At 42.6% G+C, this 71,038-nt stretch overlaps 4 protein-coding genes across 7 annotated transcripts; 1 reads left to right on the top strand and 3 right to left on the bottom strand.

The window, feature by feature from the left end:
- Window positions 1–8,571: 8,571 nt before the first annotated feature.
- LOC6506335 (toll-like receptor 6) lies at window positions 8,572–14,537 on the bottom strand. Its single transcript, XM_001958043.4, has one exon. It carries the CDS (start codon window positions 13,815–13,817, stop codon window positions 9,243–9,245), a length of 4,575 nt encoding a protein of 1,524 aa, XP_001958079.1. The 5' UTR covers window positions 13,818–14,537; the 3' UTR covers window positions 8,572–9,242.
- Window positions 14,538–38,082: 23,545 nt separating this feature from the next.
- LOC6506334 (cationic amino acid transporter 2) lies at window positions 38,083–44,852 on the bottom strand. Of its 4 annotated transcripts, none has more exons than XM_001958044.4 (9): window positions 44,787–44,852; window positions 44,175–44,338; window positions 43,322–43,718; window positions 42,317–42,609; window positions 41,953–42,237; window positions 41,794–41,898; window positions 40,903–41,733; window positions 40,575–40,850; window positions 38,083–40,483 (listed from the first exon to the last, which is right to left on the bottom strand). In XM_001958044.4, exons 4-9 carry the CDS (start codon window positions 42,555–42,557, stop codon window positions 39,015–39,017), a joined length of 3,207 nt encoding a protein of 1,068 aa, XP_001958080.1. In that variant the 5' UTR covers window positions 42,558–42,609; window positions 43,322–43,718; window positions 44,175–44,338; window positions 44,787–44,852; the 3' UTR covers window positions 38,083–39,014. The 4 variants fall into 4 exon arrangements, with proteins under 4 accessions (XP_001958080.1, XP_032309700.1, XP_032309699.1 ...); XM_032453809.2 differs by having other exon boundaries at window positions 44,629–44,847; XM_032453808.2 differs by having other exon boundaries at window positions 44,175–44,847.
- Window positions 44,853–46,285: 1,433 nt separating this feature from the next.
- LOC6493601 (bestrophin-4) lies at window positions 46,286–49,105 on the top strand. Its single transcript, XM_001958045.4, has 4 exons — window positions 46,286–46,457; window positions 46,517–46,627; window positions 46,681–47,224; window positions 48,217–49,105. Exons 1-4 carry the CDS (start codon window positions 46,387–46,389, stop codon window positions 49,069–49,071), a joined length of 1,581 nt encoding a protein of 526 aa, XP_001958081.1. The 5' UTR covers window positions 46,286–46,386; the 3' UTR covers window positions 49,072–49,105.
- On the bottom strand, window positions 49,050–51,098 carry LOC6506333 (bestrophin-4). The gene is made up of 6 exons (XM_001958046.4): window positions 50,955–51,098; window positions 50,794–50,904; window positions 49,982–50,729; window positions 49,731–49,928; window positions 49,436–49,673; window positions 49,050–49,381 (listed from the first exon to the last, which is right to left on the bottom strand). Exons 1-6 carry the CDS (start codon window positions 51,023–51,025, stop codon window positions 49,125–49,127), a joined length of 1,623 nt encoding a protein of 540 aa, XP_001958082.1. The 5' UTR covers window positions 51,026–51,098; the 3' UTR covers window positions 49,050–49,124.
- Window positions 51,099–71,038: the final 19,940 nt, after the last annotated feature.

Genomic DNA, 71,038 nt, shown 5'->3' with positions numbered 1-71,038 from the left:
CTCTAAATACCTCATTAAGAATATAATATTTAATAATATTACTACAACTAAACAGGAAATGTTTCTTGTAATTCTATACGAAGAAAACCCCTGTTTCCTAAGACTCTGTAGCAACTTTCTCAATGTCCTTCTTGCCGTACATCCTGTCTTTAATCCACCCCGACCCAACCAGCCCACCCACCCACGCTCTCTACAGCCGAGTTGGGCTCGAGGTTTCGCGGTTCGTTTGGCCCCAGCTACTGCTACTCCAACGTAATATGCACCTAATCCTTTCTACAAAATCATAATCGCATAGTACGTAATCAGAGCGATGCCAGCAAGGACACTGTTGTTTTGCGAGGGTCTCCAGCCTCGAGTCTCGGGTCCTGCATCCTGCCAACAGCTAACTGGCAACATTCATTCAGTTTTAATGCCAGTTTCATAACTCGTGCGCTCACTGGGCCATGAGAGAAGAGTTGAGAGAAGAGCCCAGCAATTAACGCGAGTCCTTCGACTTGCCGCCGCAATATCCCAGCATCATTATCCTTTTGGCCTCTCGCTGCCAGCAGTGGGTTAAGGGTACACTCATACACACACAAGCACACTGCGACACACACACACAAGTGCCCGTACACCCAGTCACACATACTCGTATATATTTATGGGACACCCAGCGTTATAAAACCCAAGACAACAATTAATCAAGAACTCAAATTTCAACTCTTTGCTGAGGGGTAATCCAAAACCCAACCGAAGGTTGCCAGCCATTCAGCCCCTTTCTTCGCGATTCCCTCACCTAATCAGGCCTACAATAGGGAGGAAAAAATTATAAATTGATATAAATTTTTAAAAAATGAATTGCCGCCCCTTTAACCGCACAACCCTCGCGCTCCTCCCAGGCCGTGTTTGTGACATTTGACAATAAATATATATAATTTTTTCTTCCCCGCCTTGTTTAAAATTATATGCAGCAGACAGTAACGGGGGGCTGCTGTTCGCAATGATGATGGATGATCCGGAGTTCAGTTTTTCATTTCGAAAAATTCTCCGGGTTGAAAAACGATTTGATTTTGATGGGTTCCAGGCTCAGCTTTTTTTTTTTGCTCCCCCCAGCCTTGCTGCGGTTGCTTTGCATGCAAGTTGGGAGAACTGGATTTAAAAACGAAAAAAAAAAAATTAAATAAAAGCGAATTAAAAATTAATTAAATCAAATTGCTGTGGCGGCTTCTGCTTTGTTTGATCATGGGGGCTAAATGATTCATAAAATATATGACAGTTACTGGATTATTTTTTCCCTTTTTTCCTATCCCGTATTTATGAGGGTGATGGTTCAGATTGCTAATGACTTAAGTATGGGGCCAGAAGTGCAGGGGGAGCGGACAGATTTGGGTCGGGAAGAGTTTTTCTTAAATGATTTGGAAGTAATTGGTTGACATCAGCGGTGATTGATCTTCGGGATGATATATCGGAACTTTATTAGGCTTGAAATGGGGGTCTAATATTTTGAATTTAAAGTTAAAGTTACTTGCGTATCTATCCTTATGATTTGTGGAAAACTAAGCAGCTTATGGGCATTCACAAATCCAATAGCCAAGGCCACCCCATCTTATCCAATTATACATTCACCTACAGATACCTCTGATAAACCCGTCGTGACAAATTCCCTTTTTTCACCTCACCATCCCGCTTGATAAAGTTCTTACAATCCGAACAGAAAGCTTCTGAAATGCGTCAAATGCGCCGCTCGTTGTTCAATCCTAATCAGATTAGTTTCTTTGACCTACCCTAATCAAATTTCATGCAAATAACCTTTTCTAATCTATTTGTTAACCGACACAGAGGCAAACGCACAAACACACAGACAGGGAAAGTAGAGAAGCTTAGTCAATGGCAGTCCTTCAATCAATCAGAATCCTTGCCAGAGTTCCTCAGCTGTCACACATTTCCATCTTCATCTGGGACTGCGTCTCAGTTTTTTATACTTTTGCATCCGTTGGTGTAAATCCAAGTCAATCCAGGGGGATAGAATGGCACACAAAACTACCCTTGAGGACTTCAAATTCCACCCCGATCCTGGCCCTTTGTGGAAATTAGACAAAAACTGCAAAAGATGCTGCGAATTTGTAATCCTTGAGGAATTTTTCACTTATCCCCTGGGGGGACAAGTCCTTTATGGGCGAAAGAGACGCTCCTACAGGGGGTAGCTAAGTTACATATTTAAGTTTTACTTTCAGTTCCTTGCTTTTGCTGTTGCCTTTGCCTTCGCCTTGATTTACTTTACTCTACTTTGTTTGTTGTTTTATGATTATTATTTTTTTCGCATTTCCATGAGTTCAGTTTCCATTTATGCAACTATGCCTGCGACAGATAAGTTATTTGAGTTGTTCCAGGCCCCTTGCCGGAAAAAGATGGCTGGCCAAGGGGCTCAGGGAGCAGGGACTGACAGGAGAGGCAGGAGTGAACGAATTTGTAAAATTCCAATTAAGAATCTTTGGTTTACTTTGTAAGTTGACTCTCAACTTATTTAGACACTACACAACGACACATGGAACACACCCACACCCAGGCTACATCCACACACATCCACACAGGAGACGTAAAGTAATACCCAAAGCGAAAGAGAGAGTGGGAGAAAGCAGTGGTTGGAGATGGCAGGGAGGAGAAGTGGGCTAGTAAGTGGAGCTGGGAAATCCTAACACACACTTAAGCGAAACAAAGAGGACACAAGACAACGGACAAGCAACAACAGAGAATAAATAAAAGCAAAACAAACTCAGAGGCTCACACAGAACAACAGTCTAGGTTAAAATAATAGTAATATTAACAAGAAATATACATATGTAGTTTATAATTTGACTTGTATATTTTATCTCCAAAGGGCATCGTTTGCTTTTTAAAATAGCCTCCAAAACATTTTCAAAAAACAATCCTCTTCAACTCTCCATTGCTGTACACTTACACACACGCACTGTGAAATTCTAGAAGGGCGAGCGGCGGCGGCTCTCATGTCCTGCTCCACTCGTCCTTGCTCTAATGGACGAATAAATTGCTCGTGAATGAAATGAGAGTACGCTGGCCGCTCTGTTCCTTTCGCCAGCGCCCCCTGCCCCATCTTCCTTCCGCTCACATGTGGGCGTGGCTGGAGACGACAACGCACTCATACGCAAAGCAAAGTAAACAGACAAACAACAAACTGGCAAACAGACGAACAAACAAACAAACAAACAGACAGACAGTCAGACCGACAAACAGACAAACGGCAAGCTGAAGCGAAACGGATGCCCGAGACACAAAACTAAAACCTTAAAACTAAAAGCGACAACATGCAAGTGGCTAAAGAAATTGCTCTCGAAAATCTTTTTATTTATTTTTTTGGAAGAGGGGGACTTTACTGGGGACTGGAGACTGGGGGCTGGGATCTAGAAATGGGGGCAATATTGGCGATAAAATAAAATACGAGACGCGGGCTAAGGCGATGACAGCATCAAGACAAGGATACGGATACAGATAGGACGGGTCAACCCGTTCATTGTCTAGGGTCCCTCTTGCCACAAATATTTATATTTTAGTTAATATATCCCAAGTCACAAAAGGGTTCTAATCGCTTCTAAATGGCATATGAAAAAGGTCGTTTTCAAGGCTTGGGGCGAAATTAATGCATATGGTCGTGGTTAATTTAGTGAAACAAGGACTTGAGGTTGTTTTGAGGTTGGTGGTTTAGGCCTTAGCTTCTATGATATAAGGCAACAAGACTATAAAAAGTATAAGTATGTTTTATGGACTTTTATAAAAGAATCAAAATGAGTACCGAGTATCATATACTCAACAGTCTCTACTATTTCCACTCCAAGCTCAAGTTTTATTATTTTAGTTTAACTTTTAAGCAAATCTCTTAAAGATACCCATGCCTTTGGCTCATCCAAGAGAGAATTTGTCTTGTCATTTTTCCTGCAGTAGTTTTTCGCATTGTTCTTTTGGAAAATGCCAGACTTTGGCTCCGACTCCGGCTCCCAACTCGCAATTCGCAATTGGCAACTCCCCGTCTCCTGGAGCCCGGAGTCTAAGCCCTTATCCCCATGTCCTGTCCCTGCCCGGGTCCCGGCGAAGGACAACAAGAACAACCGATAGCAGCTAGGGACGACGACAGACACATGGCCGTCGAGTATGTAGGTCAGGCGAACGGAGAACGGTCGGGCTTTTATGAATTGCCAGCAGCTGACTTGACTTGATGGCAGCAGATTTTGGTTTTCATTTTGCAGCCAAAAGAGCCAAAGCCAAGACGACTAAAAATCAATAACTGTCCGCAAGGACACCCAAAGTTCGAGTGGAGGGGCTGCCGCTGATAAAACTGCGACAGAAAGATTTCAAATTAAGCGACAGGACGAACGAGGCGAAGGGCGGGCGGACAGGACATTACAGAGCGAAGCCCCGAAACCGATATCGAAAACAGAGAACTGCGAACACAGAACAGAAGACAACAAGTCGAGCAATAAAGCAATTAGCAACCGACAAGGGAGATAATACAACTAATTAAAAGTAAAAGTTATGCGTCAGCGAATGAGATTTTTATTGAGAGCACAGAAGGACCTTGTGCGAGTGGGCGTGGCAGCTGTTGTATGGCTGTATAGCCATCCGCCTTCTGGGAGTATTAAAATGCGGTTAAACCCCCAACTCGAACCCACACCCACCACCCACCTTTATCGCTATGTTTTGCTCTCGGACTAAATTATGAGGTTATAATTCACAATTAAGCAAACGCAAGCATAAAACATAAGCACATGACATAATTATGCTCAGCTCTTTTGGATTTATATACTATATTATACTATACTGTAGTGGGGCGAAGGCGGGCGAGGCCAACTCGTTAGAGCAGGTCCTGGGCAGGCAGGAGAGGACTCTCGGCCACTTTCGTTTTTTGGCCATTGTGACCTCATCAGATAGCCAGGTCGGCAGGAGATTCAAATCAAATTAATGAATGACTTTTGCACCTTCGAGTATAAGAGACAAGAGTGGACAAGGATATTTGAGTGAAATTGCTAACAAGAGAAGGATAATTAAGTAGGTGGTAGTAGGGTGATGAGTATTTTCCACAAACTAAGGCGAGTGGGTAGCTTAAATAATATGAATGCAACTTGTTTTTTGGAAAGTAATATTTAATTATAGCTTTTCTAAGCTTTCCTTTAAATTTTAACATGGATAACACCATTTATTCTGTTTTGTTATTTAATTTCACAAAAAATATTAACCACATTTTATAGTATGCTTGAACAAAAATTGTATCCCAGACTTGCCACAAAAATGTTGCCACAAGGTATAGGCTTGGATGAAGAGATTTTTGACATACAATTGTAATTATTCTAGTGTGGCTTCTCCCACACCACCCGGGGAGTGTCTGTTTCGGAGACCCAGTTCCAGTTGGCTTAATTTTTGTCACACAAATAGTGTATTTAATTTAGTAGCTCCATGCAGATGCAGATAATATAAAAAGCTTTTAATTTAGGCAATTTATTAATGAGCTTTTGGCATAGAAAATACATTAATTTGTTCGCTATCCATTATTCGTTTTGTTTGGCCGTGTGTTATTATTTATTGCTAAAATGCATTAAAACCGAAGAGCCGAGAGCCGCGGCGGGCGGAGATTATTTATTTGGTTGCTGTTGGCTGCCATTAACTGACAAATTTTCACTAATTGCATTGCATTAATAAACTGAAGTAACACAAACACAAATAGCGCATAAAAATCAACTGCAAAAAATACATGTCCGTGGCTGTAAATTATGGCCGATGATGGGAAATGCTGTCTAATTGCAACTGAAACTGCACCGGCGACTGCAATAACAACTGCTGGTGGACCAGGACCAGGAGCAGGAGCAGGAGTGGGAAACAGGATTCGAGGAATGCAGAAACAACAAATCAAAGGAATACCAATTCATCGACGACTGTCTGCGTATGCCATAAATATGCATTCAATGAAAGGCAAGGGGCCAGGCCAGGCCAGGCCCTCTTTACAGCGCCAGCCCCCTTGGCAGGCATTATAATTTAAATGGACTTTGGAAAAAGCAATTATATGAAATTAAATTTCGTGTGTGTGTGTCCCTTAATCCTGCACTGAGCTGCATGCATAGTTCATGTTATCCCATAGCGAGGATAACGCCAACCAGCCAGGCCAAAATGGGTGCGGTCAATAGCCTCCGCAATAGCCTCTCGCTGCCCACCATGGCCACCCAGTTGCTGCTGCTCTCCTTTTATGTCCTATTGTGTCCACTCCATGGAAAAGTGCGTGCCGACACCTCGACAGGTCAGGAAGGATAAACAGAAACAGGAACAGGAGCTGCGTGCTTGGTAGAAGGAGAGGGACAAATGCGTATAACGTTTCGTAATGCTGAAATACACTGGCAAGATATGGGGCTATCCTTGCTCTCCATTTATAAAAACATAATGTATATCATTAAATATTTTATTCACTGTGCATTTGTTTGTTTGTGGAGTACCTTTCGTATGAATATGAATTGCTTGCGGTTGCATCAAGTGGCACGTGAAATGCACTCCAAATGCATTCAAACACACTCATTCCAGACACAAAGTTGACTCCATTTGTCCATTGAATCAGTCGGTTGTGAGTTTATTAATTTGTTCTATAGAACAGGAATATAATGACCATCAATAAGCAATTAGCTCAAGTTGTTCCATTCCCAAACTATCCTCCCATCCAATAAGAAAACTCTGTAATTAATTTCAATTTTTGAAATAAATTTGTTTATTATAGTTGTTGCTTGACTGCATATTGTTTTTCTTCTCTTTTTCGACTTCATCGAGTCTATATTTTTGCTTTTATATCCACAAATCTGTTGTTTTTGCGATTATTTAAAATAAATTTCCGCTTACAAACTAAATAATGGGCCATGTTCATATCGACAAAAAAAGAGTCAAATGAAAAAATGTATTAGTTGAAATATTTCGCCTGCCTTGTTTTGCTTTTTAATATTTCGTATTCATATTTATGTATACATAGAGTTGGTATTAATTTGCATAAGTGGCATTTAGGAACGCAAAAATCTTATAAAGTATTTTATCCGTATTATGGGTGTCCTGTCGGCTGTCAGTGGTCGGTTCCCTCGTCTAACATCGTTGCACTTGTGAGTGAGTGTGAATGGAGTGTGTTTGCAAAAATGAGTAAACGTGATATCAAATGTTCAAACTTTAAATGGCAATATATATTTTTTGGTTTTTTGTAGTTTTCTTGTGAATCCTATAAAATGGAGATTTAAAATTGGGCTTAATTGGTTTGAAGTGAAATTTTATTTTTAATGGCAATTTATTACCATTTGATGTTTTTTGCTTATTTAAATTTAGCTAAAACGTTTGCGAGTAACTTGTTTACTTTTTGTTTTATTTTTTTGGGGGCATTTGTAATGGTTCTGTACAGAATTTAAAAAATTAACTAAAAGTATATACTTTCTGCTGGTTTTTTTTTACTTTTGTAGTTTGTAATTATAATGCTTAGAGATGATTTATTAGTAGTATCTCTATTTTAGGCCTGTCACTGGCTTTTTTTAATAAATTCATCTGGGATGTATTTTTTCCTCCAACTTCTGTGGCTTTTGTATACATTTATTTAAGTATTTATATATGTACATTTCGCAGCCAGACATGCGAAAATATTATTTATTCATGTATATTTTGTTTGTTGTTTGCTTAATGAAAAAATATGGAAAATCATAATAATGCCCCCCGTTCTGCCGCTTGTGGTGCTTCCGATGCTGCTGTATCTGCACTCATTTCAATCAATACCCTGCTGTTGTTCTTATTTGCTCTTTTGTTGTTTTAATGGCATGCCATTAAATAATTTCATTAAATGCTTTGTATGAGCAACCAACAAAAATGCAACAAAAAGCCTGAAAATATGCTCAATTGATTGTTTGTTCGGTTTTATTTTTCCTACATAAGTACAAGACTAACGTATTTAATCGGAAACACATCCAGTAGCTTTTTACTTTGAAATTAAAATTATAAGTCTTGCATTTTTTTATTCAAAAATAATAATAAATTGTTTCTTTAGTTTCCTGGGTGATTGGTAAAAAATATTAACTTTGGAAATAATATGTAAATATTTAATTTCAAATATAGACTGAACCTGACTTGAAAAAAATTCCAGTAGCCATGTAAGCTGTAATAACTTTGCAAATCTGCAGCAAAAAAAACTACACATTACAGATAGTATTGGTCTACAAAAAACGCATATGAACATAAATAAATAAAAAGCAAAACCATTAAGCCCGAAACAGCATTGCTTTTTTATTCATTACCCTCGATCGGGTTCCATTTGGAGGCTTAATTGTTATCAACGGCAGCTTCATGGTCGGCTCATCATTATCGCATTGCCCAGCGAGAGACAGAGAGGGGGGCTATGATTTACTATAATTTTATTTTCAATTCGTTGAGTGTCAGCTATTAATATTATTATGTATATATAGTTCTCTGTGTATGCGCACTTTCATCGCAGTTATTATTATGACTTTTTATTGTTTGCAGCATTTTCGCTCGGCCTGTGGGTGCGAATTTCACTTAAATGTGTTTTTGTCTTTTTTTTTCTGCTGGCTCTGGTGTCGGGCTTCTGCTCCTTTCGCATTTCTGTTTACCAATGCCATTGTTTGATGTTTATCGTACAATTTCCTTACATGCTAATTAATTTTCCTGGCTATCTGATGATGGCGGTGGCGGGGGCGGGATCAGGGTCGGGGTGTTTGTGGAAAACTCTCTGGAAAGTTGAAAATGATTGGGGATTCTTTTTCGGTTTCTGTTTGCTTTTTATTTTATTGTAATTCGTATTTGTATATTTATTTTAATTCAACATTGTTGTCTTATACTTGTCGTAGTTATGTAATATTAAATAAATTAATTTTCCGGCATTATATACGTATAATTATGTACAGGCCCTTACATTAAAACCGTTCAAGTTATTCCATCATTTATACAATTTTTAAACTATCGAAATCTCATTAGGGCTTAGCGTCTGCTTAGTTTGCTCTTGGGATCTATATACAAGGTAATAATTTATTTAAAGAACTAAAAGTATCAGTCTGTTCGAACCATCCCAAAAAGTATGCTATCTTCCGTGTAATCCGCTTCGTCTAATTAGGCTTTAACTTTAGTTAAGGTTTAGAGTTTTCTTTTATCGTTTATAAATTCACTGGTTGCGCAGTCTGTCCCCTGCTTGGTTTTTGTTTTTATTTTTTTGGGTTTTGGTTTTTCCTTTAACCCCGTTACGCCCAGAGGTTCTTCTGCTGATCGTGATCCTCGTCCTCGTCGTCGTCGTCGTCGTTCAGGCTCAAGTTCGACTCGTAGTGCGTGAGCTCCGGCTGGCGGCTGTTGTTGCTGCTGCTGCTCATGGTGACGCTGCTCTGGGTGGCACTCTCCAGGAGATTGGCCCCTCCTCCACCGCCTCCGCAGCTGCACAGTAGGTCCTCCTCGCCGTTGCAGGTACAGGACTTTTTGCAGTTGTAGGATGCAGGGCCGCCGCCCGGAGGCACGAAGTTCGAACTGAAGCTGGGCGGCAGCCCAGAGCCTTTCATCGGCAGCGACCGCTTGGCCGTGCCCCCACCCAGGTTGATGCACTCGCAGTTGCCCCCGTTGGCCCGCAGCTGCTGTTTGGCGTAGTCGACGCTGTCGTAGGCCGGGGCTGCGCTGGGCAGGTAGCTGGGCACGGCGTACTCGTGCTGACTCCGGCGATTCGACTGCCCGTGGTGGTTGTGGTGCTGGTGCTCCAGGGTCTTGGCCATGCCGGCCACACTCAGATCCCTCTGCTGCTTCTTCGACAGCTGGTTCATGGTGTTGAACTTGCAGGCAGCCGCAGCCGCCGAGGCCGAGGTGGGAATGGGCTTGTAGCCGCGTCCGGTGGTGCCCCCACCTCCACACTCGTTGATGGTGGCATAGTTGTTGCCGCCACACTCCGCATACCGGGCTGTGGGCAGTGGAATTACGGCTCCGTTGCCGGCCTGGTACTCGTGACTGGTGGCGTACATGTTCACGGAGGGCGTGCGGGCGGAGAGGCAGCCGGAGACCACGCGCTTGTTGTTGTTGCTCCTGCCATTGGGCAGAGGCAAGGCCAGTCGCAGCTTCTGCCAGAACTTCTTGTCGTCCCACTCGATGCAAGTGCTGGTCCGCAAATAGTGCCGCATGTCCATGTCGATGTCCCTCTGGGGCAGATCGCCGTACAGGATGAACACCATGCGCTTCCTGCGCTTCACCAGCTCGTGCAAGGCACTCTTATACTCAAAGCGGCTCCACTCGTTGTAGAGGAAGTTCTTGGACAGGACCAGGACAAACTGCTTGGCACTCTCGGCGGCTTCAATCAGGGCGTCCGTAATGTAGGCATTAATGTTGACATCCCTGTAGTGCAGACACAGCCTATAGCCGATGTCGTTCTCCAAGGTCTGCGCGAGGATTTGGTTGACAAAGTGCTCGTCCTGCAGGCTGTAGGCGAAGTAGGCGTCGTTGGGCCGCTCCTTGTCGAGCTGGTCCACAAACCGCGGCGACTTGTAGCAGAAGTTCATCAGGCAGCTGGTGGAGTGGGCCCACATCTTTAGCTCGTGGCGGTAGCAGAAGAGGCCAAAAATGAGGCCAAAGAAGCCCACAAAGGCGCACGTGGCCACCAGGAGCAGGGGCAGCAGTCCCTCAATCTCGTTTGTGTGCATGTAGTGGGCCACTCCGTCCCTCAGGGTGCACTTGGTGCCGTTCTTCTCCCGCAGAACACTGGTGGCATTGTTGTAGATGCAGCTCACCCTGGCGGCGTCGACAATCTTCTCGGAGCTCTGAGCCAGATAATTCCGGAACCGCGCCAGGTAGCCGCACTCGCAGCTCCACTGATTCTCGGCCAAGCTGATTTCCACCAAGTAAGGATTAGCGCTCAGCTGCCATACCTCGAAGTGCATCAGTCGGTTGCCGTCCAGGCGCAGCACCTCCAGCTTCCGCAGCATCTGGAAGCTGCCGTTGGCGATGCTCGCGATTCGGTTGGACTGCAGATACAACTCGCGCAGATTCTCCAGGTTGTGGAACTCATTGCCCTCCAGGGAGACGATGTGATTGTCCTCCAGGTGCAGGATCAACAGGCGCTTCAGGCCGCTGAACGTGGTGTTGTAGATGTGGGCCACGTTTGAGTTATTGGCGTACAGGACGGCCAGATTCTTGCGGCCCAGGAAGGAGTGCCCCGCCAGTTCCACGAAGTTGTTGCCATCGATGTACAGTTCGGTGGTGTCCATGGGGACGCGGCGCGGCATCTCGGAGTAGCCAGCGCCGGAGCACTCGACGACGTTCGTCGACCAGGTCTGGTCGTGGAAGCACGTGCAGTTGGTGGGGCAGGTCATCTCGCAGTCGCAGGCATCGAACTCGCAGCAGTGGCACACCGCGAAGCAATGGGTTTTGTACGTGCAGAGGAAGTGCTTGGGCTCGGCCTCAATCAGGGGGATGTAGGCCCGCTCCCGGTTGTTTAGCAGCTTGCAGTAGATGGTCTCCAAGTCCATGATCCGGGGGTACTGCCGCGAAGTGATGTGGTTAATCTTCTGCAGCCAATCGATGTTGCAGTCGCAGGTAAACGGATTCCCGCCAATGTAGAACTCGGGCAGGGCGCGGTGCTCCCACACGGGCAGAATCCTTAGCGACTTGATGTCCAGAGTCGTAATCTGATTCGCGTAGAGATCCACCCGAGTCAGATTGGTCTTGTGCATGAACGTGTCCGGGTCCACAGTGGTAATCAGGTTGTCATTGAGGAACAGCAGCTCGATGGAGTTGGGAATGGAGCCGGGTCCGATGCGCTGGATTTGATTGAAACTCACGTCCAGCGTTTGGAGCTTCAGCTCGGCGTCCAAACCGAAGCGATTCGATAGGATGCTCAGGCGGTTCTTGTGCAGGTCCAGCCACTGAAGAGTGGCCGGCACGTGACCGTAGTCGAAAGATTCGAGGCGATTATCGGATATATTCAGCCAGAGGAGCGATGGCATGTTGCTGAACAGCCCGTTGATGTCATTCAGATCGTTGCCGTCCAATCGGATGGCCTGGATGCTGGAGGTCATCTCGAAGGCTCCCGGCTCGACGACGGCGATGCGGTTCCTGGCCAGGTTCAGGATCTGCAAGCTGGGCAGGTCGCGGAACGTATGCATCGTAATGTTCTCGAGGTAGTTGCCAATCAGGCGCAGCCCGTACAGGTTTCCCAGGCCCTTGAAGGCGTTCTCCTCCATTACGGTTATCATGTTCTCGCCCAGGTCCACGGTCCGCAGATGCCGCATATTCCGCAGGGCCAGGGGAACTGTTTTCAGCTGGTTGCCGTTCAGGTTGAGGTCCTGCAGGGCACTGCAGTTCCGGAAGGCGTCCGGATGCACGCCAATCAGGGCATTATTGTCCAGCGACAGCAACGAGAGCACATACAGGCCGTTGAGCGCGTACGCGTCCAGATACTTCAGCTTGTTGTGGGACAGGAGCAGGGTGTGGAGATTGTTCATCGGAGCGAAGGTGTCGGCCGCAATGTTCTCCAGCTGGTTGTGGCGCAGGTTAAGGATCTGCAGGGTGTACAGGTCGCTGAAGATCTCCGGCTCCAGCTTGGTCAGCTTGTTGTGCGAGAGGTTCAGTAGGACGAGGCGGATGAGGCCCACGAAGGTGTTCTTGTCGATCCAGGTGGAGGTGATCTGGTTCATGGACAGGTCGAGGGCCTGCAGCTGGTCGAGATTCGAGAAGAGCTGCGGGTTCAGCACGCTGATGGAGTTGTTCTGCAGGTAGACCTCCTGGATGGTCTTGGCCTGCTCCGCGAACAGCTCGGTGGGCAGGGCCACGATCTTGTTGGAGCTCAGGTTCAGGATCTGCAGGTTCTTCAGTCCGCTCAGGGCCTTGTCGGCAATCATGGAGATGCCGTTGTTATTCACGGATAGTACCCGGAGGCGTCTCAGAGTTCCGAAGCCATTCGCTGGCAGCACCACGAAGTCATTGTGACTCACGTCGAGGTACTCCAGGTCCAGAGAGCAGCTGGTGGCGGAGCTGCTGCTCTTCTTGGCCGATTCGGTGGTGGATGTGGCTTCCGTGGAGCCCGGTGGCGGCTCCTTGCTGCGGTCCCTGAAGCCCAGCTCGTTGACATCCTGCAGCCGGTTCTCACTCATGTTCAGGGCGGACAGCTCGGACAGGGTGCAGAATATGTTGTCGGGCAGGGACCAGATGTTGTTCGAGCTCAGGTCCAGTCGCTCCAGCCTCCTGGTTACCGCGAAGGCATCTGCCTCAATCTCGAAGTTCAGGGCTGGCCACAGGATGTTGTGCGTCCGGAGGGTGAGATTCCGCAGCTGCTCGAGGCCGTCAAGGACCTGGCGCCCCAGGCGGCCCAGCTTGCAGTACTGGATGGAGAGCTGCTGGAGCCGGGCCAAGTGGGCGAACGACTGGGCCTCCAGGCGGCTCTTGGCCATGATCTCGTCGTTGCAGAGGATGTGCAGGGCCACCGTGTGCTCTGCGGGAATCACGCTGAAGTTCGTCGTGTCGAACTCGCTGTTCACCGTCCTCAGGTTGCAGGTGAGGGCTATCTCCGGCTGGTCCAGGCCGGCCGCTGGCATGAAGTGGCAGTCGTCGGGGGCGTCGTACAGCGAGGAGTCCGCCCCGGTGCCCGTGGTGAGGGGACGCAGGGTGCGCGCCGGAGTCGCCGGGTGCATCAGCTGGCTGTTGGAGACACCGGCCTCACCCATAATGGCGTTCGAGTGCGACTGCTGCTGGTGCTTGCTGGACAGGGACTCGGTCGTGTGCGACGGATCCTGGGCGGCGACCAGCGCTCCTTGCAGGAGCATCAGTAGGCAGCACATGTAGTAGATCATGGTGGCGGCTTTGATATATTTCTTGGCTGAGGCGCCGGAAGAAGAAGGTTGGGGGAGTGGTTGCGGGGGAGATTGGGAGAAACGAAAAGAAAATCAATTCCACTGGCCGACCAAAGAAAAGTCTGCGCACATATTTTCGGCTTCGGCTTCCACTTTTCTCGAGCCAGATATTCTTTAGTTAATTATGCTTCTTTTTTTGTCGAGGGGGGCCTCGGCGTAGCCAAACTCCAGTTGGCTTGGCTCTCTCCACTCCACTCCTCTTCTCTTATTTTCGTTTTTATTTTATTTTATATTTTACTTTACACCCGGCACATTTTCCAGCACTTTGTGTGGTGTTATTCGAGTTGGTATTTGAATATTATTCGGGTTTTCGGAATACGAAATTCGGTTTTTTTGAACTACGCGACACGTTTCTGTGTAGGAACCTTGGATGAATCTTAATTTTTCTGCGGGCGCGAATTCTATTATCACTTTGGTGTGTTGGGCACGAGAGATAGTGGGTGAGTGTGCGTACGTGTGTGTGTGTGTGTGAGTTTTTTTTCATGGGTTGGGAATTCGAGCGGTGCAGTGTCGAGAATTCCGGTTCCGGTAATGTGGCGCGCACGATGGCTGACTTTCGACTGACTGTCGCAACGTGCGCAACTCTCACTTAAATACACGGGCTCGGGACTCACGAAAGGCCGAACGCCCAGCCGAGGCGAGACGGTCTGGAAAAACGAAGAGGCCACAAAGCGACAGGATTCTGCACAAAGGGAAATTCTCACACACACACACACTTACACACATCAGCATGGAGAGAGAGAGTTACGGAGCGAGAGAGAGCAGCATGACTAAAAGGAAATTCGCTCTGCTTCAGCGGATGCTGGAAAATGTTCTTCTTCTAATCGCATCAAACAGCTGGCGTTCTCCCGTCTTGTTGTTTTTCCTTACGTATATCCTTTTTATGTTTTTTTTTTTTTGCCGCCACCGCTGCCGATTTGGAGATATCCCCGCACCTCCCGCTGCCATAGGGCGACTCGGTCGCTGTCTCTGTTTTGATAATGAAAATATATGATGTGCATGGGCCAGCGCCAATCTTCATACAAATGTAATTTATTTTTATGCCATGTGGATGTGCCTGTTCCTGTGCGTGTCTATCTGAGTATGTGTGTGTGTGTTTGTGTGTCGGAGGTCCTTTTTTCGGTGACTCCTGTTCCAGGGGCCCATATAAAAATAATAATTCCTTACATTCCATTAAATTACTATAATAATTTTAATTAAACTGTTTTGTTTGCGCCTCATGTAGCAATTCCTGTGGCTTCATGACTTCTTTTTCGCAAAAAACTGTCCTTTTCATCAGGTTAATGGTAATGATTATGGGCCGCCATTAGGGGCTTCTCATATGGGGCATGTGGATTTCTTTGCTTTAAAATAATAGAAGCTATGCACGTTGTTTGCTTGTGTTTGAAAAAGGATATAAAATTATAAAAAAGTGATAAGAATAAGAGACCCATATTCGATAAAGACACTGGCTTAAGTTCTCTTTATAAACCTGTTTATAGCGCCTTTCCTGATGTTATTATTTTGATATATTCAAGATGATCCCCTGAGTAAATCAATCTTCCATCCACAAAAAGGGTTCCTGCGGTTTTTTCATAATGGAGATATACTCCTTTATTCCATATTTGATTAACCTCTGGCCTGCATTGTTTTGATTGTTCCATATTTCTGTGAGTGAAGGCCAAAAAAATATTGATGGATCACCGCAAGCACGAAAAATTGAATAGCGATTTCCACGGCACGGTAACCTTGATAGGCCCTAGTTCTTTTATGACTAATTCCCAAGAAAACCAGCTGCCCAGGACAGTGCCTTTATCTGCGGCTAATTCGCCTTGGATGGCTGGAAAGTTTACCCATATCCATGGGTATGTGTACGGATATTTTTGTCGCCACCCGAAAGCAAACACGAAAACATTTCTAGAAAATTGCGTCAGCCCAGAGAGCCCCTCGCCTGGCTCCCATTTTGGTGCTGGGCTAATGATTTGCCTAATGTTTCTAACAATTATGTGGCTTGGCCACACAAAAGAATATATTATGTAAGTTATTAAAATTATATCACCAGCAGTGGCAGCCCCACCACCATCACGAACAGCAGCCAAGTCTAATAAGCCTCCAGCACTTGGAGAAAACTACTAGTTATTTAGTGGAATTAGTTAAGAATATAAAATATTACTTTAAAATCTCACTTATGCAATACAATATATGACTCTGATTTTATTAGTAATTTAGTAAGACTCTAAATAGTTATATTTTCTACAGTGTGCCCCTCATTTTCCTCACCTTAAGGCTTTTCCAGGCTCTTTCAAATGTAAATGGCGGCAAGGACGAGGCTTTTGTGGTCCGCTTCTCCTTTGTGTGATGCGACGGCACATGCAACCATGGAGGAATATTTCTTCTCTCCGGTCTTATTCTTTTTCGGTGGTTATCAATTTAGTGAACGCTTCTGGCTTTTGTCCGTGGTCCTCTGGTCGCAGCTCCTTTATTTATGTGCCCCATAACGAAGGCTTCTTTCGTTCGCGCGCCGTTTTTTTCTTCGCCGTAACACGAATGACAAGATTTTCATCAACGTCATTAATATTAACTTTTGCAATAATTCTCGAGCTGTGGAAAATTATGAGAAATGACCCAAAAGATAAAGCCAGAGTCTGGGCAGAAGCAGGGCTAAATCGGAGTCCACTTTTCGACAAAGCCATAACTCTCAGTCTGGAGATTGGATTGGTTTGCCGGCTATAGGAGATGTCCTTGGGATGGTATTATCCTGACGTCTGGACGGCTTTCAAGTCAATCTTAATTGTGGCTCTGCTCTGGACTTGGCCTAATGACAGCATTTCGGATTACTTTCACTCAGAGCCGAGGGGGAGCGAGAAAAAAGGTTGCATATTTTATGGCGCCCAAGCAGCTTTACGGATGCACTGTCAGAAAATCTTCACACATTGAGTTATGTTTGCCAATCAAATAATTACATTTATTATGTGTATAATTAAAATATGAGAGATTAAAAAAAGATGATATTAAAGCTAAAACCACATGTTTATTAAACCATAAATAAAATAATAATAAAATAATCACAATACAACAAATATTGCAGATTTAAAAGCAAGAATAATTATCATTTGTCTCTCAAAATAAAAAGGATTATACGTTTAATCCAAAACAACCCGAATGATAGAATTTGGCATATTTAAATACAGATTCTCTGAACAAAATCAAATGTTTATTTAGGCCTTTACTTTTTGGCAAAAATATTTGCAGAGTGCCTTGGGAGTAATTGTATTTGTTTTTGCGATTTAAGAATATTAATGCGCCATTTCATGCCACTTGCACCTTGCACTTTCTCTCAATGTAAGTGGTGGAGGGGATGGCCCCCCTATCCTGGACAAAAATCACAATTAAATGTAACAATTGCGTCTCTGGGGGCCGCAGGTCTCCCTAACAAGAGCATCAGAGCCGGCTCCTTCCTGTCAGTTGCTTGTCCGATGCCAGCTTAAATTGCCCATACACGGCAGAGCCACCCCCTGAAGGAGCACCCAGCCTCGCTCCTCACCCACCCAAAAGCCCACCGAAACATCCTTTTTGGCCAGCTTTGGCTCGTCCTCGTTTGTCGTTTCTCTTTCACTCTGTTTGCGTTTATTAATTGTTGCCTTTATTTTGGCCTCATTTTATTTGATTTGGTTTTCCTTCGACCGGCTCTCCTTCGCCTGTCCAGCCCCCACTTTTTTCTGCTCCTTTGTTTTCACTGGAAGCGGCTATAAAGCCAAACCTAATTGACTTATCTTGCCATGGGTTTGCTAATTTCTCGGCCATTGTGTCTCGAAGCTTCTGTTTCTGGTTCTGCTACTGCCACTGCTTCTTTGGGCCATAAAAATGCCCAGATAAGTCAGTCAGTCAGTGAGGCATTTCGGGCAGCTCAGACAGCCGGATAGGAATCTTCAGCGCACTAATTAGCAATTGACATGAATTGCTCATTAGCAGCAAACTAAAGCTAAAAATTTACCCAGGCTATCTGTCCAACTAGCCGGGGATCCGGGGATCTGTATCCAAAAGATACACAGGACCGCTCATCAGACAGGATAAAAAGTGCCAGCCAGTCATGGTGGGAGGCGGGGCGATAATGTAGATGCTGCTGGTCTCCTAATCTCTAGATACACTTGTACAAAAATATCTAATGGAATATAATGGAATTTGCTTGACACAAATCTAGTCCTGGCTGTCAACTGTTTTTATGCTTCTTCCTTAGCCCCAAGTATCTTTAGGATCTGCTAAGAAATAAAGCAGGTTCAAGGTCATCAGGACATACAATCTATACAATATTTTTAAGAATAAACCTTTATTTCTTAACTATACTAGTCACTATAACCCACATTTTCTTAATCGTAAGCCAATCATCTTAGTTACTGCCACAAAGCTGAAGTAAATAATATTTTATAGAAGGAAATTCCTCATCGAAACCAATTTTTATTGGAAAATATCTTTGCACATACCAGACCCTGAAGGAGGCTGCGGTTTCCCCTTCCCGTCCTCCCGTTGGCCAACCCCATCCCCTAAGAGTCGCCGAGAAACCACCGAGAAGAAATATTGCAACAAATCTTGAATGTAGCCTGACCAAAGTCCATAATGACAGTTGTGCCCAAAGAAAATTGCACAAGCCAAGGACACACCGAAAAGGAAGCGTGGAGGAAAAAATCGGTAGCTGAAATTGCAGCAGTTGCTTTTGGCCAAGTAATTGCCCGGTCGACCTTCAAGACAGTCGTCCACATCCAGTCCGGTTCAGTTCAATTCAGCTCAGCTCGGTTCAGTTAAGTTCCATAAAAGTCCTGGCCACAGCCTTGCGGGTTATGAAAAGGTGGCAGCCGGAAATCGAACATGTGGCCAACTGAAACGGAAGACGAAGGGTGGCCCGATCCACCTTATATGGGTTGACATTTAATTTATATAGAGAGCCGTCTGGGTGGCTCACCTTTGGTGGGAAATGCCCCTGAGATGAGCCACCAATTTAGTTGTCAAAATACTCCAAAAAAGTAAACAATCAGTGAAATATCGAGCTGGAGAAAGAAAAAATAAGATATAATGCAACCCAACTGTGCTGGCTGGCTGACTTGGCATTTACCTACATGTTAGTGTTTCCTGCTTCCGCTCCAACAGAGAAAATACGAAAAAAAAGGACAATGCACAAGGCTCATAAAGACATTCGGCCATCAGCAAACTGACAAACAAATTTTTTATTTCCGCAGTCGGAAGAGAAAGGCCGAGCACAAGAAAGGACAAGATGAATTGCCAATGGCTGTAAAATGTCCTTTTAAAGCAAATAAAGAAGGACACTGGCAAACTGGACCACCACCACAACTAATCTTGAACATCCGCAAGTGTTTACCTTGGAGTCTCCATTCAATTCCTCAATCTGCTCAATCTTCTTCTCAATTGTGAGTTGTGTGTGTGTGCGGATGACTATTGGATTTTGCATTGAGATCGGATGTGCGGATGTGCGAGGTCGGAGGTCGGTGGGCGAGGTGGACGGGGTGGGAATATAGAATTAGATAATATCTCCATCGACATGACAGACCCGGGAGCCCACTAGTGTGCCAGTGCTCAGATGCCGAGCGATAACCCAAGAATCTGAAAAGGTTTCTGTTTCTGTCCTCTTCAATCTAAGATACAAGTGCTGAGAACTCGCCTCTGTTTACCCAACAAAGTGGCCAGGATTTGCAGTCTCAGAAAGGATACTGCGAAAGAAAAGGATACTAAGAAGATGTAGATGAGATGGTTAACTCTCGAGATGCCGCGAATTAGGATTTGTACTTGTAAATTTGTTTAAAAAAGGAGTTGGTTTACCAGTGGGAAACAAGTCCTAAAGCTGTGAAGGAAAAAATGTATAGAGATTAGTTAATTCCATAAGATCGGGAGGTCAACACAAAAAGATAAAGTTATCAGATTCTAAAGGATCTTTAGAATAGCTACCGAAGTTGGGTCTTGAAGGTACTGTAAGAGAGTTCCAGGTTTCGAACATTTTATATTAAAGTTCTAAGGTCTCATTTAAGGACCCTAAATATGGTTAAGCCATAATATCTCCTTATAAGGCTATAAATAAAGTTGTTAATTTGACACCGAATACTTTTTATAGCCCTAAGGGGTCCTTATAATCTCTCAATAACCATTGAAAGTGAAATCCTGCCTTTAAGAATACGATATATTTTTTATGAATTCAAAACTCTCACCTTTGCGTTCCTTTATAATCTTCTCATTTCCGCTCTGCCTTCCCCAGAGATTTTTAAGTCTGACTTTTGGTCTGTGCCTGCTGTCAAAGCATTCCCCTCCCCTTCGTCCTGCATTTTTGGAATGGAACGGAACCCTCGTTATCCTGCAGCAGGATTCCAGCTCTTTGCATGCGACTCCACAAATCATCCAACAATTTTCGATGTCGATGTCGGGACAATTCTCGGGTAGCATTTCTTCATAACTAGAGACTACTCGAATTTCATAAATTTCGAGGACTCACACCCCTCGGCCTGGGACAGAACCAAATAAAGGACGAACGGTCGTCGGGCCGAGGAGAAAGTGTCAATTTCCTAACGATTCAATCTAACTTTTGCTTGTTGGACAGTTGGTTTTTTTTTATGGCCGACTATAGTATAGTTGCCTGCACCTTTGGTTTTGATTTTTTTTACACGCTCGCCGGCGAAAATTGCGATCGAAACAAAAGGCTCTGGTGGCGGGAGGCGGTGGTGCGAGGTATTACAGTGAAGTGGGTTGGGAAAACAATACGAAGGCATTTGGCATTGCGCCTAGCAATCAGTGTTGCCTTTGTCCTCAATCCTGGAGATTTCACACTGTTTAGCTTGACATTTAACTGTCAATCAAGACGGCAATCTGGCATTGTGGGGCTCCTTGCTGTCCTCTGTGTGAGTCCTTGCGAATGGCAATGTGCAGTTGTTTTCAACTACACTGTGGAATATCTTCTATATCCTTCGTTCTCTGTATAAAAGGATAATTATGAACATTTCTCCAAGTGCATGTCCTGTCCAGCAGCCGTGTTAAGTGTGACTCGAATCGAGTCGATTTGAGTTCGAGCCTCGAAGGTATGACGACTACCATAATTCCATTAGGCGCAGCTGGAATTTGACTGGAGGAGCGCCACAGGACTTCACACCAAAAGAAGAAAAACTCATTAAATCAATGCTGAGACAAAGGGGAACAGTTGGATATATTCGAAATACGAAAACTGTTTAGGAGCGTCGAAGAAAAACCCTCAAAAGTGAAGTCAGTCGAACAATGCACTGCATGGGATGCAAAGAGCGAGGAAAACTGTGGCAGTCCTTTCAATGTTTTTCCTTATTTTTTTTTTTTCTCATCTGCAATTGCGTGCGTCTGTGTGTGTGTGTGTGTGTGAGGGTTTGGTTGTGTGTGTGTGTTTCTGTTTGTGGGTGAAGTTTTCCGAGAGAACAGCGACAGCTGTTGTTCATGGTAAGTTTTCTCGGTCACTTTGCAGACTTCCGAACTCACCACACTCTCTACTTTTCTCTCGGCTCTCTCGCTTTTCCGCTCCCATTTTCCGCACTGGGTCACTTTGGGATATTTTCTCCGGCACTCTCTCTCACGCCTTCTTAGTCGGGCTCTGCCTCGCTTTCTTTCTCTCCCATTGCGTGGGTGACACATTTTTAGGAACTCCAATTTGCGGGCCTGTTGTCTTTTTTTTATGTCTTTAAACTAAAATAAAATTTAATTAATTGCCAGCTAATCAATACGGGCGGGCATTTAAAGAGTTCTCCGCTTTATTTCTTTTTGAGGACTCCTTTCAGGGCGAAAACCATAAATAAAAGTTGTCAGACTTTTGACACTTCTGTTTTGCTTTCAGTTTTTTGCTGCTTGGCTTTTCCATTTTCCTGGCTGGTTTTTTCTTCTCGCATTCCTCCTGACTTACTTTTGCAGGACTATTTTTCGGTGTCAATGTCGGCGTTGTTGTTATCCTTTTATTTTCGCAGCCATCTCCTTCAGATTGCGCACATGTTTTCGAAATTCTTTCATATTTATTGGCAATTTCATCTGTTGCAAGTTTTTATTCTCCAATCGTTCTTTATTTTTATGTGGGAGCTATCTTAACGCCCCTCGTCGAGTCATTAGCGTCTTTTCTGGGCCCGGGTTTTATGGAGGAGAGCACTCTTTATGGGGATTCAATGTTATAGGCAACAGGGTGACATAAAACTAAAATTATTGAGGCAGGTTAATCAAGAGGAAATAAAAACTAAAATTAAAAGGCTGTTCGAAATATGGCCCAGTGTTTACTATGACAGTCAGTTTCTAAAGGTGCAACTTTGTCTGCCCTACTAAGACCACATTGTTGGCTCCATCTTTTCTTGCTCGGCATCTTATAATTCCATCTGAATACATCAACTGCATGGCGAAGTATCTTAAGACTTCATGGTGCTGGCCCACCCTCCCAGTATCTTTCGTCAAGTGTTCAGCTTTTTTTAGTGTTGCTTCCTCAATTTTTGACACACTTTCCAGGCGAGTTTCTGTTTTATGCTCGGTTGAACTGAATAGTTTACTCGAGCCGAAGCGCCAAAGTTGAAAGCAGTTTTGCAACCGCAAATATGCAGCAAGGATATGCCAGCTGGTGGGTGTTGTGAGGGCTGACTGGGTGGCTCTAAGCCCAGTGGGGAAAGTGGAAGTGACTTAACCTGAACATTAAAGTGCCTCTCGGCTGTTTTGTGGGTGAAGCAACTGGCTTTGATTTCAGCGCCCCAAGGTGCGTGTGTCCCAATAATTTTCCCTTTCCGTTGCTGGCCCCCCAAAAACAATTGGAGGAGGATTTCTGTCTGCCAGGGTTGCCAGGGGTGTGGGCAAAAGGGTTGCTGTCACTCTGCGCTCCTCTCGTTGTGTCATGGAAACATTTGAAATGGCAACCGAACGATGGCATGCCGTCAACATTTTTCAGCCATAATCAAAGTAAATAAATAACATGAAAGAACTTTTTTTTGTTCCACCTCCGCACTCGGCACTCGGTGCTCGGTTAAAGGGAATATTCTCTCCTTTGCCGGAGCAGGCGACAGAGCAATTAGAAATCAAATTTTCCAAGGAAGGCATGGGAATCCGATGGTCGGGGGACTCTGAGGGAAATTAATTAAAATATTCCGGAAAGGCAGAAAAAATTGTGCGGAGGAGGAGGGCCATAGAACAGGCCAATTAGATTTCATTTATTTCCCTCTACTTTTTTTTTTGTATTTCACTTTTTTTTCCCCTTCAACCGCAATAAATGTCGGCATGGTCTAGGTTAAGTTGAGGTTCGGAGAGGAAGATGAAAATCCGTGGAAAATACTGAAAAAAAGGGAAAATGAAATTAAAAAGTCGGAGGGAAAGCTATCTGGACATTAATTGGGTAAAATGTTTTCATATTTATCCCTTATTATAATGGGGGTTCAAAGTGTAAATCGCTTATCTGGAAGGTTGGGTGACTTTAATTCGAGAAAGTCCCTAAGAGGTATCGTATTTCAAGGATAAGATTAACCGACATTTCAATTCTACAATTTTGCAGAGCCATGAATTAAAAATTTTTAAATTTAATCGAATGAATGCCTTTAATTTCGTTCTCCAATATAAACCGTTTCATGGAAAAAACACCATTAAAATCATGTCAATTGTAATTCGAGAGCAAAGCTTCGATGTGCCCATAGTTAAGCCTGACTCTTTCCATTCTGATCCCCCATCTCTCTCATACTCTGTCCTGATTGTGACAGTTAAATTTTTCATTTTTTGTTAGCTTTTAGTTTTGATGTGCAGGGCGTTAAATTTGTCACAATGCTTTCGCTTGCTCTTTTATCCTTGTTGTCCTGCCTCTGTGCCTGTGCATATAGAAAATGTCATACAAATAAATTTTAATGCCCCACACAAACATCCATCCACCCACACCCACACCCGCACACACATGCATGCACTGTGAAAAATGTTGGGGCAGAGCTGGAAAAGTTTCAAGTGCAGCGCAAAGCGCACACCTCGATTTTCCCACCCTTTCAGCCCGGAGTGTGTGTGGGGGACCGGGCCAAAAATGCCATAAATTAAATTTTATAAAAAACAATTACAGAGAAGCTGGGACACGCCTCTCGCCCGCCCCTCTCCACTTTCCCGGCTTTTCCACAGCAAACCTTGACAGGTCTACATGTGCCCAGGCTGTGGTTTACACTTGTAAGCATTTTCTGCCCGAGCATATTTCATGCAGAAGGACCTAAAATCCAACAAAAAAAAAAGAAAGTATAAAATGTATATGAAATCCTGGGACTAGGAAGCCGCATTTGCAAGTGTGTAAATTTTATTATTTCTGTGGGGTGCGAGGGCTGACTTACCTTGCATTGCTTAAATTAGCACTGCCAAAAATATGTGGGGCAACAGGTCGCCGGCAGGAGCTGCCTCGCTGCCTGGCTGCCTTACTGCCTGGCTGGGATGGGTTTTTACTTTCCTTTTCGGTAAATTGGCCAAAAGGGCTGCTTGGTGGCTTGAGGACTAGCTCCCCCTTCCACTCGCTTCCTCGTTCTCTTTCTTTCCATACATCATTTCCGCTTTTATGCTTTTTTATGTCCTTTTAATAGATGTCTCTGCATTGGAAGCAATTTATATTCCTTTTTTAGCCAAGGAATCTGCAAAGGAGTTGCGGCATCTGCAGGGGGGCAATGTAAGGTAGACTAGAAGTCCTTGCCAGGGTCCTGTCGGTGTCGTTATTTGCATTTTATGTATTCAAATTGTGACATTTACACACATGCAATCCCGCATACTTATACTCTGGAGCATTCAACATGACAGCAGGGGATAAAGAAATGGTGTAAGGATTAAATAAATAGGTTTTCCTTGATGGAAAATTGAGTAAAATAATAGTTAAATAAAGTAATATTTTAAAATAAAGTTTTTATGTGGAAAAGATCTATTTGTCTGCCCACATCTGTACTTTTATGTCCACAGAAACACTCATAGATATTCATTTGTATGTCAGGCGACTCCTCTCTTTTTCGCCAGGACCCCCGCTTCCTCCACTTCCACTCATCCTGCACGAATGAATCTAATTGCGCAAATGTGTGTTAAATTATATTTTTGCATACGCAGACAATCTGCGGGAAGGAGGAAGGAGCCGGATGGGGTTGAGGTGGAAATGTGGCAGCTGGGCTCCCGTTACCGAACCCGCTCCTTGGGCTGTTGCTGTAGTTGTTACTTGGTGGTGCCACCTAAATCCTAACAGCCAGGTGTGTGTTTGCACATGTGACTTTCTCTCTCGCACATCGCCCTACCTCGGTCTGGCTCCTCCGCTCCTCGAAGGTGCAGCACGAGGGTTGTATGTGAAGTTTCCTGGGCTACCAGCATGGGTAGATTTTCAAAAACAAAACAAAAAAATTGTTACACTTAATTATCGAATGAAATATCTTCTGGGAGCCCGCATGAAAGTCGTATGATTCCGTATTCCGATCAAGAACTTCTAATGAAGGCTGAGAAATGCTGGAGAAAGACAGCTGAAATAATTTAATGAAAGAAATAGTAACTAAACGTATTTGAGTTGACAAATACAAAGTAAAATTGTTAAAAATAAGCCTAAGAAATAGACAAAAATATAAATATTTATAATCCTCCAATTTCAAGGTCTTTACTTTACAACTTTTGAAATCCACCCAACATCACTCAGCACCATAATTTGAGCTGTGTTTTCGAGGGGGTTGTTGTGGGGGAAATGGGTAGTGAAACGGTGGAAGGATATGGCATTCTTCGGCGGTATGTATGGGTGGTGGGCCATAATTGTCAGTAGCTTTTGTTGAATAATTGCTGCCATGCCAGATGGCAAAGCATCAGTGTAGGCAACCAAGCCAGAAAACTGGGTATATGGCACATTTATAGCAATGCCAATGGCACTTTACCTGTATGGTGGTATGGATGCTCCACCAACGATATTATTATCCTCATCATCATCGTTTTCTCCGGAAGCAAACAATGTAAAGGGCCATGGCCATGACTCTTATTTTGAGTTGGGGCGAAATTTAATACATTTGGATTTAAAAGTCAAGACATGCGGCGTTGCCAGGGATTGGCCTTAGCTGGAAACAGAAAAGGGGGCACTGGGTCCTGGGGACTGGGAAGTGTGACCCAGGCACACAACAAATTGCGACCTACACGTTGTTTTCTACTTTACATAAATTACAAAAACAGAACGAACAGAAAACAAACTCATCGCAACACGCCCACAAAGTCCCTATCACCAGCCCGCTCCGGCAACGTGCAACATTTTTATCAATTAGTTTAATCTCCTGTTCCTTGGGGGATGAGTCCTCCCCATTTTCCTCGGAATCTTATCAAGCCAGCAAGCAGTTGACAGAAGTTTTCTTTTCGCTTCTCGGTTTTTTTTTTGTTTTGTTTCTGGTATCGTGGGGAGCTGCCACCAGAAATCGTTAAAATTGATTTTGATTTCACAAAGAAACGAGCAAGATTTCCAATCTCGTGGCAGACACTGAGAACTTCAGACAGTGGCAAATCAGGCAAATTATATTAATTTCCCACATTGTCGGATCCCATTGGCATGACACGAAAAATCTCCGTTTGAATTGGTTCTCGGCTCGGCAAAAAAAATTACTCCCAAAATCGATTATTTTAAAGCCCGAATAGAAGAGAACTGGGGGAAAAGGAGGCCACAGGGAAGATGTCCTCCCATTTTGCCTCCTCTGGTGATGTTTGAGCAGAACTTTTGGCAAACGGCAGAGACAACTGCCCAAACAAATGCCCGAAAAAAAGATTACTTGAGTGGGGACAAATGCACTCAAATTATAAAGCAGTCTAAACCAAAAAAAAAATTAAAATTTTAGAGGCTTAAAAATGAATAGGAAATGTCCTAGAAATTAAAAAAACTAAAGGTTATAAAATGAATCCATTAATCGTTAAAAAGTCCATTAATTTATATTTTTTACAATTTTCTCCCTTTTGGATTTTTGAAAAATTCAATAGGCTCAAACTTTTTTTGAAGAGTACCCTGCAGAAAGCAGAAAAAAAGAAAACAGCAAAAAGGCTGATGTCCTGCCAACGCATGGGTGTGCCGCACAGACACACAAAGGAAAAACAGACAGAGACTGAGTGGGGGACATATATATAGTTGAAAAAACACTAAAATGCTCTTATTCAAATGCAGATTATCCCTGGCCGCACCCACTCACACACACTTACACGCACACACACGGGAACTCTACACATCCTTGCTAGGAGGCTTAGGCCAAGGATTTACTTTCATTTGTGCAAGGCGAAGCCCCTAGAATTAGACAAATGAAGTAGAATCTTCTATGCGGCAACGACACATTGAGACAAAATTTAAAGTGCACCCTGGCAAACACTGGCAGCTCAGAAAGGACCCTTAAGTACCTCCTTGTTAGAGTGTTCACATAATTCGATTTATGTAGTGTAGTTGTCGGTCCCCCTTCGGTGTCCTTCGACGTTACCGAACCGAACCGAAATCTCAGTTTTTGGTCATTCCAAAAATGACCAGTTGTCAACTGTTGCCTTGATTTCCAGTCTTTAAGTGTCCTGTGATTTTGGGGCTTCCCCACAAGCCTCACAATTGTCCTGGGCCGAATCATGTTTTGCCAATTATCGATTTGACACATTTGTGAGCTGTTGGCCCCCCAACATTTTGACATCTGCATTTCAGTTTGCCTTTGGATGTGTGGGGTCATCCCAAAATGGTCATTGGCGAAACAATGGCAGAATTCAATTGGTTTCTGGATTATCAAATTTTGTAGGCCACAAAGCGTTGATGAAACCGAAAACCAAATAGAAAATTTTGTCACTTGCCAGCTCGCCATTGAATCGTCAAGCTTTGAAATGTTTGACAAGTGCAAACCGATGTTTAACTAATGAGTTGAACATGATTGAATCAATTAGAGTGGTTTCAAATATTAGAGATAGATAAGCACAAAATATTTTTAGTAAACGAAATTACGAGTCCTGAATAAATTATTTTGCTAGGCTATACGTGTTACACTTCAAAATGGAATAAGCGTTGGATTATTTCGAGTGAAATTCAGACTTTAACTAGGTTTCTCGAGTGCTCATGGTATTCAAAAAAATCTGGGAAAAATAAAACCAGAAGCCATGAAAAGATTTTAAATGGAACTACTTATTTGTATAGCGATTTTTTCTTACTAACCGACGTACTTCACTTTTTGTTCTACGATATTCTATTCAACTTTTTTGGGTCTCAAATTTCTTGTTGTGTCAACAACATTTGGCCTGAATGGGAGAGGAGCTCTTAGGGTTCCCGCCCTTCTTCGAATAGGTCGTAAATCCTATTAGATCCTCTGCAACATGTGACTGACGGCCAGTAAGGAGTTTGAATGGATATAGCTGAAGCTGCAGCCTAATCGGCTTAGGATCAATTGCCAACAATTGGTGCTGTCAACGAGTCTAAAGGGGAGAGATCTAGACATACGTGTTCCTGAGATCGATCTCGAAGCTATGAAATTAAACCCATTTCCGAGTGATATTTCTTCTGGCACCTATTCCGTTAAATATCAGAATCGTAATGGTGACAAAAATCACATCGATTCTATGGATATGGTCTTGAATATCAAACAAAACATTAAAGATTCCATTTTATAATCTTAAAACATTTAAAACCCATCAACTAACTAATAAAAAAGAACTAAAAAAGTAATGAAATTCTAACTCTTAAGATTATTTCTTCCATTAAAATTCTTATCATAGAAAATTCAATCTATCTTAAGATGATCTTCACACCTTTGCATTTTGTTTCATTAAAAACAACAGAAAACCATCTGGTAGCCTATCGGGAAGATTCCACAAACAAGGAAAACCAAAACAAAACAGTCCCAAAAATTTACCATAACTAGATCGCCAGATCAAGCCGATCTCGTTTATCGGAAATGACTAAACATCTTTCATGTATCGATCTAACAAGTTCCTGCCCTGTAATTTTGTGCCTGGGCGATCCCATAAAAAAATCAGAGAACCCGATACCCGAGACACTATTTATCAATCTGGTTATATGGGGTTGAACTCAGTCCAAACGAGATCGTGAAAGATCCAAGGAGTCAGCTGACTGAGTGACTGCCTTGACGACTCCCAGGAGATGACTTTTGAGAAATCGAAGCGAAGCGAATAGGAAACTCTTTGCCGGCTGTCGGGATCGGGTCGTTAGAGAAATCGTTAGAGCGACCGGCAGAGGGCCATATGGCAAGGCCTGCCTGTGTTTAGGGACCCGCCTATGTCTTCGGGTTATGCCATATGCTGCACTCTTTTTTCGGTAATTATCCTTTACACATACTCTCCTTTATGCTCTCCACTGAGAATAATTTTGTAACGGAAAATACACTTTTAGGTATATTTTACTTCTTTAGAAAAAATGTAGAGCATATAAACAGTTTTATTTTTACTTTCTTCTTTTCCAGTTCAATCACAAATATTTCTCTCAGTGTGCACACTATCCCAAAATTAGTTTCAGTTTTTTCTGTTTTCGGGTCTTGTTGCTCAGACCAAAGCGACTGCCGCAAAACTGCACTGGTCGGGAGTTCGGTGGTCGGGAGTTCGGTGTATCCCATGGATGCAACCGCAGCTAATGCGCTTATGTACGCTCAATAAGATGCTGACAGCCGTGTTTTTGGGGGCCGTCAAGGTGAAGGGCGTGCCCGAGAAGACCCACAGACGGCAGACCATGTCTGGAAAAGGTTTTCCTTGTACTCACAAACTCATAAAACTTGCACCGGCTTGGCGGGCATTTCCCCCATCCATGTGTGTGTTTTTTTTCTTCGCTGGCTGCCTGGTTAGCTGGTTATATCTTTAGCATAATCTGCATATGTCTCCTAGTGCAGGCACTAAATCTAACGCCCTCGAATCTAGAGCACTTAGCGCCAGCTGCCGTCACATCGAGAGTTTCAAGGATCCTTGCACTGTGTAGTTCGAGGAGTTCCTCCACCAGAGTCCCTTGTATTTTGATACTTTCGGTGTCATTTATCATGACCTTCGGCTGCCCTAAAAATAGTCGCTCTAGTTGGTTATGATGAAGAGCCCCGGGTTCTTGGAGTGGGAATGAGTAAATAAGAAGGGCTATAGAGATAATGCGATCGGTGATGATGTACACGAAGTACTTGGGCTCTGTCAAAGTAATCAGCTAGCTGAAAGTTTGATGATCTTGAGGGAGGTCGGAATGCTCTATGCTCCATGCTGAGATTGATAAATATAAAGAATTATTTATTATTGAAAAAAATAAATGCTCTCGCCAGACTGAAATAAAATAAGACATTTTCTGAAGAGCGACAAGAACTGATTATTTTCTTTCAACGCAAGAGACCACTCGTAATAATTATAAATTAAATCCCCAAATTAAATTCCCAAAAAAACGTTTCAAAATAATTATTTTCCAACATCTAAAACGGACCCACTTCCGCTAATAAATGTAAAAATGAGAGTTCCCTAATTTTAATGCTAATATACGCAAATTTTTTTCTTCAGAAACTCCCTTCCTTTATCACTTTCTTCGCAGGAAGCTGCCTTGATTTAATTATTTTATTGAAATTTCAATTTTCGTATATCATTAGCATAGTTTTCCTCTTCTCCTCAAGCTCGTCGTCTGTTTTTCTCTTTTTTATTTGAAATTCAACGAATTAATTTTGTTGTTCTCGCAATCTCGAAAAAAAGGAAAAAAAAATCCAAAAGCGAAAAATCTGCGCACTTTTCCAATCGCCCGCTGACTTACTAACTTAACCGGAGAGCCAAGCTTCCTGCCACCGCTCCTTATTTTAGCAGACCCTCCTGTGACGCCCCTGGTTTCACCTCTTAGCCCTGCCACTTTGCCCTGACTTTTTGCGTACAAGTGAATTTTAATTTAATTTCCCTACAACTAGACGTTGAGCTAGACGTGAGCTGAGCGAACAAGCGTTCCTCCCACCGAGGGCCACCCATCCCCACCAATTTTCCTTAGGATCCTCTGCTAAAAAACAGTCGTGGGTATGATAATAGTAACAATTTTGGGTGGTACAATGGAAATCTGAGCATTGGATGCATTATATTATAGTTTTAAGAGATGTAGTTATAAGACCTAAAATATCTAAGCTAAAATATTTCTAAAACTTTCTTTAAACTTAACCCACACTGTTTCCAGGACATAGACATAGCTCTGCTCTCCAGATCCTGGTGCTTTAATTGTGTATGGCATGACAGCGCACAAAATGGCGTCGAGAGTTGCACGTCATCAGGCGAGAATGCCACTCCCCCATCGCCCCTTGTACGCCCCTTTGCAGGCATGCTCCCGCCACCTTCTACTATACACTCCCTGTTCTGTGTGCGATTTTCGTATTTAGTTAAACAAAATTAAAACGTGATTTGTTTTCTTGTTTTTCGCCTGGCACTTGCTCCCGAATTTTGCCCCCATCCCTTCTAGGATGTTTGCACATTTTTGGCATTCCTCGAGTGAACTACGCCGAATGTTGTCTCTGTGGGCCGGCCTTCTTCATTAGGTTGCAGTATTCGGCAGGCTTAAAGCGTTTTAAATTCAATACGCGCCTCCTTGGGCCTGCCATCGCTTCAATAGAAAATTTATTGCATTTACAAGTCGATTTATTATGCAGGCACCAGGGAGTGAGGGCTGAGCTGAAAAATAGGGAAGCTGTTTCTCATCAAAACTGTCTTTTGGTTTTCGTTTTTTTCCCTCTATTTTTGTAGTTTTGTACTACTGCTATGGCTGCCACTGCTCCGACTGCTGCTGCTGTTGCTGCCATTTTTCAATCTGCACTTTCATTTGAAACGCTGCTGACAATTTCCATTTGGCGACTCCCAGCCAGCTGTCTCCCTCTGGGCGGCAGCGAACCGCAGCTGGTAACCAACTGACGTACAGATTTGATTTGAAATGTTCAAATTACCAACATTATAAAAGATGAACAGCTCTGGCACAGTCAACTAGCTAGACCAGGGAGACCCCCAACTGCCTCCCAATTACCGCCCACTTTTCATCCTTTCAGCGGTTATTGAGTGGGGAGTTAATATATTTTTCAGGGCATTTTCAAAATCTTGAAAGTTTTTTTAGCTTATGGAAATTATTTACACGTAATATGTTTTCTAAAATTGTTAAGATAAATTATGGAAAAGGTATTGATACCTTACTTGGACATTATTTTTATAACTCGTATATTTAATTTATTTTTATATAAAATAAATTTGAATAATTTTAGCTTTATTACTCAGTAAGTACTACCATAATCAATCCCTCAACATCCTTAGTCAGTAGTACTGACATTTTCTAACTCTATTAGACTCCCCACCTCTGTGGTTTTCACCAGCCACCCTATTTCCTCCTCCTGACAACTCAACTATTTCTCTATATGTCAATCAATCTACAGATATAGCCAGATATATACATATATATATACCTCTGTATATGTGTTTTAAACGCATCAAATGCTTGCGTGTGATTAGTTTGCATATAACTTGACAGACACAGAGACAGAGACGAGCAGGAAGACTAGGAGCTCTACTGAAGCTGATGATGATGGTGGTTCCAATGGTAGAGCTGCTGCTGGCGGTGTTGCAACTCCTGTCGAGTGGGTGGCTGCGATTTGGTTTTGGCCGGGTTGCCAAGGATGAGGAATCCCTTTGTTGACAAGTGCTGCATGGCATCATTCATTCGCGTTCTGTCATTCGGCGTTGCTTAATTTCGCGGTTTTAACGCGCTTTCAGTCCCCCATCATTCGGAAGTGGAGCTTCAAACCCAGCGAGAATCTTCCGACAAAAACCACAACAAATGAGAATTTTTGAGGTACTAAACCGGAATATGCAATGACTCCGAACTTGATTTGTTTTGGAACAAACACATTCCTTAGCAACCAAAAAAGAATAGAAATCTGATGGAATTCCACCACATTGGCAAAGTTACCTTGACACTTGACATCAGTCATTCTGATTAGTATTGTCGTAGGTTTAGTTAGTTTGCAGCTCGGTTAGTTGGCTAGTTAGTTAGCCTGGAAAACTGGCACAAATTGCCAGTAATTTTGAACTGGGCCAACTGCTAACTAGCCATGGTCCAGAGCGATTGCCAATGGCAAACAACACTCAACGGTAGTGGGCTGCAACTAGTGTCGAAAAATTGCGGCTAATGAGCATTTGAAATACGCACATTTGTGACTATAACCCGGGAACTGTAGGCCCAAAGTTACCCTATTTTCCTACATACTGCCAGCCTCCATTCCTCCCTCTCAACTGGCAACCGTTAACAGCTCCTGGCAACTTGTTAACAAGCTGGCACCCGCAACAAGCTCTCGGTACCAAAGGGGCTCGGAGGAAAATCGGAGGAAAATCAGAGTGGGGCGGGGCCGAGGACTGGGCCAGAAGGCTACAGCTGCTGGCTGTGTGTTGACAATTAAGCCGGTTAATATGATTGCCACTTGATGTGCTGATGCTGATGCTGAATGTTCGCTGCTGGCTGCCAACTGATGATGGCTCCTGATGAGGATGAGCATTGCGATTCTGGCATGATGTCCTTCCTCCAATTTTGCCAACGAAATGAGCGAACGCTCTACGGCCCTAAAATGAAAGCCAAAAACTATACCCTAAGTGGTGCTATAGTTTCTGGGGAACTATCCTGTAACAATTATAGAGGTCCTTAAAGTTTGGATACAAATTTTCTCAGACAGGATATCCTTCACAAAGAAAGGATAGTTGTAGGTAAAAAATAAATAAATTTTTTATATCTCCTTTTAGAAATAAGTGCATTCAAGTTTCGCTATTTAACCAGGTATGATTTTGTGATAGATTTCTCCCCGCTCGCCGTTTACACCCACATTCTCTAATGCGAACTTTGCGCGCAATTTGTTGCCGCTGACAGCTGTGAGAAAGGGAGAATTTGTTCCTGTTTCTCCTTTCTCGTTCCTCATTTCTCTTTCTCGCTGTTGTTATTGTTGTCCTGGACTGCCTCTGTCTCTGGCTCTGCATTCAGGCCAGGATGTCAACGGCAAATGCAACTGCAACTGCTGACATTCCCATTGTCCTGGAGACCTGAAAAGATAGAGTCAGAGAGCGAAGGAGATGGCGATGGAGTGGGTGGACCTCTGGGCTGGTGGGTGGCACCATGAGTGTGTCACAAAATGCTAACGACATTTTGTTATTTACTTATTGCATTCATTTAGCTTGAAGATGCCCCTCCCACACTATTCATTCAATGTCTTCGAGGCACTATAAAAAAAATGGCTAAAATTTAATTTTTTAAGAAAAAATCTAAAGTAGTTTTCGATATATTTTGAAGTGTTCTATCCACATTCCAAGAAGGCATCAAAAACTATTGAAACAAGAATTTAATAAACTCAAATCTCGCTTAAAATTCGAAACCTATTTGACCCTCCTGCCTTTGTCTCAGTGCAAACGTCTTTTGCACATTTTTAATCTGGCTGCCTTTTGTATTGCACTTAACTTGGCTTGCAGTCTTGGCCCGTTGCATTCTAACGCTCTGCCTCTGCTCCTCTCTACTCCTCCGAAGAATGGAGAATGCTTCACCCAGCCCCTTAGAACTCTGGCAGGAACAATGGGCCTCACATAATGGGGCAAATTGAATTTGAATTGCTTGGTTGGCTTGGTTAACATTCTAAGCGCACTCACACACTTGGAAAGGGACAGATAGGGGGCAGTGGAAAGAGACGGGCCCGTGGGACGGGGCCATGAACGTGTGCAGGCTGGCCACATTTCAGATTCTCAATAATGCTTATTGTCAGGGAATTGAATGCGAAAACAATGCCATGTCCCAGAGTCCTCTTCTCTTGTGTCCTGCCATTGTGCGTGGCTCGGTAAATATTATTCTTCTTTAAAAATTGTCCAATGCCCAAGGATACAAGCGACAATAAGACAAGAAAAGGGAGAATTCAAAAAAATATATATATACGTGTAGAAACGAAAAAGTAGGTAAGGTTATGACAGGCCACAAACCATTTCTACCAAACAAGATAAATAGAAAAAATTAGAGGCACTGGCAGAGGATTGCTGGTAGAAATCAATTGAAGTCGAGTAGAAAATCAACAGCGTATTATTTTCCCTCGGCCATTCTCGAACCTTTTGTGCCTTGTGGCAAATGACAAAGGAGCAATTATGAGGAGCACCCTGGCATACAGAAATATAAGGAGCCTCGAGAGTCACGACTAGGATTGGGATTCTTAATGGAGGAGCAGCGAAACTGAAAGAAAATTCTCAGAAATCAAGCCTGTGAATTGTGATGGAATTTCAAACAAAATCGTGATTAGCAATTGGCAAGGTGTCTCACAGTTGTGAGGTGTTTTTATGAAGCCCAGGTAAGTGCTTAAGGATAAGGTAAATAAAAGATAGAAGTTTGTTTTCTGAGGGTGTGAGACCACACAATAGGTTCAATCATCGATTCTAGTTATTCATTTTTTAAAGAAATACGACTTCACTCTAAATTTTACGAAAAAGTATCAAGACATCTTAAAAAAAATAAAATCATAATTAGGAAGAACCATCTGCATATTGAAATAAATTTCTTAAAATTTTAAAATAAAAGAAAATTCCATTTTCTAAAAGGTTCAACCTTTCCAAAAACTTCTTGTCTTTCTTTACAATTGTCTTGGATTTTTAGAAAAATCTTCTCAGCAAAAAGGCAACCGGAAATCCCTTTTCTAGCCGCAAAATTAATCTTCCCTTATTAATCTCCCACGACTTGACCTCAAGACCACAGGATACCTTTCCGATCCCATTAAAGAGTAATTCATTTAGCTCGCTCGTCCTACCTCCTCAATGGGTTAATCTCATCCGAATGCAATTGCCTGCTTAACATATGTATGGCCAGACCGCAGAGCCAGAATGCAGGACTCAAAGTGCCGTCCCAAAAACACTGACAAGGACCATATCCGTTGCTGGCTGTCATGGCCGATTGAGCAAACAGCTAAACCGAAATGCTAATCCTTTTTCCAATTTTTTCCTGTTCTGTGCCTGCATTTGTGCAGCTGTTGCTACAAGAATTAGTTTTTTTTGTTGCTTGTTCAAAACGAACAAATCCACTGATCCACTTTGCGTACAGTAGCAAGCCGCCTCCGTTGTTTTGGCAAAATGTTTTTGTCGAGTGCCATTGACTTTGGGTAGCGAGCGGTCCGGTGGTAGGTGCAACTGCCCCTGCCACTGTTACTGCCACTGCAGCACCCGCATTTTACAATTTTACCTGCCACTGTGCGGACAAATGATGATGACAACTTCCGCTTCTGGCTAAAACCATCAACCCCATCCCGGCCAGCACATATTTTAATTTTCGAAACAATTCAGCAAAACAAAATACGAGAAAATCAAGGCGACACTGTGTGCCAGCCATCCAGCCATCCAACCAGCACCAAAGTCGAACGGAATACGCTGAGAGTTGTCCGGCCAAGTTAAGAGGATTATGTCCTGCCGGAATGTGAATGTGGCTGCCAGTGAGTCGGTCTGGGTTGTGGGGGTGAAGGTTTGAGGGAAATGGTAAAACTCGCAATTTTTATGAATATGGAAAAGCCGCTTTAGACAGCAGAGAAAATAATAACAAACTAACCGACTTCAAACAAAAACATGCCAGAGTGAAAAAAAAAATAAAGGAGACGAAGCCCTGGAGTTGGAAAAGGGGAAAATGTTATTAGAGCTGAGCAATGATTACATAACCGAAAACCAATTTGAAAGGAGACTATACCAATTGCAAGTAAGACTGGTTTAGAGCTTAGTACTTACACAAGAGTGTGTCTGATGTGAGTATACTTTTTCCTAAAGGATGCATTTAAAATCCAGTAACGTATGGTTTGTTAAATGAAAATATAAGCTTTAATATACCTTGTCTCTTAGACCTCTTCAAATTTATTTGTATAAACCCTTTAATGTACCATATTTCTCCATCTTATTGCAAACATATGATATCATTCTAACGAAAACTTATTCCAACTTATGAATATTTAGCAGAGCGGAGTATTACTCTCCTTGTCCCACTTTCTGGAATGCAATATCCAAAGTTGTCGTATTCCCCCTGCATTAATTAGTTTCGCTCGTTGCCAATTTGTCACAGAGTCCGATGTCAATGCTCTGGCGATATGAGGGCGAGATCTTGAACTCCACCCGCACCCACTGCTGAGACTGAGACCCACTCCCTTCGGGTGTCTTAAAGTCTTAGCAAGGGGGGGACTTTAAGTTTTGGCGCCCATAAATATGCCATAAAACTATTTGAACGCTCGACTAGATAAAGGGGGCGGACAGCCGGCGAGCAAGTGTAGCGAACAACCAAAACAACCACCAGACGACGACTTCTGGGACTACTGAATAGTACTACCGACTGTCTGCTCCTGCTCCTGCTGCTGCCCTCCCTTCTGGCCCATAACAAAGTTAATAATAATAAAGCTGAGGCGGAGAAGTCAGGGGCACGCCCCAGACAGAGTCCCCGCCAAATACGATTACAATTTGTTACACTTACGCAGCACAAAAGTCGTCAGCCATCCACCCCAGCCAGATGCCCGGGAAGAGTCCATCTTCTCTGAGGAGATGGGACGCCAAACAGTCGCCAGTTGTTTCGTCTTCGTCTTGTGGTTACACAAATCTCCAGACTGGCATCACAACCAACAGCAGAACCATCAGCAGCAACCTGACCAAAGAAATGCCCAAACGAATGTCCGCATAAATCAGAGCATAGTTTGAGTCGAGGGGGAAAAAGGGGGAAACCCAAGGGGATGTTTCCCTCTAATCAAAATCAAAGTAAAGGGGAATGCTACACTGAAAAGAATATTTATTTTTATTAAAAGAAAAGCATAGATATTTTTTAAGAATTTTTATTGGTTATCTGCTACAAAAGTTTATAGGATTTAACTTCTTACTGGTCAATATAATAATAAATAGTATATAAATATATATAATAATTGATAACATTTTTATATATTTCCTGTGTATACATATTTTTGGGAAGTCGATTCACCCAAGAGAACTTGTAATATCCGAAAGGGGAAACACACTCCCTGAATGAGCAGCACACACACTCTTCTCAGCGATCAGCCGATACCAATTAATTTATCAAAGTCAGTGCAGCCGAAGAAGAACAATCTTCGGGACAAGGCCACTGGGAATTAAACGACAATGAACGATCCCCATTCATTGGGTTATTAATACAGCACACTCTCCAGAAGATCATTTGGGAATCGATTCCGGAAGCGGCTGCAGTTGCTCTCAACATTTCTTTTCTTTCCATTCTTCCCTTTCAGGTAAACACTCATTTGACTTTTATTAATTACAACTAGATTTTTATTTATAACCAACAAATTGTTCACAATTTATCAACTTGGCTTAGTGATGCATTCGGGTGTATATACATTTATATAGATATGTCTTGTATAATTATCAAAATTTCTCAATCAGAGGCGATCGCTATATTTGAGCTTCTGCCAGCCAGCCCGTTGGCGCTTCAGTTCCCTGTAGCTGTTGGGCAGTCCGTAGAAAAAGTATATAGAAAGTCCTGTATACGTAGAACCGATTAGCATACTTATTTGGAGGTATCTCAGGCATGCACTAGGTTTTGACACATTTAATACCATTTAATTGAATACTTTTGCGACTAGTTTTAAGTTAGCTAAGCATGCACATTAATTAAGGGGGATTGTTGTTAAAGTTGATGAGGAAGAGTTGCTTTGGAAGCACAATATTTTAGAGAACTTGTAAAACATGTATTGTGTTTGGCTTAAAAGAAAATTAATGAGTGCCATTATGTTGTCTCATAAACTCTCTTTAAATTATGGCATTTGAATTGAAGCTTTGCACATGATGGATAATAATATCAGAGGTGTGTTGAAAGCGTGTTTTTATTTCAATGAAAACTAAACCACACTTCTGTCTTGAAGCTACACGCTTGCAAAGTATCGAGTTACCTTTTCGAGCAGTCCATTCGAATGTAATTCCTGGGAAGCTACCCTGTGTTGGCACACTTCTTTTAATCAACCAACTCCCCCAATCCAACTGGTGCTTATAATCTAGAATTGCTTGGATTCCATGCTGACTACTAACTACCAGAAACTAGTAACTACTGCTATGCTAGATATGTACAATTCAAACTACATTTGCATTCCGGTGCGCATGCAAACCAACTACTCTCAACTGGGGGGAGAATGGCAACCTCTTTGGTTTCAAATGAGGGAAATGATGGGAGGGTGTCCACCCTCAGCTGCCGCTTTCCGCTTCCATTTCTATATAAGTGGACTGCGGACGGTGGCGACGCACCAGGTCCGGATGTTGTTGGGTTCGGTGCGAGGGACCACGCTGCAATATGGCCTCCAATTTCGCCCGGAATGGCAACGGCTCCAGCGACTCCGGTTCCGTTCTTGTTTCCAATTCTGATTCCGGATTCGATTCCGGTGGCAGGAGGGCCGGGTTCCTGGCATCCACGATATGGCTTTGACTCTGCTCCTGATTCAAAGTGGGTCGCTGTTTGCGCAAACTAATGCTGTTGATGGTCTTGTACAGTACCGGATCGAATTTCGGTGGACGCGGTATGTTGTTGGCACTGGCAAGTGCATCTGCCACTGGGGCAGATGGAGATTTCAGAGGGGCTTCTGTGGCGGATATTCCTGTGGCGGCCTCATCACCATTGCCAGCCTCATTATGGCCGATTTTCAGTTCGCTGATGGCCTTGAGCATTAACCGGCGTACATCGGTCTCGCTTTTCGATTGCTTCAGTTGCGGCCTTGCCTGTGGCAGGAGTTCTGGTTCCTCCTCCTCAACCTCATCCTCCACCTTATTCCCATTTCCACTCCCATCCTTTACAGGCGTTTTCACCTTGTGGGCATTGGAATTCATAATGATGTAGCTTAAGCGGTCTTTAAACTTGGCCGAATGCAGCGGATCCTCAATTTCCGAGACCTGGGATTTCAGTGACGTCTGGGATTCCAGGCGCTGCAGTTGAGGCTTAATTATCGGTACGGTCTCAGGTTCTTTAAAAGCATTCCCAACCTCGGGGGCCTTTACATTCTTAGCTTCATAGACCCTTTCGAGCTGCTCGTAGAACACTTCACTATTAAACATTTCCTCAAGCATCTGCTGGGCCACTTGCTTGCATTCTTCGTATCTGTTTGGCTGCAGGGAAGTCAGACTCTTGGTCTCATCGTCGTCGCTGCTGCTGTGAACCGTGGCCACTATAACCGTTTCGATGACACTCGGATACATCTCGGAATCCAGGCTGAAGTGTCTCTCGAAAATCATCTGCTGCTGCCTTTCCTGCTCCAGCTCCAGCTGACTTTGTTGTATTTCCACCGCGTCTAGGACATCATCCAACATGGCAATAACTGATTGCTCATCATCACGGGATGGAGACCCATTGTCCCCCAGGGTGGCTGTGGAATTTTCACTTCTGGTATCCTCCACGTAGAATACCTTTCCGTTGGCGTGTTTCACTTCGATTAAGTCATCGCCCACATCGCTCAGATTTTGTATTTGATCCACGCTGCTGCTCGGACTCTTCTTTAATTGAGTTGCCAAGGTCAAAACACTCTCCTGGGAGAGGCAATTGTTATCCTTATCCGAAATAACCTCCATTCCCTTCAGGACTTTGTAGTAAGTCACCCTCTCGGGGTTTCTTTTCTGGGGATTCTTACAATCGTACAGATACCAGCATGCAAGGAATATGGGTATACCTAGGTTAGTCGAAGTTAGTGCGAGATTACAACATGCATTAGTCTCTACCACATGCAATTATATTAAGAAGGAGGAGAGGTTCCAACTTACCAATAATCATCCATATACCGAAGCGTATCCACGTCCATGAATCCAGCTGCAGCATCAGGTATATATTTATGAAAATACTGATGGCAGGAACGACCGGTACGAAGGGCACTCGGAAGAGTCGACTTCTAACTTCTCTGGGCTGCAGACAAATCAACAGGATGACCAGAAAAATCAGGAAAATTAATATAACAAGGACAGCGAGGACCCAGGGCTCTTCGGAGGCGATGGAGTGATGTTCTTGCATTATCAGAACACCCAGACCCAAGGATAAAAGACCTGCAACACACAATTACGTTTTCTTTTCAGTTTTTATAAGAGTATTACTTACAAAACACTGTGGCCAGCACTCCCACAATCCTGGAGGAAATGGCGTTTGGCTCCCGCAGTCCATGAACATTGAAAAGCTGCTTGCACACCGACCCGCACGTAAATCTATCCGTCCGCGAGGTCAAAGAGGTTGTCTCCGTAGCTTGACCCTCCTTCTGGCCCCGATTGTCCTCCGGCTCGCAATAATCCATGTATCTCAGCAGCATTATCGATATGGCCACCACGCTGTAGGCCAAAAGAGTTCCAATGGAGAGAAGGCTTACTAATTGGGCCAAATCGAAGAGTCCTGCGATGGTGGCCGTGAAGAGAGCAGCTACAATGGAGCCCGTGACTGGAACTCGAAATCGTGGACTCACTTTGCCCAGAAACCGGAATAGAAGACCGTCTTGGGCCATCGAATACATCACCCTCGGCAGGGGAAATAAAGCTCCAAAAAGACTGGCCAGCAAACCCACCAGTCCACCCACCGTAACGATCCACATGGGTACCGTCCAGCCCACATATTCGAAGGCGTAGGGCAGCGGTGCGTTGGCATCTTGCAGGTAGTACGGCAGCATCAGGGTCAGTACAGTGGACACTCCAAAGTAGCACAGGAAGATGATCAACAGGGAGAGTAGGATGGACTGCGGGATGTTCTTGCGCGGATTTCGGACCTCTTCTCCGGTGGTGGCGATGGCATCAAAGCCCACGAAGCCAAAGAAGCAAGTGGCTGCTCCTTGGAGAGTTCCCTCAAATCCAAAGGGAAAATAGCCACCCACTCCAATGGTCACATTTGCGAAGGTCGAGTTTTCCGTGAAGCTGGCAGGATCCACAGTCCAGTTGGCAAGGTCAGCTAGGGGAAGTAAAAGGGTTCAGTTTGAATATTTTTCAACTTAAAACCACACAGTCTTACCTTTCAACGCTCCAGCTATGATAACAAATCCCAGAATAAATATATTAAGACAGGTCACAAAATTATTAGCCATTGTTGATGTTTCCACGCCAAAGGCAAGGGCCACTAAAAATATAATGTTTTTATAAGAATATCTTTGGAAATAAATGGAGAACTTACCTCCAAACACAACAACCAAGCCGAAGGCCAAAAAATCAAAGTAGCTGCCAAGGAAACTAACGTCCATAGGGGCCACCTCAGCGAAAGTGGTCTTCAGGGTGTCATTTAGCAAGGAGTCCAGGTACAGGCTGATACCCCTACAAACACTGGCAGTTCCAATAACATATTCCAGTATGAGATTCCAGCCAATGACGAAGGCAGCAAACTCCCCGATACAAACATAACTATAAACATAAGCAGATCCTGCTTTTGGAACTCTAGCTCCAAACTCTGCATAACAAATACCTTCAAAGGGAAAAAAATTAATATTCACAATCAGTTTACTTTCGCCAATCAATACTATAGCTGCAGCAATCAAACTCACCCGCCAGCAGGGAGGCCAGGGCCGCAATGGCAAACGATATCATCACCGAGGGACCCGCCTGATCCTTGGCTATCTGTCCGGCCAGAACATAGACCCCTGCTCCCAGGGTCGAGCCAACACCGAGGGCCGTGAGGTCCCAGAGACCCAGCACCCGATTGAGCTTCGTCTCCCCCTCATTGCCATCGGCCTGGAGGGGCTTGCGCCGGGTGAGAACCTTCCAAGGGGAGATCTGGCGAACCATCTCCTTCGTATCGCTCGGGCTGGGGTGGCGGGTTCAGTAAACCTTCGGAATTCTGGAAATGAGCAGAACCACATTCGCATAGCTTAGGTTGTGCCAAGATCATGCATAATGCACTTCGATCTACGTATTGTCCGGGTGTCTTATCTTGTGACGAGGCGCTCGATTATACAAAGCAAATAATTGAGCTCAAAATGTAATCGTAAATGGCAAGTCTATTGTGAGCTGTGAGTTTGAACTCGATTGCTCCACTTAGAATTGGGTATAGGTAATCTCTATATGGGGAGCGGTATATGGGAGAGTTTTTGGAAAGTCTGGGCTATAATGGAAAAGTTTCTGAAGGCCTTTTTCAAGGTTACGAGCCTCAGGCAAATATTTTATTAAAATGTCCTTTTTATCCTCTTATTTTATTATCTTTGGAAAGTATTTTATTAATCATCTTCTTCTAGAATATACAGCTTTTCTGTTACCCATAAATCCATATATTTTCTACAACCCCAACAGGTGACTAAGAAAATTATCCACACCCTCGCCCAAAAGTTGAAAAAAATAATTGTACACTCTTTGATAACAATCGGATGCTCAAGTTTTTGCCTATATGTAGTATCTTTTGCAAGTTTGTTTGCATTCCTATTATTATACCTTATAATTTTTCTCGCTCGTGTTGCTTAACAAAGATAATTAAGTGGGTCTAGGTGACAGTCTGCTGGACTTGTCGAACGAAAACTTATGCTGTTTTTTATATAATTACGATACACTTGACTCACCAACTTTTCTCGCCTTTGCGGCCTGTTCTCTCCCTCTGATGTAGCAGTTTGTATTGCTCCAGTGCAGTCTGGGCAAATATTTTCGATTCGCCTTTGTCTGATTCTTATTAATGAATTGTAAGTCTATAATTGAGTCTCTTTCACACCAAACAATAAAAAACGGACAACAAATGTGTGACTGACATTCTTGGCGATCTGGGAGCGTCTGCGCTGCCGTTTCGCTGCCTTCTTCACCGCCGGCTGCAGGTTGTCGCGTTACAGCCGCAAAATCGTCGGGTCCTCCTCCAAAGATAAGACCACCAGTCCAGGGAGCGGGATCCGCACCACCTCCACAGTCCGCCAACAGCGGCCCTGAGGCATTGGCGAAGCAAACGGGTGCACGGCGAGAAAAATTTGACTGTCAACAAAAAGTGTTTGGAACATAAATTTAGGGTTTTTTAAAAATGAGGGATATTCTTTTATTATATTAAAGTTGAGTCTTGTACAATTTCATGAATTTTGAAGTAAATAATGTTTAGGAAGATACATCAGACGTATTTTATAATTAATTTAAAATAAGAGGACATTTTTCAATTCATACGCCATGTGGGCTTTCATTTCCGGAACGTATACGTAATATTACCAATGCATCGTTTCCTATTTACGATTTCTACAATCTTTCTAATTTAGCTTTATTTTGAAATATTTCTGTAATCGCTTAATAAAATCTTGTTTAAAAAAAAATTTAATTATACAAAATTAAATTAATTATATTAAGTAATAACCATAGTGTTCTTATCACTTCATTATTAAATATTTAAACACCATTTTACAATGTCTTTAAAATAAATTGTTTTTCAGTTATTATATTAACCTTTTGATTCTTCAAAATGGTACACAGTCTCTGTATTTTCTTTCAGTGCACACACGAAGCTGGAAACTGATAAGAGACGAAAGACGATGCCGATTCGAATGGATTTGTGGAAGATAAGGCCCGGCCCGGCTGGCGGAGGGGGGTCGGCGGGATCAGTAGATGATCTGAGTTGTAATTAGAGCGACAACAAAAATAAAAAATTAGCAGGTGCACGAGGGAGTGATAGGCAGGAAGGGAGGTGGGCAGGCGGAGACTGCGAGGAAAAGAGAAAGATGGAGGCTGAATCACACTGTGTGACGTCGCATTATTGTTAGTGCTGCTGCTGTGTTTTGATATTGCGTCTATTGTTGTTTTAGTTAGTGTGTTCCAACTTTCGGTTTTATGATCTTTGCGATATGGGAACAACAGATTTTTGTACACACACACAGGCACACACACACACTCTACCACTAACTCGACAACTCCGAAATTCTGTTATTTATGTTTTTTCAGATAAGGACTATATTGGTCTTGATGTGTTTTCACTTCATTTCCGATCTGGGGTATTTTGGCTTTAGATTTTAACGTAACATTCGCTTCACTCCCCCGCACCCGAGACTATCTCACTCCCACCCGTTGCTGTTGGCTGTCTCTGTTCGCTTGTTGACGGTTTCGGTGTATAACGTTAACTGAAAGTGTAAGATAATATTCTGGCCGCTATATACGACCGAGAGAGCGGCAGCTAGCTGCTAAAAAAAAAATATATAGCGGGGAATGCAACAATATCGCACTGGCGAACACAATTATAAATGCTCGTCTTCTTCATATTGTTTCTGTTTTTTATTTGTATTTTTTAATTTGTATTTCTTATTTTTATTTTACCAGTTGTTGTTGCTGGTCTAGTTGTTGTTATTATTGTCGTTAGCTGTCGAGTGTCAATTTGTAGATTTTATGAAGTGGTTAAGTCGGTTGATAAGCTCCGATGCGCTCTACCCGATGACTGGAGATGGAATTTGTATTGATTCTAAAATATAATATATGCACATATCTAAGCTAAAAGCTCTCTTTCATTGGGAAATTGGCTTCTTAACGATTACAATACCCTTTTCTTAACCGATTCCCACTGTATACAAGTCCTTATCTCGATTAAATCTACAATTACGTAAGCATTGTTGGTTCAAGAAGGTGAATGAATGACTTTATTTCATAATTCCAGATATGTTCCCTGAAACGCCAGATAAGCCGTTCAAACAAATCTGCTCTGATTGTTTTTGTCGAGCTATAGCTTTTTTTATCATTAGGAATTTGAACGATTTTCATTTCTCAAGTCTTAATATTATTTCCAGTGGTCTATATTGGGCCGTTAACCATGAAAGAGCACAATCGTTAGCGGTTATTAAATTATCTATAAACTGATTACAAACGCTATTAAGCCAAACCCAAGTTTTATTTCTATGCGTCACGTGTTTATTATTCATCCACTCTCTAAAGTCTGCAGGTGTCTTGCTATGTAACTAAAAAGCTCTCGAAACACATTTCTATCAGAATTACACACATAGTGATAACTACCAGGTCAAATATGATGTTTATTTTAAAAAGCTTTAATTATTCTTTAAGTTATCCAATTTAGTTCCAAGTAATGCGAGTGTTTGAAAAACTCATTAGTCGCTTATTTCCTGCCTGGAAAACTGCTGAATTGGCCAAAAGAGTGCTATCAACCCAATCAAAAACAGCGAATAAATACTGATAAGATACTCAAAATGCTCGCCACACTTTCACTGCGGGTAGTGGGTGGAAAAAATCACGGTACCACCGCCTTATCCACACAGAATGTTTGCTGGGGTATTAAAATTTTACTGCACCTACTTGATGCCACCAGACGGCCGTCGTCTATATACACAGACATGTACAGAAAGGATCTAGAGGTGGGAGGATATGGAGCAGACTTTATCACATGTGGCGGTGGCAGTGTGGCAAATTGGCCTTTGTGCGTTGCCGGTTGGCCTGGCGGCAAATATAAATGATCTAATTTAAATAATTACGCCCACAAAATGTGACGCGCCTACCAAATTGCCTTCGTTTAATGCTCGAGTGAGAAAATTACCCCCAGGCCAAACCGAAGACTAGAACTAATTTCAAAGTTGGCTTTGCTTATGGCCTCACAAAGTGCTTCCTTTTGCCAAACCGATTTGCCAGCCCAGTATTATTAAAGTTTTCCAATTGATTGTCGAAAATGACTGTTTCCTATACCGCTGAGGTTGCAACTTGTCGTCGCTTCGGTTGCTTTTGGAAACTTTTGATCAGGTAAGGATATGCTTGAAGGACTTTTATTGGTAGTCTTACATCCTTGGCAAAATCAACAGATGGCGTGCAAGTATCTACAAGATTATTTGGGTGGATCTCCTAACGTTTTTGACTTGTTTCTACTTCATGGCCATCGTTTACCGCTTTGGTTTAAGAGAATGCGATAAAGTGTAAGTTTTAAATTAAAACATGTTTTTTAAGTATCTCCTTTAAAATATTTTAGAATTTTTGAGGACATTGTGATGTATTGCCACAGTTATGGCAATATGATTCCTCTCTCTTTCGTCCTGGGATTCTATGTTTCCATTATAGTGGAGCGCTGGTGGAGTCAGTATACTACTGTCCCCTGGCCTGATCCTTTGGCGGTGTACGTTAGTGCCTTGGTCCGGGGCCAGGACGAGCATGGTCGTCTGATGAGACGCACAATCATGCGGTACATGTGTCTGGCCTTGACCATGGTTCTATCAATGATCTCGCCGGTAATCAAAAGACGCTTTCCGACCTACGAAGAGCTAATCGAAGTGGGTCTACTGAATACCAACGAGGCCAATATAATCAGAGGTATGGACGTCAAGTTTCCCAAGCATCCAAAGTACTGGATGCCCATTATTTGGGCCAGCAGTATTGTGACGAGAGCTCGAAAGGAGGGACGCATTTGGGACGATTTCTCACTGAAGTCCATGATTGATGAGCTTAATAAATTTCGATCTGGATGCAATATGCTTACTCATTACGACATGATCTCTGTTCCTTTAGTTTACACACAGGTGAGCCTTTTTCTTCCTAACAGTTTTTTAATTAAAGATTTCAATAACACCGGATTATTGAAGTAAATTTAGAATATATATATAATAATATATACTATAATATATAGAGTTTCTCTACAAAATTGTGGAAAAAAATCCAAAAAAAAAATTATGTTGTAAGATTTTGATGCAGATTTATTGAGAATCGAACCACGAATCGTTTAAGGTATTCCTCTTGAGAATCAAATGACTGTTGCCAAAGATATAGCCTTCGATTGGGGCCAATTGGTGGCTCCCTGCATTTTATAGATTTTCGAAGGGGGTCCTCCTGAAAATAATGGAAAAAACCTCAAAAAAATGATGTCCTCAGATTTTGATGCAGATTTATTGAGAATCGATCCACCAATCGTTTAAGGAACTCCGCTCGGAATCGGATGACTATTGCCAAAGATATAGCCTTCGAAGAGGGCCAAATGGTAGCTCCCTGCATTTTATAGATTTTCGAAGGGGGTCCTGCAGAAAATGATGGAGAAAACCTCAAAAAAAGTTATGCTCTAAGAATTTTATGCAGATTTTTTAAGAATCAAACCAAGAATCCTTTAAGGTATTCCGTTCGAGAATCGGATGACTAATACCAAAGATGTTGATTTCGACGGCGGCCAATTGAGGACTATTTCCAAAGATGTGTTGTCCAAATATTCATCCATGCTATTTAATAGTTTATTTTTACACTAACATTCCGATTCTAAGCTTATTTTTTTTTAAAAAACCCATTTCTGATCTTTACCACTCATACGCAGTGTTGGCCCTATTTAATGTGGTATTTGATAATTATAAATTTTAATGCACTGTAGCAAGTAGAAAAGTAGAATAATACAATCATTTTTTGTATGTTTTTTGTTTGGTGCTAAATTGTAATACGGGTCGTATGAGTAATATTCCAAGAAAGCGAAAATTGAACCACTCTTCGATAATCTTGTTTTTAAATTTGTTTGTTTAAAATTATTTTGCAGGTTGTGACTCTGGCTGTGTACACCTACTTTTTCGCCGCCATTTTTGGCCATCAGTGGATCGACAGAGAGTCGAAAACCGAGAACTATCAGAATATAGTGAACTACTACTTTCCGCTCTTTTCCACCTTGGAGTTTTTCTTCTTTATGGGCTGGCTGAAAGTGGCCGAAACTTTGATTTGTCCCTTTGGCGACGACGACGATGACTTCGAGCTCAACTGGGTGATCGACCGAAATCTCCAAGTCAGTTACCTAATCGTGGATGAGATGCACAACGATCACCCGCAACTGGTGAGGGATCAGTACTGGGACGAGGTGTTCCCGAACGAACTGCCCTATCTGGTGGAAGCCGAGAGGGCGGAGCATCCGGAAGCGTCCACCGCTAGGTTGCCCCTGGCCAAACATCAAGTCACTGTTGCGGCGACGGCCCCCAAAAGTGACGAAACCGACTGGACCGAGTTTGATGGTGAGCAAGAGGTCGACAACGAACTAAAGATCCGATTCGCCCCGCGCCAGTTCAAATTCAGCCACAGCTCCATTTCGATTACGGACAGTCTGGGTGGCGACACCATTGACATGGGAGACGAGGAGGGCGACGAGATGAAGAGCCAGTTCTCCAGCCAGGATGATTTCGAGCTCCTCAAGGTGGAGCGAGAGAAACAACGCATGGACCGGCAGATGCAGCACGCCGCCCTCACCTTGGAACTGATGAGAAGCGAAATGGGCTCAGATGGATCAGATAATAGCTCGGACTCCAGGAGCCGAGGAAAGGAGGTGCAGACCGACAAAAGCTACACCAGCCAAATGAAAAAGGAAAAACAGGACGAGGATAAAGATAAGGAGGAAAAGAAAGAGTGAAATTTACTATTTTATAATATAATAAAATATCGTTTTTCCCTAAATCAAGTTCTCTATTTTTCCTCGTCAGGTTTCTTTTCAGTGGCTGAAGGCTTCTTGGATGGGGGACCCTTTATGGTACCTTGGCTACCATCGCCGTCTGCCTCCTCCTGGCCCACGGCCTCGTCGGATGGTGGGTGAAGCACCGTGATCCTGTAAGGAGCTCCCGAAGAGGCGTGCCGTGTAGTTCCCTGACGCATGTCCATGAAGCGATGGCGCAAGCGATCTCTGCGCTCCCGACGCCGTTGTTCTATCAACTCATTGAAATCCACTACAAACAGGGAGGCTCATTAAATTAATATTTATGCAAAGTACTCGTTCTCACTTGTATCCTGAGACTCAGTGCCCAGGTGCTCCTGTTCCGAACCAATAATAGTATCACTGAAGGCCACTCGCGACTGTCCGATACTCAATAAAAAGGAGTCCGTAAAGCTTCCGCTGGTAGAAGGCCCAGGCACGAAACTCGGGGTGAGCCTCCTGTGGCGACTACGGTTACTACGGGTGCTTACGTTACTGTGTTCGCTCCCTATCGACATGGTCGTGACCGAGCCCTTCTTTTTGTCCTGTAAATAAGAAAAATATATATTATTATTTAAATGTCTTTGGCGATTACCATTTACCTTTGATTTCGATTCTGTGTCTATGTGGGCAGTAGAGGCTTCAGGAGGACCTGAACGCATCTGGTGCTGCTTGTATGGCAATTCATTTGGAAAAACTTCATCCCAATACTGATCCTTGACCAATTCCGGATGCTCCTGATGCATTTCGTCCACTACGAAATACGAGATTGTTATATTCCGATCAATAATCCAATTAAGCTGATGAAAGAAACCTAAAATAAAATGTATATTTTGTATATTGTAGGTCTTACCTCGAAATCATCATCATCCTCTCCGAAGGGATTAATCAAAACCTCTGCCACTTTGAGCCAGCCCATGTAAAAGAAAAACTGCAAAATGGTCAGGAATGGAAACCACTTCACAACCGATTCCCCAATGTGGGAGCGTTCGTTCTGTGTCCACTGTTGTCCCAGGATGGTGAACAGAAAAAAGGAGTAGACTGCCAATGTTACAACCTGTGTGTAAACCATTGGCACACTGACCCAGTCGTAGTAGAGTAAAAAACCACAATATCCGCGAAACTTGTTCAATTCATCAATAATTGTTTTTACGGCGTAGTCGTCGCGTATCTTATTCTCACTTCTGGCTCTCATCACAATACTAGCCGCCCAAACGATGGGCATCCAGTGTTTCGGATACTTCGGAAAGGCCCCATCCAAATTTTCAATAATGGTCTTTTCGTTCTCCAGCAGGAAGCCAGCTTCAATGAACTGATCGTAGTTGGGGAATCGCCGCTTCACACGAGGGGAGATCATGCTGAAAACAATCACCTGGCAGAGGCAAACGTATCTCAGGATAGTTCGTCGCATAGCCCTGGCTCGGTCATCGTAGCCATGGAGGTTAGAGCTGACTAAGATGGCTACCGGATCCGGCCATGGAATGGTGGAGTACTGGGCCCACCAGCGAGTCATCACGATGGACACATAGAAGCCCATCACGAAAGACAGAGGTATGAGACCCACGTTTCGCGTGCAATACTCGGAAATGTTTTCAAAAAGCCTACAAAATAATAGTTACTTCAACAAAATATTCAAAGTAAAAAGCTTAAAAGAGATAAGCGTACTTCTTGCCATGTTCATTCATCAGAAAGCGATAGGCCACTGCCAAAAGGAAGTACAAGCCCATAAAAGCCAACAGATCGTGCCAAACAAGCTTGTAGATGCTTCCGCGCCATCTTGAAAGAAAATGTGGTTAATTTGACCTTAATTAGAGCTCAATTTTTACCTTAAAAGTAATCCCAAAAAGTTGCTAACAACACTCGAGGTGCTCACACTGGAGGTGTAGGTCACTGTCATGATTTCACAATCCGAATGAACTAAATTCCATTTTTCTTAAAAATGTCTAAGGAAAACCAGTTGACATCCAAAGCAATGAGTGCTTAAATTTTCTGTTTTTAATAAAAAATTTTATTTTTTTACTTCAAGGATAAGATGACAAAAATCAAAGGAAGCCGCAGGGAACCGTCATATGCGTTTGGCCAATTACATATCAAAAACCAAGAGATTTGATTATAAAGGTGACGGCGGGAAGACATCGATGATACTTGTGTTTTCATTTCACAATGTGTTTCCAGAATAATTTCATTTTTGTAAGAAAACCATTATCCACATTGTTTTCTTTGTGTACCCATTACAAGCCATTATTTTATTCATTATATTTTTGATGACATTTGTACTTTATTTTGATTTAAAAAAAAAAACAAAAAAAACCATGATCTTTTTTATTTTCCACTTTCTCATAAAATGCATGAGAATCATTACGTCGATAGCATTTTATAACAATAATTCCGATTCTGCTCGCCACTTAAGTCATTTGGGGCGTTATTGGGGCTCGGTTTTTGCTCAGATCCATTTGCCTTTGTGCTTTCCAATAAAGTTTTCAGTATGTTTAATTATACATTGATATGTTCGCATTAATGGGCCAACGAGTTAACTACTCGAGACTCGAGGTATGTGGGGCTGATCTACTGTTCTATAGTAGTTCCATTAAAGTTTAAAGAAGATGGCTACTTTTGGTGACAATCAATTGAGATCTTTAAATAGAGGAGACTAATTGAACTGGCCACTATTAATTTGTTCGTTAGTGCAAAGGCCGCAACCAATTCGAGAATCCCCCACATTCTCGGCTACAATTCAGGCGGATATGTGGCCATAAATATTTCATATTTGCACTTCGCGTAGTTTGTGTTTTGTCGCCTGTGCTCCTGATTGATGGCGCGGTTGAGGATTGCGATGCGGATTTTTGTTCAGCACAGTTCGATGTTGCTGTTTTTGTATCTCTGTGTGACTGTTTCTGTTTCTGTTTCTACTGGGAGGGTCAGCACAAAAAGGGGTTAATTTAATTTCGCGCTCGAACGAATTTGTCCATAATTGGCAATTAGCATTGACCATTGCCACATACATACAGATATATTCGCTTGGCGGAGCCATAGCAATCATCGCCGTTCTGGCCATCATCTCTCATGGTCAACTTACAACATGGCCAACAGGACTCAGCGTTTGCATTTCTGCATTTGCCCAATGGCGGTAAATATTTGCCTGATGATTGTGCCCCTCGTCGTCCCGCCGCCTTTTTTGTGACCATTTTTCAAACAAAAAAAAGTAAACCGGTCGACAAAAAACGTCAGAATCGTTGAGGCGTTGAAACAATAATCATCGAATCGCTTGCCCCGTACACGTTTCTATATGTATGATTGGTGGCAGTGCCTGATTGCAGCTGCTCTCCATCGTTAATTGCAACACAGTCATGCAAAATGCGTTTAATGCGAATGCGAACTGTTTTTTTTCGCAAATCCTGTTACGGGCTCGCCTGCGTTTTTCACACCATTTTTCAAAGTCAATTCCGGTCGATTTTTAATGCGACCTTAGGGAAGCCGCATTATACGTATGTTTCGTTCAATATCTGCCTTCTCTATAGCTTGATTAGGAATGATGAGGGCTGGGCCATCAAGGACGGGTGGCCTGGAGGCCCTCAGGCATTCAACAAGCCGAAATTGATGCGAGTGACCCTCAGGTAAGGATGGGTTAAAAATCAGACTACCCAGGGGGAAAATCTGTCTATGCCCCGAATATTAAGAGTAGTATTTTTTCAGAGTTAGCACTGATTTCCTAGAGTAGTGATTTACATTTTTGTAAAAAGGAGTTTCAAAAGGAGTAATTTAATGTCTGTTCTCTTCTCTTGGATATTTTTTAATGCGTTGTATACATAATAAAATTAATCCAATAAAGCCCCAACAACACTTCACTGTCCAAACTTTCAGGCACCCCAACACCCTTTCAATCCATCGTCTTCAACTCCATCAGTCACTTTGAATCTTGATTTGAAATAAACACACCCCACTGCTTTAAAGATTAGATTGTTTCCGCAAAACAAAGACCGTCTTAATCTTTAACCCAATCGAAACAGGGGCAACCCAACCGACAAGCCCAAGATGCATTTGGACATCTTTGGACATTATCGTTCCTGGCCATCTTTGACTTTCCACTAAGCCAGGGTTAATGTCAGTAATTTCACCCTTCCATCGCCTTTTGATACCTTTTTTTTTGTTGGTTTGGCTCAAAGGAAGGTCGTCAGTCCGATTTTGGTTGTTGGAGAGAGCTAATTATGTGACAGCCTATTAGCAACTCGATAAATATGTGCCCGGCGGAGGGGCCCCGGCCGAAGCCATTCATGAAAAGTTTGCTTTATGGGGCCGGATCCTCTCCGGGCATTCTATTCATTCATTAGATATGCGAACCTTGCTCCCGGCCTGATTATGACAAAGCACTTTTGCCCAATTGGGTAAATTAGGTGGAAACTGAAAACTAAATGAAACGGAACTCGGCACACGCCCACTTTTTTTTCTGCCCAGCGTCGCTCTAATTTTTAACCCAACCAGAGCCGAAAAAAAGAGGAGAAAATTGAAAGGAGGGTCAGGAAAAGGAAAAGCGAGGGATAGAGAAAGAATAAAATACCGTTTTGACGTTTTACTTTTATTTTTTTATTTTTTTTTGTAGATTTTTTGTCGTTTTTCTTGCAACGGAACTCGGAAAACTCGGACCACGAACCGTAGCAATTATTTTGCATTAACGAAAGGGTTTAACATTTGCGTTTTAGCCGACATTTAACAACAACAAGCCGCACATTACGATGAAGCATTTGGGGTATTATGGGGTTAAGAAGAGTGCGAGAGGCTCAGGGGGTGCTTCCAAATTGGACAGTTGTCCTAAGGGGTGTACTCCTTGTAATTCGTTACGTTTTTTACCCTAGAAAAGGTGTATTGGCCATAAACTGAGGGATATTATTTTTTAGTTATTATTAAGGTTTTTAGTTATTATTAAGTTATTATTAAGATTTCGAAAGAATATTCTATTTTTATAAAAATTGATAGCTTCCTTTTAATTATTCTTAATATAAGTGAAATCCCTATTTCTTCTTCATTTTCCAAACAAATATTTAAAATTATATTAGTTAATAAATTTTAGTTAGCCTCTTAATCCAGGGTAATAAATTAGTCGAATCCTAAGACTAAAACCTTTGGGAACATTTTTTGTGGCTGCTGCGACGACGACGATAAATTGTTGTAATTAATTTTTATTTAACTGTGAAAATGGAAATGCTCTTTTTTTCGGTCATTTTCAAATTGGCTTAAAATGTAAATTATTATTGTGGCCAGAATCGTGCTACATCATGGCAACACGGAGCTTGGAATTGGGTTTCGGGGGCCTGAGAGCTCTCTGGGCGGGGGGCTGAGGTGATTACCCCTCCAAGGGAGCGCCACTTTGTGATGTCTATTAATTAAGCTGCATGTGTGTGGGCGGAGCCTCCAGCTCACACCCCTGGAGTTTTGCCTTTGTGGTTGTCAGTTTTGTTAAACCTGGAAAATGGGGGAAATGGCATGAAAAGTGGGCGGGACGGGGCGGTGTAGCCAGCTCCATGTTGTAAGTGATAATTACAAGTTGGCGAAACTTTTTACACAACCACCGAGTGGCAGAATGGCGGCGTGGCGGAGTGGTGGACTGAAGGAGACAGACAGCTTCGGCTTTTGCCAAAAAGTAATTACAATTAAGCCGACGAGCGTTTGGGAACTCATTTTATTAGTTTATCAAGCATCTACTCAGAAGTTGAAAGTATTTTTCGGGAATTTATTAAAAAGAAAAGCAAAGACAAGAAATTCATGTACAAAACGCTTCTCTAATTCTCCCTAAAACTACGAAAAAAAAAACTCCAACAACCAGCAAACTTTTACGCTTCGAATCCTTTCACTTAAGGCTCAGCTGATTCTCTGGCTGTCGCCCACTGTCCTCCAGCTGTAGCTGCCTCCCCAGCACTCGATGTGCAATGTGGATAAAGTTTTGTCTAAGTATTACCAATAAAATTGATGGAGAAATAGTCCAGAACTATTTGGCTGTAGATAAAAACTTTTCGCCCAGCATACGCAACGATATTAAGAGGGGAGAGAGAGATTTGGTTTCGGCTGGGGTTTCGAGAAAGTCCCCAATGCTGCCGAAGAATACGAACAAGCTTAGCTTAATATTAAAATTTGCCAACCCCCTGCTTATTTTTACCCTCGGCCAAGTGAACTGAGAACAATTTGGGTGCCAAGCTAAAAAGTGCAGAAACTGGGGGAAAATCCCATTGTTATGAAACAGGACGAGTGCAACGGTAGAATACTTTTGCAAGTAAGTGTTGGGGTTACTTATTCAACATTCCGGCCATCCCCTCACTCGCCATCTCGTTCCCATGGCCATGTCCCCCAATTTAGGGATCAAAACTCTTTGCCATTCAAGTTCTCAAGTAAAGACTTTGGCAGTTTTGGACTCTGAGGAAACAATAAATGGAATGTTTGGCAAAGCTTCAATGAATAAATGAATAAACCCGATTCAATGAATGAACGAGTCGGTACAGTGCATTGAGTCAGGATGCAGGATCTGCAAAATTCTGGAATTTATTAAGTTATTTACTAAAAGGGTTATTTAGGAATTATGAAGCATGAAGAATATAAATAATATGACAAAAAGACTAGAAATTTCTACTTCATATGTTCCTTATTCCAATTTATTTATCTCTAAACCATTTCCCATTATGTCCACTACACAATATCCCATAAACAAGGATCCAAATTATAAAAGTCTGCGGCGGCTGAAAGATACAAATTTTGTAGGCCAATTATTGACACATTTAGCCGTAAGTTCTACGCCAGGCCAAAATCATATAAAAACCAATCAAAGTTTTTCTTCGAACAGGTGTTTTGACTCCTGTTTTCCTCTTACTTTCGCCATCATTCCCTTTTTTGGGCCATTGGAGCCGAAACACGCACAACTTCCAGCTACTTGTAATTAGCTTTTCTTGTTCGATTCGTTTGGCAGCAGCAAAAAAACGCTTGTCCCCCCTCAGAAAATTCTCAGCCCTTAGTACCCCCCAGTAGCGGCGACCCTGTCCTAAAAGTTTGCGTGCAAAAATGTTGCCTCTAACGCTGCGAAAGATTTAACTTTTTGATTGAGAAAACATCATTAACGCACGTAAAAGGTGAACTAACTATTTACGGTTCTCGGATAAGTCTGTCTATGTGTGCGGGGAGGATGTGTATATATATATCTATGTATCTACGTATTTGTGTGTCTGTGTAGGTTAAAAGTTTTCGCTTTTTCCGATGCTAAAAATCAAATAGGGGAAAACAGCGCGAAATGCGGGAAATGCTAGAGAAGAGCAGATGGGGGAATGAGGCAGCAAAGTTTCTAATCACATTTACCGCAATTACTAACAAGGTTTTTTGTTAACTTGGCTCAGAGCTGGGGAATTAGAGGCTGGGAGATTGCCTCAAATATGTGTGTGCTACAAAGTAAATTAAATAATTTAATTAATTATGGAATTTGGGTTAGCAGAACGAAGCTGATGAAGCAGCGCCAATCAAGATGGCATTAAAGCTAATCTGATTTGGATTGTCAGAAGACAAGAGAAGGAAATTCCGCTCAAAATTTTCTAAGCAAAAGATGAAAGAAGCGTTAATAAATTAGTTAAGAATTTTCGGTGCTCATAGACAGTGGCTCTGAATCTCTTTAAAGTAAAAAATTCCTACCATTGAAATGACACAAAAAACAGAGAGATAACCGCTAAGGAAATCATAACAATGTTTTAATTTGGGGTTGCTTACCAATTGAATATATTAAAAAACAGGAATGCAGAAACCCTATTTACTTTCGGCCACTTAAACATTTAAAAACCAGTTTTCAGTTTCGTTTATTGTTATTTTAAATTTTTTAGGCAACCCACACACCCCTAAACAAAACTGAAACCACTACCCTATCAAAATAGTGAAAAATTTGTGCATAATCAATTAAAGCCTATCGGGATGAGATGCTACCCCTAAAACCGAAAAACAGCAACCGACAGACTTTTAAATCGAACTAATTCAACCCTAACAAATTGATAATGCATTATCTGGCCGTCGATCGAGGCACCCTTCCCGAATGCTCCATCAAAGTCAGCAACAATTTTACCTGGTAACTGCCAAATTATTTATATCGCACTTAAATTGGCAATGAATAGAAAATTAGGGTTTCGCCGCTCAAAGGAAAAAGGGGTGAACATCATGTCCTTGGCGACAGCTGCTCTCATCGCACCGAATAATGGTTCTAAGACTTGCAGTCAGGCGTTAAGCCATTGATCGGGGCTCCTACCCCTCTCAGAGGACGGTTCCTACACATCCTAAGTAAATAACAATCAAGTAAAAAATAAGGAAAAAAACAAGGGTACATGGAACGATCTTAATCTTCGAACAATTAACGTTAGACTTTAATGATAGGGGCGGGATCTTGAGAAGAGCCTTAATGTTATAAAGAATAACGAGGATAATCCTGTAAAGGTATTTGGAGTTTCAGTTCTCAAGTGCTCATATCCCATCGAAAACTTAAAAGACTTACTTATATTTTTTTGCCAGATGTACTCTATTTTTCCCTTACCTTACCATACCATACCAGTTCATTTTCTCTTGAGTTTTTCGGGACATGCTTAACAATATTTCAAACTGCAAACTTTTTCGCATGCCCACACAATGAGCCCCCGAAATGTGAGCATGAAAGCAAACTCAAATGTGAATGGGAAAATACGTTTTGGAAAAGACTTTAAGTTTGGAGCCACAATAAGAGATGGAATTTTTGAACAGGAGGTACACTCTGCAAGTAGTACTCTTGTTTAGTTAGTTCTGAGTTTTGAGCTCATAGTAATAGCCCTGAGTTTATAATTTGGGCATCAGTGCTAGGGGTTTTTGAACCTAATAAGGTCTACATCAAATTTGAGACTAGACTTTTTAAGTTATACCATTTATCAAAAGAAAAAGAATAACTAGCAGCCATCAAATCAAATATCAACTTGACCTTTCCAAAACAGATCCCAAATTGATCTTCCGCTTCCCAGACTTCCCCCTGGGTTAAACTCCTCCTTGGTTCCTTGGCGGAAAACTTACTCTAGTAAATTTCAACTTCGTTATGCTGTCATTTGTCCGGAGCCACCGACAAACCTGGAAATAAAATTCCCTCGCACGAGTTTTCCACATTTCCACAGGCGGCTGACAAAACACCCAAGTTCTCACACATACACACTCCCTGGCAGGAGCAACAACATTTCATTCATTCATTCATTCACACACACTCACCCCCACCCACATACACTCTGAGAAAAAATACCCTCGAACTGAAGGCGGAAAAATAGGGTAGGGAGCCAGGAAAAAAAAAATTTGCTCGCTTCGTTTTCTGCTTGAATTACAAATTGCAACATCAAAAGTTTGACGTTCTTCGTTCGCTTTTCCCCCCACTTATTTTTTTCTGCTGCTGTTGTTGTTGTAGCTGCCACCCTGTTGCCGGTTTTGTTGTTGTTATTGTTGGTTAACAATACTTTCGGGCTTGGCTGTGCTGCTCCTTGGTTTTCTCAGCTTTGGCAGCTTTCTGGTGCCTTTCCTGAATGCCGAAAGGAAAGCAATTTTCCAGCAATATGTTGAACGTATTAGAATTTTGTTTACACTCGAAATGGAAAACATGTTGTGCAATGCACCTCCCCAGTATTTTGAGTGGGCGGGCCAAGACAGAGGAAGGGGCAAGATATGGCGTTGTGGCGTCAGGGGGAGACAGGACAGGATGCCTTCCACATATCTGTCGCTCATTTGTTTACTTTGAAATCTAGTTGTCAGGCCTTTCGTGAGTGTGGAAATGGATTTTGAATTTCAGCATAAAATGCCTAAAACTATTCGGCCAACTAACCATCTTGGCCATCTTTTTGATTTTGCTGTTTTTAAGCCTTATAACCCCTGGCCCGCTCCATGTTCATTTTAGCATAGATCGTATGCTAATTACTTGCCAGCAGAAGCAGCAGCTGTTGTAATAACTCAGCCATAAACTGCTCAATGTATACACTAAAATTATGCATAATTATTTTTGAAAGCGTTTTCATTAATTAGCTTCCGGAATAGCCACTACAAGGACCTGGCCAACGCGGAGTGGCTTGTTCGTGGAGATGTTCTGGTTTTCACTTTGAATTTAATTTTGACTTTAGATTTGAAACAAATATTCTTACATATATTTTATTTAATTTTAAAACCAAATCATCATTATATTTTAGATAACACTTATTAAAAATTTGTGAAATTAAAATCTGGAACGTAGAAGTTACCCTGCCACCATAGTACTCGCTATGTAGGTCGCTAGTTGGCGCCAGCCGCACATAGCAGCGCAGATTTCGACAATTTAACACCTTCATTATTAATTGAAGATAGAAGAGCTAGGTGAAGGTGCACGGGGAGGGATGTGGCTCCAACTTGAAATTGGGTAAATTTGTATGCTTCTGCTGAAAAGTTTTTTGTTTTCTTTTTGGGGGTTTTGCCAGTGTTTTACTGAGAGCTTCGCCCACAACTTTTGGAATATTAATGATGAGCGCAGCTTGACTTCTGCTTTTTGCTTTTACTGCTTCTAGCTGGCTGCTGCTTCTTTCTACTTTCATTTATAAAGCATTGTTAACTTTTTTTAGTTGGACAAGAGAACTAAATTGTTGTATCGCTTGCGGCTTATTAGGGGGCTCTTCCCAGCAATCCCAGGCACTGGGCAAAAAATTAACTTAAACAATAAAAACTATATCAAAAAAAAGGTATGAATCAGTTTTAATCCCAATATAAAGTCGTAAGTTCCAAGCTCTATCATGAAAAATAGAGGATAAAGTAGTGAAAGCTTTTCAATTACTACCTGAAAGTGCAGCGACTAGCTTTTTCCTCACAAAGGTCATCCAAAGGAGGTAAAGTAGCATAAGGACTTCAAGTTTCCTAGCGAGTTTAATTGATTGAGTTTCTCTAATGATTGGATGCCTCATTTGCTGCTCAGTTGCTCGTTTAGTTAAGTTTGACTTGTTCATAAAGGAACTCTTTAACTTCAAGTTAAATTAAGTCTAAATTAAGTCAAGAAATTACTAACTTGGCTAACTTAGATGAATTCTAAGAGGACAAGTTCATCAAATATTTTCACCATAATGCGTCATAAGTATTTAATTTCCAGCAATCCATCAATAGTGTAAGGTTTGAGTCAATATTGCCTGATAAGTCCTTCATTAAACCTTTCCTTACCCACATCTGCTATAAATTCCCTAATTTTGGTGGGTTGCATAGAGTTAAGCTAGTGTTTAGAGTATTATATGGATATAATCTGGAAAGGACTTTCACCAGGCCTTTCTCTGCCTCTCCACCTCTAGCTACCCCATCCTTGTGACTCTGCTCATTAGCGTTTCATAAATTTGATTAAGACAATCCCAAGGGGAATCCACTGTTGCTGTTTGCTTATTTGTTTGTCTGTGAAAGGGGCGGGAAGTTCAGTGACAACAACAAAGGGAAGTCACCCCCTCAATTTGGCAAATTAGCAGGCCCAGCCACCACCGAAATAATGCACATATTGCATCAAATACTTGGGGTTGATATATTTGCCCATTTATATGCATATATATCATGAAAGTCTTTTACAATTTCGACGCTACTTTAATTGGATTAATTTGCATTAATATTTATTAGAAGCAAATGCAGACGGGTCGTCGTTCAAAGCGTCAGCCCGCCGGCTATTTAAGCAGGAAAATCCAAGGAGCAAACCCATTTTCATATCGACTAGGGATGGTTGGGGGCTCTTTGGCTCTTCCTTTCGCACAAAACATGGCCAAGAGCGGAACGTGGCTAAAATGTGCACTTGGAACTTGGAACTGTCAAAGCAAATATGTCAAACATGGCAGCGTTTGTCCTTGGCTGCTGCACCATTTTTTCTTCGCCGCTCCGCTTCCATCTTCCTTTATTTGCTCTGCTCTCGAGCGATGTTTGCCCTCATATATGTATGAATGTCCTGGCTGCTTCTGCTCCAGCTTCTTTTCCTTTTCCCATTGCCCCATCCCGATTCCTGGTTCTTGGCTCCTGGCTACTGTGCTCTCTGCTCCGGCTCCTGCTCCTGGTTCGGGTCCTCTGCTTCTGCATTTGTTTGTTAGCAAACATGTATGTTGCCTTTGGCCAGTGCCGCAGGAAATGGGAATAGAAAAAAAGGATCAGGGTGTACACTTGAAAAAATAGGTTCCTAATACCTTATCAATAAGGACATGTTAACTATTATTACTTGCCTAGTTAATGTCTATAATAACCTGTCTATTATATCCTTTCTAGTATCTAGTAAATTAAAAATATATTATTCATCAGCTAGATTTTTTTCATGTCCTTCGAATGAGGTAGATAGTTTTGGAGAGAGGAAGCAATGGAGAAGAAGCGACAGAGAGCAGACAGGCGAGACACATCGCTTACTTCAATCATCTGGCACTTGGCGTTCACTTTTTCACCCCCAATACCCCTCTTTCCTGCTAAGCTCTTCTTTTCCTTTATGTCTACCAGTGCTGCCCCTACCACCCCACCGACTAAACCTACCGCCCCGCCGGCACCCCGCAACGCAAATCTATTTTACAATGCAAGAAAAAGTCCTTTTGCCTCGGTGAATCTTCTCCAGCTTCTTGTACTTCAACTGCGATGTCTCAGCTCCCCGGGAGCTTTGTGCCCATTTTATATTTTTTGGCAAACACTTCATACTTTTGGCAGTACCCGGCCAGCATCCCTCAAGCAGTCCCCCAGTCCCCCAGTCCCGCATGCCACGCCCCCTCGCTGATGTATTTGATTTCGCAAAGTGCGCGCTGGAAATTTGATTTCGACTACTGCATCGGGACGAAGGATGTCTGCCATGTGTCATCCAATACACACATATGCACTCGCACACTCATCTCCGCTGTCAGCTCGAATGGCAATCACAGCCACGCCCCCGCTCCGCTTTTCCTGGCCTTTGTCCTGCCGCTGATGCACATTGTCATATGTGCTGTGTCTGGAGACAGAAATGGTGGCAAATAGCTTTGATTCTGTGATTCGGGCACATCACATCTTAAGCTTCAATTATCAACGCTGCTTTATCGCATTTTGTCATGGCCAGTGGGCGGGCAGGGATACAGATTTGAGAGGACTTTCGGGTCAGATTTCAAGACACGACGGAAGGAGTTAAAGTTTTCATACCAGTTCTGCCTTATGTATTGTATTTTTAAAGAGACATTTAATTCATCCACTTGATTATTATGAGTAGAGTAGTCACTCGCATCATGCCATCAGCAATTTCAGTTTCAAAATTCAACACTCTCAGCCAATTCCCTCGCCGCAAGATAAATCTTCAGAGTTCTATTGCCACCCTTAGCCCGCACACCCCTTTTCTGGTTTCACTTGACACCTTGCCATGGAAAACAAAAGCCAAAATCCATTAACGTTTTGACGCCTGCCACCGCCAGCCCCACCCTCCGATGACTTTCCCCAGAATTTCCGCACGCACCGCTGTCGAGGCATCATAACTATAACTATAATGCTTATCACGCTCCACACTCCAACACGCTTAGGACTTTCTTTTGAGCTTTCCCCCGCCGCTTTTCCATTTTCACGATCCGACCAATGGGGCGAGAACAAATGACAAACTTTTCAGCGCTCTGGATTCGAATTTAACTCGTTAACAAACCATAAAGTGAAATTTATGTCGACTACGTGTGTGGGCCAAGGATATTCCGCTCTTGCTACCCCTTCTTCCACGTTTGAAAAGAAAGGATTTTGCCAACCCGACCGACAGGTTGGTTACTTTTTCAACTAGCTATCCATCTAACTATCTGTATCTCGGTTGTATCTCTGTCTACAGTGGAGATTAACTAAATTAAACGCTTTTTAAAAGCCATTTATGGCTAAAGAAAAGCGTGGCGCACAAAAGGATGCTATGGATTTATGTTGTGGCTTACAAATTATTCTTATATTGCATTTAATATATTAGTGTATATTTAAAGGTAAAAATTGTCATAAATAATATTACATATTTTTGGTTTATCTTATAGGGGTTAACCTGTAACTTTATTCACCTTTATTCCATCTATTTGCTCGAAGTTGTCATTAAACTTGGCTGCTGAATTTTCACTTTGAAGTTGTTTCGCTTGGGCGAGGGTGGAGGGGTTCTTAGAGGGTTAAACGGCAATCCAATGCCATGGAAAACGAAAGGATAAATCCCAGACAGGAAGGGGGAAAGGACAAAGCTGCCATCCCTTTCTTAGTCATTGTTCAAGTTGCATTTGATGCTTTGACTGCGTCACTGCACGTCCTATACGAATATATATATCTATATGAACTTATATAGTGTGTAGCCTGTGTATAACTGATATTTTACGTGCCACACACGCATGCCCCCCCTCTCCCTATATTGTACGTGTTTGTGTGTGTGTGTGTAATGATTCGTTGTATGTTTTATGTCCTTGGGTAACATAAATTGAATTTCACAAAATTGTTGAAGCATAAAACCTGCTTCAAGTGAAATTTTAGCGTGTTCATTCTCCTATAAAATAATGTTTTTTTCTGTCTGTCATTCCAATCAAGACGAGGAGGAAGACAAAGCCATAGTAGATGGTGGGGCAGTGTCGTGGATGGGTCGTGAAAGGAAACCCCTTTCCAGAGCCGACAAAAAAAACTGCCGCGTCACAGGGCATAACTACAACAAGAACTGGAGCAACAAGATGAAGCTAATTTACAAGGCGTCCCATGGACAACATTTAAGTCATGTCAGAGAACGTGGGAGGGGAAAGGCGGAAGGATCAGGATCAGGGGGAAGGAAAAGGAAAGGGGATCCGGAAAATGCCAAACTTTTGGCCTTCTGTTGTGTCGGCCTTATATGATACACTTGCCTAAAAAGAGGGTTATCAGGATCATAGAAATAATTAAAATTTGTATACCAAGAAATACATTATTTTTTAATAAAAATTTCATAATTATTTTGTTTAATTATTTTTATTTATTTTTAAAATAGTCATTTTTTTGGGTGCATATTCATCCATCAGGAGCACACATATCCTGTCGGCTGAGCCTCAAGCGGCAATCGTCGCTTCCGCATCAGTGCTCCTTTTTTGATGCGGAAAAGTCCAGCCAAAAAGAGAAAGTCAGGAAGAGAAAGGGATATTCAGATCACCTTAAAAATATAAGGACCGAAGAAAACAAAAAATAAATTGTTTAAGCAAAACATATATATTTTTTACCGGTTTCTATAACCATTATTGTTCTTCATTCTTATATTCAATATTTCAGAGCATCTCCTATTCCTTATCCTCAAAAGATATCCTTCCTTGCCTTCCTTTCTGTTTGTTATTGAATTTTTTGTATAGTCACTTTGTAAATGTTTTTTTTTGGCAATTAACCAGGAAATCGAGGATGGTGGAAGTCGGCGGATACGAAGGACACGTAATGAAGAGATTTATCATTTCATTGACTGCTGGTGACTCGGAGGTTTCCCATCTCACATATAGATTGCTCATTAGGAGCGTAACTCTATCCTTTCCCCCACAAAAGGGAAAACGAATCCGAAGGCTTGATTTAATTTGTGCTTCGCTAAGCTTTCTGCCCCCCTTTCTGTTAATCCACTACATATGTAAACTGCCACGCCCATGCCCTTGCGAGAAACCGAGAAAGTTAACTTCATTTGGTGACGTCAGCTTTATAAGGACTTCAGCAAGGACGAAACTGAACTTGGGGTAGTCGTGAGTCGAGAGGGTTGAAGGAGTCTCAAGGAACTTCCCTCTTCCACTTGCCACTGCCATAAGAAGTGCATCTAATTGACACTTGAGGGTGCCTGTACCCAGACAAGTGGTTCAGTCAGAAAGGAAAGGTTCCTTTCTCTCTGGCCCTCATTTGGGGAAACCCTTTTGTGCAAAATTCCCTCATATTGTAATTGCCATTTTGGGCGGCATTAAACGTTTGCCACACTCCACTCAGGCAGTTTATGGGAAACAATTTTCAGAAGCAAAATGAGCGTAAAACAGCTGCCAAGACGACCCCAAAGAAACACGAATATCCTTGTGATCCTTGTATATGGGAAATTACTTGTCAAAGTGACCAAAAAGGGCTAAGAATCAGTGTTGGCCGAAAATATTTCCGGAAATAATATGAAGCCATTTATGCACTTGAAAAGCAAATGTGCTTTGGCTACTTTTTGAGAAGGCTTTGTAGAAAAAAGCCAAACTAGCACTTCTGTTGAGAATTACAAGAAAGGAGGCCCAGGGGCTTGGGCAGCTTCACGCAACCATAAAAAGGGGCAACAAATGAGGTGGATAATTTCATAAGCAAATGAGCAGATTACAAACCAACAAAATGGCATATTCCTCGGACCAAAGACCCCATCATATTTGTCCCGAAAACCCCACAAAACAACCTCCCCCCATAACTATTCTCTTCGGCCATGACCCCATAAACAAGAAACAAGGTCGGTCGGTGTTGGCAAAACCAATAAATGTAAAATTTCCTTTAAGGACATATCAAAAGGGATCATAAAATAAACCAATAAATATTGTAGTATGTAGAACTTCTTGCCCGTCTTCGGTCCCCATCTCTTTAAGCGCATTTTGGTATTTTATTGTGCAGTTCTTGGCTCGTTGAGGCCTCGACTTTGCCATTGTTGATGTTATTATTGTTTGGCCTCCATAAACTGAAGGAAAACATCGTCATACACATAGATGGACGGCCGTATAATAGAAGAGACATAAAATAAATAAATTCATGCAAATGGCGGTGCGTAAACGGGTGGAGATATGAGCATTGTTTGCCTGAAAAGGTAAATATTCAGCTCTTTATACGGTTTCAGCTTCAATAGAGTTCGAGAATGGCCATTGCATATTAAACAGGTTAAAGTTCAAGCCCTAATCAATGAAGGATGAATGCATAAAATTCGTTGAATAGCCCCGGGGGAGTGTGTGCAATTGAAATGCATAGATTTCTTGGTAGGATTTAACAAAAGAAGTAAAATATGTAAAGAAATTACAAACATTTTCGGCTTAATTGGCAGTTTTCAGTTGGAAAAATTGTCCGTTTATTGTGGGAAAAATATTTTAATAAAATAATTTAAAATAAAATAAAAGGATAAAAGCATCAAGGATGAGGCTTCTGTTGGGAAGAAAATAAAACACCCATCACCCCTTTTATTTCAATCCGACCATCCTCACAGTTTAAGAAGTAGGTGTTAATGATATGTTAAGAAGCTTTTGGCGCATCCTGGAGCCTTTATCGAGGAAAAGGATTCTCCTTTAATACTTAATTCCTCACCAGCTTCTCATTTCCATTTCCTTCTGGTTGCAATAATTTTCAATTCCATTTTATTTGCAATTGCTTTCCCATCGTAATGACTTCCAAATTGTTTTCCACTTGTGCTCCTGCTTTTTAAATTTTACATGTCCTGTTTGTGGGCTTTTATGCCTTTGTTGCGGTGCCTGTCAAATGGCAATTTAACAGCTTTAACTGCCTTGTTGGCTTTTTGCCATGCACGTGCCTGGTTTCTGTTTTCTTTGTTTCGGGCTCTTGCCTTATCCCCCCAGGATAATATAAACGGGCAAATGAGAAAAAAATTCGATGCCATACATGTGCGTATAGGCTTGGCGAGGCTGCTTAGCATTCATTTGGTCAACTGCCCTGCCCCTGCTCCTCAGTCCGCCCCCAAGCCCTGGCTTCTCTCTTACCAAAATACGCTTTCTTATCGCCTGGCCATGCGACGCGTTTTAAGTAGCCGCCAATGCGTTAAATTGTGTTTTGTTATTATCAGGACCTCTGTGTGCCTCGGTCTAGCATTTTTGTCTCTCTTGCTCCGTCCATATGACACTTTTATTTTCTCAGGGAGGGAGGAAAGGGGAGTGGCCTAAAGGGATGGGTTTCCAGGTGGGCACTGTAAAAATATGCTATTCAAAATGGCATAAGAGTATCAGAGATATATGACTCTTTTTTCTCAAAATTTATAATTATTTTAAATTAAAAAATATACCTTTAATTTGAAAAAGAACAAGTTACAAGTCTATGAATAATATCCACTATTTATTTCAGTCTTATTTCAAGAAATCTTATAGCCCATAAATATAGCCCACTATTTCAAGAAATCTTATAGCCCATAAAAGGCGTTGAAAGCGTTTACACCTGCGCCTTCAGGGGAGGTCCTTTCTCGCCCTCTCCCCTGAAGTAGAGTGACTACTCCTACCTCCCCGCCCCCCCCCCCCCCTCGATTCATCGCCCTCATCCCTCTTATTTTTTAAATGTGTGCGAGTGTGCGTGTATTGTGCAATTTATTTTAACGGCTCACGCTTTTGGACCCTGAAAACCGCTTTTAATGCCCCAAACGCGTCGAGCTAATTTTGTGGCATTTTTATGCCACCCCCCAGGATATCGTCCTTTGTACCTCCTCCCTCATTGTCCTAAAAGATGTCCCAGCTGTGCGATCGTTTCTCATTTGTGTATAAGCGAGTGTGTGCGAGTGTGGGTGTGTGCTTTGTTCCTATATTTTTTGGTTTGTTGGACGTTATTACACGGTAATTAGATTATAAAATATCCCATAAAATATGCATGTGTCATGCATTGTGTCTTTTTATGGCACTAAAACATATGTAACCGCATAAATTTTGCACTTCCCATTACCGAGAACAGACGGAGTCCTAAGTGCGATTCTGTTTGGCTCCTTTCCGGTACTCGCTTTGGTCAATTTGATGTCAGCCGAAAGCGTTTAAAAGCCATGAAACGGCATCTAAAACACAGCGTTGGAGTTGGGAGCAGCTACCCGACAAATTCACAAATTAAGCAAATCAAAGGAGAGCCAAAGGTGGAGTGGGAGAGGGTCGGTCGAGACTGGTCATGATGGTGGGGGGGTGGAGCAGGTGGCAAGGTCAGGGGGCAGGACATAAAGCAGTCAGCGCTAAAAGCGTGGCAAATGAATAAGTAATCAGGAAGCAGCGAGTCACTTTTTTGGTAAGCAATTACAGGGTATGACTTTTGGTGTTATGGTGAAGTTAATGACTTTATTTTTTATTTAAAAATATATTCTTTCTTTTCCGTTTATTATTATTCAGATTAATTCATTAGACTTTCTTATATCATCTAGAAATTACAATAGCCTTACAGGATATCAGATCGGTCTGGCTTTTATCAAATAATTTTTGGCATTCCTTTATGTCCGCCCGAAAAAAACCTTTGATGTATTCGTTTGTCGGTGGGGAAGGTCCATCTGGTCCTGGCCCCGGTCCTGGTCCTGGTTTGGTTTCCCGTTTGGCTGGCTCATCTCGCCATTTGCCAAAAGGCGAACACCAGCGCCGACCGGGCATTAGAACTCATATAATATGGTTATATTCATAAAATATGAACTCGCTGCTTGACTCCGGGTGACAACTACCAACTGCTCCGCACTCAGTCGCCGCCCCTGCTAACTAGCTTTGTATTTCAGTAACGTTTTGAAGCGTCTTGTGGCGCATAGTTGCGGGTAACAAAATGCTGGTTGGCATTTCGGGGTGGCCTTTCGGGGAGTCTGGCGAGGAGGTGGGCGTAGTAGGGAGCTGACAGCAGGAGGGTCAAGGGGGCTGGAGCCACATAAGTGTTTGTGTGTGCGGCAAATTATATTTGTACATTAAATTTTCGCAGCCAAAGGCTCTTGCCACACAGCCATCCCATTCGCGGCAGTTGACTTTGTTCCATCGCCCTCAGAGGAGAAGGAGAGAGTGAGTGGCTGGTGAAAGTGGCAGTGGAGGTGGGAGGCCCTCGACTTCCACTCCTTGGCGTTGCCGCTGTTTGCCACAAAAATTCCTAAGAGCTCATTAATTATTGAGATACTATAAACAAGCCGGAGTCCCTTCTCTCGTCGCTGGAAACGAAGTCAAGCTCGTTTGCGGCTGCCTACAGCCCAGACACATTTGCAACGTGCCTCCATGCCCCACCACCTCCGCCCACTCCTTTTCCACTCTGCCCCGTTCTTTGGACGTCCTGGGTCTCTCTGCAATGAAAGTGGACAGTTTTTATTTTGTATGCCCTTTCTTTGAAGAAGGAATTGGTGAATATTTCTTGAGAATTCTTTAATTAGTTGAAAAGATTTTTATTTTGATTGGAAAATTGTAAAATTTTTAATAATATTAGATAGTGGGTGTTTGTGAAAAATGTATGCCAATTTTTTTTTGAAAAGATATACTTGTTATATATAGGATACTACAGGAAATTAAAAATAAAACCAAAGAGAACAAGCGAAAGAAAATGGCTTCCTTGGGCTAATGAGAACTTTTCTTATACGAATATATAATTATTCATAGCATACTTTTGGGCCTGAAAGAAAAATAAGAAATAAGTGTTGGATAGAAAACAAAAGAGTATTTGCAGCTTCGTTGGTCCTTGAATAGTTTCCGCTTACCCGCTTGGAGAATCCTTAAGGCACTTGCTTTCATTTTATTCCCGACGCCGCTTTTAATTCATTTCGCTCACCACAACACACTCTCCGCCACAAACACACTCGCATCCAAAACATTCTTGCACACACACTTGCACACACGTGTGCCGCTCGCTTTATTCATAATTTATGCCAAAAGCACATTGGGCTCGACTCGACTCTCTCCACCACCGCCTCGCCACTCTTGCCCCTTCCGCCGCCCACATCTCGGATCCCAAGCGTTTCCCTTTCCTCTAACGAACACCGGAAATGCCACCATACATGTTGTGTGCGCCTGTGTGTGTCTGTGTCAGTGCGAGTGTGGGGGATTCCTTGGGGCATCCGTTGCGGATGGGGCTGCTAAAGGGGGATGAGGCAGTGGCAGGGGCTTGGGCGGGGGCAGACGACAATGCGTGACAATAAGAGGCCACGACTGACACTTGAACTGCGCTCTTATTGTCATTTATTGTTGTCCCTATACTGAGAAAAAAAAGCTTCAAAGTAAAAGGCTTAGAATTATTGTTTCTTTTTTACTTTTAAGACGAGTTAGAAGTTCAAATGTCAGCCCTCCTACTTGGCTCAACAGTATAAGTACACGGCTACACATCCGAGGGTTCCAGTGGCATATGGGTTCGAAACGCACTTTGGTCCAAAAATGTCGTCACTGTCTCCTGTATCGAACTAATCTTTGATCTGATCTCTGTTTCTATGTCTCTGCTGGTGTCTTAACACCATGTACACACATAAGACAAAAATAAAAAATAAAAAAAACTTTTTAGTCACTTTTTTGTGAAAAAATAGAATATTTTTTTGTGTGTGAAAGAACCCAACCCCAATTTGCACGCTTTTTCCATAACCCCGAATGCAGTTAGCCACCGCACCACCCCACGGCAGGCACCACCCTGACACCTAACCTTTCCACCCACAAGCTAACCCCCCGCTGTTTCGGTTTCGGGGTGTGGTGTGCGGTGTGTGGCACATAATTTTTTTTCATCTTCCCCTTTCTTGAATGTCGCAAAGTGCTAAATTGCACACACCAATCCCCCATGCCACCACACACACATATGCTGCCCCCAGGGAGGTTCTGCAGAGCAGGAGAGGGTGTGATGGTGGGGCAGGGAGCAGCATTAGTAATAATATTTGACCCATGCACTGCAATTAACGTCGCACACAAAATAGACAACAAACAAAATTAGGACACACACTCACATACTGACACACACACTTGGACTGCAAGGATCCAAGGCTTCCAACTGTATAATTGTTATTACTAGGGGGTGAGGGGTTAAATGAGGGGGAGGAGTGGCCTATAACTTACACAGAATGTGGCTTAAACTATTTGATAACATTTTATTCATACGCATATGATGGGGCCGAGACCAAGACCAGGCCCAGGACATGGTATTTCCGAGGACAAAACTTTTGCTGTTTATCTGGGGTAAGCGTAAGCAATTCCAGTTACAGGAAACTTTATGCCACTGGGGGGAATTTGACACAAATTTGGAACTAGAATTGCAAATAAAACAAGTTTGATAGAAAAATGACTGGTCCAATTGCAAATAA

The sequence above is a fragment of the Drosophila ananassae genome, chromosome 2R, assembly GCF_017639315.1.
Source record: "Drosophila ananassae strain 14024-0371.13 chromosome 2R, ASM1763931v2, whole genome shotgun sequence".
Classification (NCBI taxonomy): domain Eukaryota; kingdom Metazoa; phylum Arthropoda; class Insecta; order Diptera; family Drosophilidae; genus Drosophila; species Drosophila ananassae.
This window is presented reverse-complemented; position numbering and strand designations above follow the sequence as displayed.

Excerpts from the sequence above, each read along its gene's own strand:
- LOC6506335 (XM_001958043.4), bottom strand. The coding sequence starts at position 13,817 with ATGATCTACTACATGTGCTGCCTACTGATGCTCCTGCAAGGAGCGCTG.
- LOC6506334 (XM_001958044.4), bottom strand. The coding sequence starts at position 42,557 with ATGGTTCGCCAGATCTCCCCTTGGAAGGTTCTCACCCGGCGCAAGCCC. Across the intron at positions 42,238-42,316 it reads CCTGGCCTCCCTGCTGGCGG|GTATTTGTTATGCAGAGTTT; the intron begins GTGAGTTTGATT and ends TTCCCTTTGAAG. Across the intron at positions 40,484-40,574 it reads CGGTATATGGATGATTATTG|GTATACCCATATTCCTTGCA; the intron begins GTAAGTTGGAAC and ends CGACTAACCTAG.
- LOC6493601 (XM_001958045.4), top strand. The coding sequence starts at position 46,387 with ATGACTGTTTCCTATACCGCTGAGGTTGCAACTTGTCGTCGCTTCGGT. Across the intron at positions 46,458-46,516 it reads TTTTGGAAACTTTTGATCAG|ATGGCGTGCAAGTATCTACA; the intron begins GTAAGGATATGC and ends CAAAATCAACAG. Across the intron at positions 47,225-48,216 it reads TTCCTTTAGTTTACACACAG|GTTGTGACTCTGGCTGTGTA; the intron begins GTGAGCCTTTTT and ends ATTATTTTGCAG.
- LOC6506333 (XM_001958046.4), bottom strand. The coding sequence starts at position 51,025 with ATGACAGTGACCTACACCTCCAGTGTGAGCACCTCGAGTGTTGTTAGC. Across the intron at positions 49,674-49,730 it reads ACACAGAATCGAAATCAAAG|GACAAAAAGAAGGGCTCGGT; the intron begins GTAAATGGTAAT and ends TCTTATTTACAG. Across the intron at positions 49,382-49,435 it reads CACTGAGTCTCAGGATACAA|TGGATTTCAATGAGTTGATA; the intron begins GTGAGAACGAGT and ends CCCTGTTTGTAG.